Source organism: Coccinella septempunctata, chromosome 8 (assembly GCF_907165205.1).
Source record: "Coccinella septempunctata chromosome 8, icCocSept1.1, whole genome shotgun sequence".
In the NCBI taxonomy this organism is placed as follows: Eukaryota; Metazoa; Arthropoda; class Insecta; order Coleoptera; family Coccinellidae; genus Coccinella; species Coccinella septempunctata.
In genome coordinates this window covers 5,046,809-5,106,830 of record NC_058196.1, presented here as the reverse complement: position 1 = coordinate 5,106,830, position 60,022 = coordinate 5,046,809, and the positions used below count along the sequence as shown (strand labels likewise).

Genomic DNA, 60,022 nt, shown 5'->3' with positions numbered 1-60,022 from the left:
TTTCTGTTTTATTCGCAGAGAGAGGCTTGAAAAACAGCGAATTTTCGTATGTCGTCATTTCCGTTTCGCGATATTTAAATACCATTGATGATGAATTTTCCACTTGGAATAATATTTGGGGAATTTATTGATGTTTGAAATATTGATTTTTTATTTAAATGATGGGATTAGACATGAATGGGATAATTTTTGAACTTATATACTTTGTTGCAAAAAACCGGAAGTAACTTTTGATTTTTGAGTTGATCTGATTGGATTTCACGAATTGGTTCCTATGGCAACTAGAATACTTTTTAGGTGAAGAACTCGGAATAAGCGCCCTTTTGAATTTCAGGTTTCAAAAGACAGCTTGTGTTGTGTTACTCAAGGTATTATTACTATTATTACTTCGAACTAATTATAGATTCAGTTAATAATTATCAAAACTAGCTCGATTTCAAGTAATCAATTCATTTTCCTATACATATTTATCAATACTAGAATAATTTTTTGAAAAATTTCACATTATATAGATATAACTATTGGGTATTCCAGAAACAAGATGGTGATATAGCATAATTTTTCTCAGAAAAAATTCAAAATCTTGAAGGAATGTTATGAAGTTGTTGAATAGTTTCGAATGATTTTTTGGATTTTAAAACAAATTTATATTATCATTATTTCCCCGTTTATTCGATATATTTAATATACTATTATCGATTCAATAGGTACCACATATAATAATCTCCAGAAGGATTTTGGACTTTGCGAAACTTAGAAGGTAAGAAATAGTGTCATTCAATTTTATAAGAAAGTTTCGTTAATTAAATCATTCAGAAGTGGATATGAATAATCCTGCAGTAGGTAAACCAAAATTTGTTACTGAAACCACTAATTTTCCACGTGAAACGTTTCTCTTTTTGGTTCATATATATTTGCGAGACATAGGTACACCCAACACCAGAAATGACCTACGTATGAAAGGTTTATCTGAAACGTTTCTATGAAAATGTTTCTGAATTGAAAATACAAACGTTCCAAATTGAAAATTACGGTCCCTTATTCTAGCTTAAAGCTTCCTTGTGTGTCATTTTTAATAGGACAAAAGATTGTGACGAATTAATAACACATTACAAATTGACTTATTTCAGCTTCGAGCCGAATCATGAAGAGAAGGAAGAGAGGAGCAAGCAAATTGAGTAAGCAAACGAGGAAGGGAAAGAAAGTTTTCGTTCCAGGTATTTGAGATATTTTTGTATGATATTTTTTTTCGACTTTTTCACAAATGGATCAGAAATCTGTGGAATTTTATAGAATCTGAAAATGTTTTCAGAAAAATTCAATGAGTGTTATATTTTCCAATATTCCTTTTCACCTTCAATACTTTGGAAAATTAATTATCTTTCATTCAAGAACAATAAATTACGGAATATAATATTCAAATTTAGCATATTCTGCAGCAATTCCATATTATAACTAAATTTCATTATATCCAACGAGAGTTCAATGTATTGAATTATGTTTCATAAAACTACTAATATATCACATGAATTGAAAACATTCACTCACGTTCAGTAAATTATATTTATTTTATTACTTTCAAATTCAGATATTTCTGATGGAATTGGAATAGCAGGAACCAGCAAGGACAAAGTAATGACTCCGTTAATTTCATCTTCTCAACGTGATAATAATGATGAAAGGCAATCCGTGATATTCAGAACCATCATAAGAGGTTCTCGAAACCAAAATGATTTACGATTTAGTCCGGATTCCAGAGGTCACCAATGTACTGCAATCGCGGCAGTTGCATTGGCTTATAGCAAACTTCTCCCCTTCAATGCTTGGTGCACTGCGATCATAGATAATATTTTGGATTACGGGGATAAATTATATTTAAAATCAATTTTTTCGCGGAATTTACCCATTTTTAATCATTTGTTAGTTGTGGAGGTGTTTCCAAAGTTCAAAATCAATAACGTTTGTTTTTCATTGCATATAAATGAGGAAGATTCAGTTGTGGGTCATATAAACATTGAAAATCATGAAGAATTCGATATTCCGTTAGCACAAGGTCTACCACAGGTTTTTCGAAATTATACTTCCGCTATATTTACGTCTGGGGAATTATCTACCTGTATAGGAAAAATAGCGAACTCCTATTATCTATTTGATTCTCACAGTCGTGGGGCGAACGGTGAATGTATAGAAGAGGAAGGTAAAGCATGCTTGCTCAGCTTCAATAATCTCCAATATTTATTGAATTATTTATTGCAAAATTATTCTCCTGTTCTGCTCTACAATTTGACTCCGATAGAGGTGCGAATGGTTTCTGTGGATAATTTGTCAGATGGAGACCAGTATTATTTACTGGAGGAATACGATTCCTCCTCATTTGGAGTCGTTCCATCTGAAAGAATATCTACAAAAGCAGTTTTGTCATCGATGATATCGGAAAATTGCGAAGTTGGACAGGACGATAATTACGAAACGGAAACCTCTACGTCTGTTGTGTGTGATGTCGCTGAACATCAGGAGGACACGCCTGCCCATTACCTTGAGGCGCTTAGTAGTGAGTGCTCTTTCTGTGGAGCTCTATTTTTTCGCACCGAGAATATGATTTGCTGCAAAAGAGGCGCAGTGAGCCTTCCGGTGAGTGCCGCTTATCCGGACCTGCTGAAGGCTTTGATCATGAACAACCACCCTCAATCGAAGAACTTCATACAACATATAAGAAGTTACAACACGCTGCTCGCCCTTGGCTCCACGACAATCGTTCAAAGAGAAGGTTTGGCGAGAGGAGCCCCTGTTGTTGTGGTCTCAGGACAGATATACCACCGAGTAGGCGATGTTTGTCCATCCGATCCAGCATTTGGATCGCTGTATTTCGTGGATTCAGGAGAAGCCACGAAGAAGAGGGCATCAAAAGGAGTTGGAGACGGTTGCAACCACCGATTATTAGGGCAAATAGATGCTCTGCTGAGGGAAACTCACCCATACGCCCAAATGTACTCTACCCTAGGTCAAGTGGTTCGTGACACACGACGAACCAGTGGTAACGATTCCGTTCCGCAACTTGGCCTATATTTCCACCAACAACCAGGAACCAACAGGAAGGTCTACGCGGCACCTTCCACTTCCACCGAAATCGGCGCTATTTTTCGTACAGTCGACGGGGATATACCTCCACCAGGCACAGTTCGTGTGAATTTAATAAGTACAAGTAATAGTTTCCAAATTAAGGATATCCCAAAATTGTCTCCAATTGTTGATGCTCTCTGTTATCCACTACTTTTCCCTAACGGAGAATTGGGATGGTCGACTGGGTTGCAGAAAACAATTGGAAATAAACGGATTTCAAAATTAGAATTCGAGTGCTACCGTCTGATGATTCGTGCAAATCATTTTAACCCGATCCTTCTTTCTGGACGCTTGGCTCAACAGTTCATCGTTGACAAATACGTTGAGTTAGAAGGTTTCCGATTAAATTTTTTGCGAACACATCAGAAGGAATTACGCGTCGAGAGCTACGTCGGGCTCCAAGATTATATTGCGCGAAGAACGGTAGTGGAACCAGACGGTGGTGAAAGAATAGGTAGAGTTACTATCCTACCGAGTTCGTTCATCGGAGGGGCACGTTTCATGCAGCAAAATTATCAAGATGCAATGGCCATTGTAGCAAAATATGGCAGACCCTCCCTTTTCGTCACTTTCACCTGTAACCCCAACTGGCGTGAGATCACTGAAAATATGGGAAGTAAACTGTTGAATCCTCAGGATAGACCGGAACTAATCGCGCGAGTGTTCGATTTAAAAAGGAGGGCATTTTTCGAGGATATATTGAAATTCAAAATTTTCGGTGATGTGATCGCTTACGTTTACGTTATAGAATTTCAAAAACGCGGTCTTCCTCATATGCACTGTCTTCTGACTTTGGCAGATGAATATAAACTGCGAAATTCTGAGGATGTAGACAAGCTGATTTGCGCCGAGCTACCAGCCGAAAACACCCGGCTTTTTGATATTATAATGTCCACCATGATTCACGGACCCTGTGGTGATCGCGCACCGGATTCTCCATGTATGGTCGACGGACAGTGCACCAAGCATTATCCCAAAGAGTTTTCGGAAATTACCAAAATTAATTGTGCGTTGCCCGTATATAGGCGAAGAAATGACGGTCGCACCGCGATATTCAAAAGAAACAAAGGAATGTGTGTGATAGATAACAGAGACGTAGTTCCGTATAATCCATATTTATCCATGAAATATCAATCTCATATAAACGTGGAAGTGATAACTTCAGTAGGAGCTATCAAATATGTTTTCAAATACATAAATAAAGGTCCTGATGCTGCCGTTCTTCAGTTGCGAAATGAGGTCGTTTGGGACGAAATCCAAGCATTCATTGATTCCCGCTACATCTCTTCCGGTGAATCAGCTTGGAGATTGTTGTCTTTCCATATTCAAGACAAAAGTCATACAATCTATAGGTTACCCGTCCATTTGCCTGGAGAACGTGAGGTATATTTTGAAGAAGGGGAAGAGATGACAGCGTTACAACGTTCAAAACTCAGTCGTTTGGAGGCGTATTTCGAACTTAATGTGAACGATCCTAGCGCACGTGAATGGAAGTATTGTGAAATACCTCTCCTTTATTCTTTTAATGCCACCCAACATCGCTGGGTTAGACGTTTGAGAAAACGATCTGTAATACCTAGGATGTACACTATAAGTCCGAAGTACATAGAAAAGTTTAATTTGCGTATTTTGCTCCTTCACGTTCCAGGAGCAAAATCTTTTAATGATTTAAAATCCTTCGGCGGCACATTATATTCTACGTTTAAAGAAGCGGTACTGGCCAGAAATCTGATAGCGTCAGATTCGGAGTGGTTCAGAACTCTGGAACACGCAGCCCTGGTAGAAATGCCCGGGTGTATGCGGAAATTATTCGCGTACATGCTGTGTTTCTGTGAGATCGGCGAACCACTGTCACTTTGGAATGAGTTCAAGCGATTCATGATAGAGGATTATGTGAGGAAAGGTATCTCAGAATGCCAATCTGAAGATTGCGCTCTGCGTAGAATCGAGAAGACATTACGTTTTCTGGGAAAAACTCTCAGAGACTTTAATCTGCCGGAGCCGACCTCAAGTTCGGGAGTCAACGTTACCAACACCAACGACGACGATGAGACTTCGAGAACGGAGTCGTCAGATTCAAGTCTTGGGAGTTTGAACCAGGAACAACGCAATGTGTTCAACAAAATCATTTCTGCGGTCGAGTCAGCGGCGTTAGGTGTAGATAGATATTTCTATCTCCAAGGCAGTGGTGGTACGGGAAAGACTCATCTGTATAACACGTTGCTGGAATATTGCGAGGAACGGCATATACCAACTCTTGCCGTAGCCTTCACTGGGATAGCTGCGTTATTGCTCAGAAACGGAAGAACGGTCCATTCGACGTTCAGGTTGCCATTACATCTGAATGCATCTTCCCGCTCCTCTATAACGGCACAATCCCAGGAGGCTGACCACTTGAGAAAAATTCGGCTTATAATTTGGGACGAAGTCTCTATGGCCAGTTACCATGTCCTTAATATTGTGGACGATCTACTTCGAGATGTATGTATGGACCCCCGGCCTTTCGGAGGTAAATGCATACTACTTGGAGGAGATGTTAAACAGCTACTTCCAGTAGCTTCTGGTCGTGTAGAACAAATCGAGCTCTTTTTCACAAATTATAGGTTCTGGAGAGTTTTTCAAGTGGTCCATCTGATGACCAATATGCGTGTAAATGCAGGTGGGGAGGATTTCACCCGGTGGCTAGAAGATCTGGGCAGGGGTACCACCAACACCCAAATCGTCAAAGACAAGGACACAAAAGATGGTGATTTTGTTAATCTGCCAGATCGTTGTCTGACGGTTGATGTTGTTAGAGAGATTTACGGACAGCTTCACGCTCTTACACCACAGCAACTCGCACAGCGAGCTATTCTCTGTCCCAAGAATGAACATTGTAATTTACTCAATGACAAAATTCTCGAATCGTTTCCCGGAAAGACCTTCGTTATTCACAGTAACGATAGCGTGGCTTCGGGTGATGAAGACGAGGTGGCAAACTTTCCGGAAGAATATTTGAACAGCATAACACCAAGCGGAATGCCTCATCACAAACTCAAACTCAAAGTAGGTGTACCGGTTATACTTCTTCGAAATTTATGTCTTGAAGATGGATTGATTAACGGTACACGACTACTGGTGTTAGCTGTGACAGATATGTTGATAACAGCCGAGATCGTCACCGGCCGTTTTTGCGGGAGAAGAGTTCTCATTCCTAGAATGGATCTAACTTCTTCCGACCAAAACTTGCCGTTTGTACTGAAAAGACGACAATTTCCGTTGAAACTTTGCTTTGCCCTCACCATTAATAAAGCACAGGGGCAAACATTTGAACGCGTTGGCATATACCTAGCGAGTCCTGTCTTTTCTCATGGACAACTCTATGTGGCTTTCTCAAGAGCTCGCTCTTGGGATTCCGTGAAGGTAGAAGTGGTAAAGACAAAACATCAAGGGTATTTGCTCAAATCATCTAAAAAAGTTTTTACTAAAAATATAGTGTTCGGTAACATTTTGAATTCTATCCAAAATGGGTAATCCTATTTTTGATCAATTTTTCAAATCAATCCATCGATTTTCGGAAACAGCAAAATTGCACAATCATCATTTTCAAAATTGCTTTTTTTTCCAAATTGTTCGTTAATTACCTCATTGAGTAAATTGAAATCAAATTCTCAGGATGAAAATTAATCGCTGTCCGACCTCATGCGCGCGCTTTATTATCCCTATCAAATGAATTTCTTCGTCAAAATTTTCTGTGATTTCTGGCCCTTTTCAAAATCAATTCATCGTTCGTCTCGAAGTTCATACCGACAATATTCTTCATTATACAAAATTTTCACGTTTCGCAACCATTAACAATTAAATCATTCTTTTCCAAATTCAGCATAACCCGTTCGCATTCTTTGTTTAATATTTTTTTTGTAACGTATTCTCAACCCAATTTTTTTCAAAATTCCCATTTTCCCTCATTCTCAAGCAATTCACACTTATTAACGCATCATCTTTCGATATTCCACGTTTTTCGAAATTTATTCCAAATTTCTATTTCCAAATTGTTTTCCAAATTCTCATTCATTATTTCATGGATAAATTATGGATTATATGGTAACTTAACTGTTTCTATTCACACTTCAAATCACACAAACAAATCTCGGAAAAACCCAAAATTTTTATATTTCATATCAATAACCCCCTACCCCTATCTTTTTTCGTTATTATATATTTTTTTAATTGTTTCCATTCGTCAAAATTGTTGAATCATAACCTTTTCCACCTTTTCACATATTCCTAATAATCTTTTAGGCACAATTATTCAAAATTTTTCGAAAAAAAAATTTCTTCGTCTTTTTTTTTGAGTTTCTGGAATTCACTCTGAATTATCATGTCGGGAAATATTAACGGAGGTGCATTTAACTTTACGGAAGACCATACCATATTTTCTAGGGCCATATAAACGTAAGTATTTCCAAATTAATTTTTCTATCTAATAACTCAATTCAATTTGAAATTTTCAGATCATCATCAAGGAATAAAGGAGAAAGCTGACGAAAACCAACCAACCTTATCCCATCTGTTGCATAGCTGTTATTCTTATGTATATATTGTGTATATATTGTTAGTAATACATATAGAATTGTTTTTAATTTTTGTAATGTATATAGAAATGTTTTTAATGTTTGTAAACACGGGGAGACAGGGTTTTTTCTGCTGAGGTTTTTCCCTGAGCTTTTATATCATACGCAAAACAGTATGGTACCCCGTTGCACTAACCCAGCAAAATTGATTAAGTATTTTTTTAATATTCGATATAATAATATTCACTTTCGAAAACCAATTAAATTTGAATATATCTTTCATCTTTCCATTGTTTTCTTAATATTCAATTTTAGATTTTCGAAGACAGGTTGTGGTATGTTACTCAAAGATTTGATAAACTGACTACTCAAATTATGTATATGTTCTAATTGATTTTAATGCATTGGAATATATGCGCATAACACAGTCTCCTATTAAACACACTAACTTTGTTAGAAGTTTCAGATGAAATAATAATGGTCCTAATAGACCATGCATCGATAGTTTGTTGAAATCAGGTTGTTGAGGAGTTTTGAAAAACATAATAATATACAGGGTGTTTTATTTGAAATGAAGCGGATAGACTGAATGAAACTGCACGAATCACCCTGTTAATTAAATTTATGTTTAACATTCAGGCGTTGGAGTAATCAAGTGGGTTTTAGCCCGAAAAGGCGTCTCAGCCCAAAAAGTCGAATCAGCCCGAAAAGGCGAATCTACCTACAAGGTGGATCTCCTGGCTATACTGATCTGCCAAAAAAGGTTGATCTATCAATAAAGGTAGATCTATCAATAAAGGTAGATCTATCAATAAAGGTAGATCTATGGGCTTACTAGTTAATTAATACTATAACGTTGATAAAAAATGATCACTGAATCGTATCAAATTTTTTGCCATGTTGAAGTATCGGGGGAGGGTGTGGGAAATTTGAAATGGTGAGCGCCGAAGGCGCGTGGCCGGGTAGAGCGGTACATGGAACGCAAGAGTAAGAATCGAGCTTTCCGAAAATGCCTAGATCGTATTTTTACCCCGTCTAGAAATGTCCGAAAATTGCGTGAGAAAATCGCGAAATTCACGATTTTCGCGAAAAGATACCAAAATGATTTGATTAGCTTGAGAGATCCGCGGTAGCTCGAGAGCCGGGATGGGTGTCGAACTAAGCTCGAAGAACCCGAAATTAAAATAGGCCTGTTTTTTTTCCCGGAGCCCGAACGATATTACCTAAAAAAGCGTAAGAATTTCGAAAATTTTTGACGTCTACGAAAATTTGATAAATTAATTTCCAAGAGCATAGAAGTAATTTCCATCACGTCTGACGTTTCGAAAGGGGTTTTTGCAGTTTTCGGAAACTCGAGTCGATTATTATATGAATAATGCCAAAATAGGGAAGATAAATGCTAGAGAATCATTCTCCATATCCTGTAGCATCTCCAGGTACCCATATTTCGGCTCGATATGTACAGGTAAGTTTGCAATTTTCGATATTACGAAACCACCTCGGTTAAGCACCGTTCAGAACCTTCGTTTTGGCCCTGAATATTTTCAGTCATTTCGTGATTTTTAGCGTTGAAATTGCCAAGATAAATTTATATTAGGAAAGTCGAGGTCACTATTCAGCCAAAACTAACTTAAAATTTTATAATTTCCATAATTTTTCAATTCGTATAACGTGTTTTCCTGTCATTCAGGTAGAAGTGTTGAGTGAGTTTCATTTGACTGTTGACAGACCGTGAAAAAATTGATGTAAATTTTTAAGGTTTAATTATTATTGAAATTAAAGGATATATTTACTACATTTCTCCCCGTACAATAGCATAGCAGTGATAGCACTTCGAAGCTCACATCACAGATGAATTTCTCCCCATAATCCGAAAGTTAGGTTATTATTGAATTTCCAGATATGAAAGACAGTTCTTGGACGTGAATCTGTATCAAAATCAGATGTAATAACAATAACTGATAGTTTATTTTGTCACTAACAATACTTATTTTTCAGGCACATATAAATTCATCATATCAAGAAATGTATGAAATTCACAAATGTCAAATATCATCTCTCGGAAAGTCTCATTTTATATAAAAAAAGCTTCTTCAGGGGTAAGCTTCTGAGCAATTGTTTCAGAAGAGTTAGTATTTGAAGTATATGATCCATTTGTCAAGTTTACATAATGGATTTCAGATTAAATTACATGCAAACTCACAGAATGAGAAACATCCTTAATCTTGGTGTATGAACATAAGAATTTCTAGATAACAAACGGTTCTTGGGGGTGAGTCTGCACAGAAAATCGACCAGGAGATTCTATATTTTATAATTGAAATTTATTTTCAGGCATATATAAATTTATCAGATCAAGAAATGTATAATATCATCTCTCGGACAGTGTTATTTGGTAAAAAAAAGTTTTTTCAGAGTAAGTTCATAAAGCAATTCGTTCAGGAGAGTTTCCATGTGAAGTAGATGATCTATTTCTCTTCTTTTCAACTGAGTACATCAGATTTCTGACAACGTTCAAGCAATTGGGTAGTGTATGGAGATGATTTTCTTAGTCTAGATTTATGGCAAAATACGTTTTGAGATAAGTTATTCTGTTGGAATTATATAATGATTATTGAAACACAATCTATGAGTGAGCTTTTGCGTTAAAATTCTATGTTTATAGACATTTGTCGAGTTTTCTCATTCAAGGTAAGATTTTTCTCTTATCGTAGAGAGAGGGACTCTGTAGGTTTTTGTTCGAAATAAACTGAATTAAATGTTATAATACTTGAAATCTTCATAATTAGGCTTCTTTTCAATTCCATATAACAGATTTTGGCCAATTTTCAAGCTTTTAGATTAGTGTACAAGGATTATTCTATTCGCTCATTCCAGATAATAGGAGAAATGTTTTCAATTAACTCATTCAAGTGGAATAATAAAATGATTATTGGGATGATAAAAAGATTATTGAAACACAATCTATGAGTAAGGTTTTACGTAAAAATTCTATATTTATATAGACTTTCGCCAAGTTTTTGTCATTTGAGGTTAGTTTTTTTTCTTATCGTAGATGAAGGGATTTTGTAGATTTTTGTTCAAAATGAACTGAATTAAATATTATGATGCTTGAAATTTTTTTAATTAGGCTTCTTTCCCATTCCATATAACAGATTTTGGCCAATTTTTAAGCTTTTTGATTATTGTACGAGGATTATTGTATTTAATCATTCCAGATAAAAGGAAAAATGTTTTCGAATAACTTATTCGAGTGGAATGATTTAATGATTATTGGAATACAATGGCAGGGTGTGTTTTTTGCGTTAAAATTCTACTTTTATAGACTTTTGGCCAGTTATTCTCATTTCAGGTTAGTTTTTTGTTTCATCGTAGAGAAAGAACTTTGTGAGTTTCAATTCAAGATGAACTGAATGCATGGAATCTCCGTTATAAGGCTTCTGTCCAACTGAATATAACTGATTTTTGCCAATTTTTGAGCAGTGTATGAGATTATTTGTTTTCTTTCGTGAAATTTGCGACAATGCCTGTATATATCGAACGGTGTGAGTTATGTGTGATACTCAGTATTGTATAGTATTCGCGTATCATTAAGTGCGAGGGCCGTAGGCCCGAGCTACGGGCGGAAGGCGAATCGCGAGGGCCGAAGGCCCGAGCTACGGACAAAAGGCGAATCCGTCCATGAAGGCGAATCTACCTACAAGGTGGATCTCCTGGCTATACTGATCTGCCAAAAAAGGTAAATCTATCAATAAAGGTAGATCTATGGGCTTACTAGTTAATACTATAACGTTGATAAAAAATGATCACCGAATCGTATCAAATTTTTTGCCATGTTGAAGTGTTGGGGGAGGGTATGGGAAATTTGAAATGGTGAGCGCCGAAGGCGCGTGGCTGGGTAGAGCGGTACATGGAACGCTAGAAGAAGAATCGAGCTCTCCGAAAATGCCTAGATCGTATTTTTACCCCATCTAAAAGTGTCCGAAAATTGCGTGAGAAAATCGCGAAATTCACGATTTTCGCGAAAAGGTGCCAAAGTTATTTGATTAGCTTGAGAGATCTGCGGTAGCTCGAGAGCCGGGATGGGTGTCGAACTAAGCTCGAAGGACCCGAAATTAAAATAGGCCTGTTTTTTTTCCCGGAGTTCGAACGAAATTTCCCAAAAAAGCGTAAGAAATTTGAAAATTTTTGACGTCTACGAAAATTTGATAAATTAATTTCCAAGAGGCCAAGAGCATAGAGGTAATTTCATCACGTCTGACGTTTCGAAAGGGGTTTTTGCAGTTTTCGGAAACTCGAGTCGATTATTATATGAATAATGCCAAAATAGGGAAGATAAATGCTAGAGAATCATTCTCCATATCCTGTAGCATCTACAGGTACCCATATTTCGGCTCAATATGTACAGGTAAGTTTGCAATTTTCGATATTACGAAACCACCTCAGTTAAGCACCGTTCATAACCTTCGTTTTGGCCCTGAATATTTTCAGTAATTTCGTGATTTTTAGCGTTGAAATTGCCAAAATAAATTTATATTAGGAAAGTCGAGGTCACTTTTCAGCCAAAACTAACTTAAAATTTTAAAATTTCCATAATTTTTCAATTCCTATAACGTGTTTTCCTGTCAAGTGTTGAGGGATCCTTAGGCCAGTTTCATTTGTCTGTTGACAGACCGTGAAAAGATTGATGCAAATTTTTAAGGTTTAATTATTATTGAAATTAAAGGATATATTCAATATATTTACTACATTTCTCCCCGTACGATAAAACTTCGAAGCTCTCATCACAGTTGAACTTTTTTCCATAATCGGAAAGTTAGGTTATTATTGAATTCTGAGATATAAAACACAGTTCTTGGACGTGAATCTGTATGAGAGATCGGATATTATAACTGATAGTATATTTTGTCACTAATAATACTTATTTTTTTCAGGCACATATCAATTTATCAGATACAGAAATGAAAAAATCCTAGGATGGCAATTATCATCCCTCGGAGAGACTGTATTAGGAATAAAAAACCTTCTTCATGGGTAAAGTCCTGAAGCAGTTCGTTCAGGAGAGCTTCTATTTGAAATATATGATCTATTTTTCAAGTTTACATAATGTATTTCATATTAAATTACATACAAACTCATAGAATGACAAATATGTTTACTTGGTGTATAAATATGAGAATTTATAGATAACAACCTGTTCTTGGGGGTAAGTCTGTGTATAAAATCAACCAGGATATTCTATATTTAATAATTAATATTCATTTTCAGGCACACATGAATTTGTCAGATCATGAAATGTAAAGCAATGTCAAAAAAGCATGTATCGGTGAGAGTTTATTGAAATAAGAAAGGTTCTTCATGGATAAGCTTCTAGAGCAATTCGTTCAGGAGAGTCTTTATTTGAAGTATATGATCTATTTTTCAAGTTCACTTAATATATTTCAGATTAATTACATGCAAACTCATAGAATGTCAAATATCGTTTTTTCAGGTATATAAACATGCGATTTTATACATAACACACCGTTCTTGGGGCTAAGTCTGTATAGAAAATCAACCAGGAGGTTCTGTTTTTCATAATTAATATTGAGTTTCAGGCACACATAAATTTATCAGATCATGAAATGTCATGTCAAAAAAGCATGTATCGGAGAGAGTTAATTGAAATAAAAAAGGTTCTTCATGGATAAGCTTCTAGAGCAATTCGTTCAGGAGAGTTTTTATTTGAAGTATATGATATATTTTTCAAGTTCACATAATATATTTCATATACATTACATGCAAACCCATAGAATGACAAATATCCTTTTTTTAGGTATATAAACATGAGATTTTATACATAATACACCGTTCTTGGGGCTAAGTCTGTATTGAAAATCAACCAGGAGGTTCTGTATTTCATAATTAATATTCAGTTTCAGGCACACATAAATTTATCAGATCATGAAATGTCATGTCAAAAAAGCATGTATTGGAGAGAGTTAATTGAAATAAAAAAGGTTCTTCATGGATGAGCCTCTAGAGCAATTCGTTCAGGAGAGTTTTTATTTGAAGTATATGATCTATTTTACAAGTTCACATAATATATTTCATATACATTACATGCAAACCCATAGAATGACAAATATCCTTCTTTAAGGTATATAAACATGAGATTTTATACATAACACACTGTTCTTGGGGCTAAGTCTGTATAGAAAATCAACCAGGAGGTTCTGTATTTCATAATTAATATTCAGTTTCAGGCACACATAAATTTATCAGATCATGAAATGTCATGTCAAAAAAGCATGTATCGGAGAGAGTTAATTGAAATAAAAAAGGTTCTTCATGGATGAGCTTCTAGAGCAATTTGTTCAGGAGAGTTTTTATTTGAAGTATATGATCTATTTTACAAGTTCACATAATATATTTCATATACATTACATGCAAACCCATAGAATGACAAATATCCTTCTTTAAGGTATATAAACATGAGATTTTATACATAACACACTGTTCTTGGGGCTAAGTCTGTATAGAAAATCAACCAGGAGGTTCTGTATTTCATAATTAATATTCAGTTTCAGGCACACATAAATTTATCAGATCATGAAATGTAATGTCATGTCAAAAAAGCATGTATCGGAGAGAGTTAATTGAAATAAAAAAGGTTCTTCATGGATAAGCTTCTAGAGCAATTCGTTCAGGAGAGTTTTTATTTAAAGTATATGATCTATTTTACAATTTCACATAATATATTTCATATACATTACATGCAAACCCATAGAATGACAAATATCCTTCTTTAAGGTATATAAACATGAGATTTTATACATAACACACCGTTCTTGGGGCTAAGTCTGTATAGTAAATCAACCAGGAGGTTCTGTATTTCATAATTAATATTCAGTTTCAGGCACGCATAAATTTATCAGAAATGTCATGTCAAAAAAGCATGTATCGGAGAGAGTTAATTGAAATAAAAAAGGTTCTTCATGGATAAGCTTCTAGAGCAATTCGTTCAGGAGAGTTTTTATTTGAAGTATATGATCTATTTTACAAGTTCACATAATATATTTCATATACATTACATGCAAACCCATAGAATGACAAATATCCTTCTTTAAGGTATATAAACATGAGATTTTATACATAACACACCGTTCTTGGGGCTAAGTCTGTATAGTAAATCAACCAGGAGGTTCTGTATTTCATAATTAATATTCAGTTTCAGGCACGCATAAATTTATCAGAAATGTCATGTCAAAAAAGCATGTATCGGAGAGAGTTAATTGAAATAAAAAAGGTTCTTCATGGATAAGCTTCTAGAGCAATTCGTTCAGGAGAGTTTTTATTTGAAGTATATGATCTATTTTACAAGTTCACATAATATATTTCATATGTTTTACATGCAAACTCATAAAATAACAAATATCCTTTTTTTTAGGTATATAAACATGAGATTTTATACATAGCACACAGTTCTGGGGGGCTAAGTCTTTATAGAAGATCAACCAGGAGGTTCTATATTTCATAAGTAATATTCATTTTCTGATACTGCTCAATTTTGTTTTGAAAGAATTTTCTCAATTGGAAAAAACTGGAACAACGCCTGATTTCAAGGAACGCTGTTAGACATATATGTTATGTGATAATCTCTATCGTATATTATTGAAATAGGAAAATCATTTTATATTTTTGATCAATATATTTTCACTGGCTATTTTTTTTCTCTCATTCCCAATTCCAGTAGTCTGTTAATTCATAATCGATGTAATTTTTTACAAATAATAAATGGATTATTCTAAGTAAATCAGAATATATAACTTGAAGCTGTAAATTTACATTGAAGTTGAATAAATACGACGCTCCAGAAATATAAAATAAAATGACATGAGAAATTCAATCCAAATTTCGATTTCGAATAAACTGTCGTGTAGCTTTCGATCATAGACATGAAAGCTCTTAGCCATAGAGTGCTCTTAGTTGGCACTGCTGTTATCTTTCACTTCTCCAAAATTAGTGCTCTGTGGTTCAAACAACAGAAGTTCTAAAAAGCTTGCATTTCCTATCACATAAATTGGACATATTTATTATTTTGAAATACCTGTCATGATTTGATATAAATGTTAAGGGAATTGAAGCTTTTCTAGAAATGAATGAGTGCCATTCTTGTGAATCAAAAATAAATGTCAAGTCGTAAACAATCTTAGAACATAGAATTCTTATTACTTTACAATGAAATACGCACAGTTTGAGATTTTCTGTTTTATTCGCAGAGAGAGGCTTGAAAAACAGCGAATTTTCGTATGTCGTCATTTCCGTTTCGCGATATTTAAATACCATTGATGATGAATTTTCCACTTGGAATAATATTTGGGGAATTTATTGATGTTTGAAATATTGATTTTTTATTTAAATGATGGGATTAGACATGAATGGGATAATTTTTGAACTTATATACTTTGTTGCAAAAAACCGGAAGTAACTTTTGATTTTTGAGTTGATCTGATTGGATTTCACGAATTGGTTCCTATGGCAACTAGAATACTTTTTAGGTGAAGAACTCGGAATAAGCGCCCTTTTGAATTTCAGGTTTCAAAAGACAGCTTGTGTTGTGTTACTCAAGGTATTATTACTATTATTACTTCGAACTAATTATAGATTCAGTTAATAATTATCAAAACTAGCTCGATTTCAAGTAATCAATTCATTTTCCTATACATATTTATCAATACTAGAATAATTTTTTGAAAAATTTCACATTATATAGATATAACTATTGGGTATTCCAGAAACAAGATGGTGATATAGCATAATTTTTCTCAGAAAAAATTCAAAATCTTGAAGGAATGTTATGAAGTTGTTGAATAGTTTCGAATGATTTTTTGGATTTTAAAACAAATTTATATTATCATTATTCCCCCGTTTATTCGATATATTTAATATACTATTATCGATTCAATAGGTACCACATATAATAATCTCCAGAAGGATTTTGGACTTTGCGAAACATAGAAGGTAAGAAATAGTGTCATTCAATTTTATAAGAAAGTTTCGTTAATTAAATCATTCAGAAGTGGATATGAATAATCCTGCAGTAGGCAAACCAAAATTTGTTACTGAAACCACTAATTTTCCACGTGAAACGTTTCTCTTTTTGGTTCATATATATTTGCGAGACATAGGTACACCCAACACCAGAAATGACCTACGTATGAAAGGTTTATCTGAAACGTTTCTATGAAAATGTTTCTGAATTGAAAATACAAACGTTCCAAATTGAAAATTACGGTCCCTTATTCTAGCTTAAAGCTTCCTTGTGTGTCATTTTTAATAGGACAAAAGATTGTGACGAATTAATAACACATTACAAATTGACTTATTTCAGCTTCGAGCCGAATCATGAAGAGAAGGAAGAGAGGAGCAAGCAAATTGAGTAAGCAAACGAGGAAGGGAAAGAAAGTTTTCGTTCCAGGTATTTGAGATATTTTTGTATAATATTTTTTTTCGACTTTTTCACAAATGAATCAGAAATCTGTGGAATTTTATAGAATCTGAAAATGTTTTCAGAAAAATTCAATGAGTGTTATATTTTCCAATATGCCTTTTCACCTTCAATACTTTGGAAAATTAATTATCTTTCATTCAAGAACAATAAATTACGAAATATAATATTCAAATTTAGCATATTCTACAGCAATTCCATATTATAACTAAATTTCATTATATCCAATGAGAGTTCAATGTTTCATAAAACTACTAATATATCACATGAATTGAAAACATTCACTCACGTTCAGTAAATTATATTTATTTTATTACTTTCAAATTCAGATATTTCTGATGGAATTGGAATAGCAGGAACCAGCAAGGACAAAGTAATGACTCCGTTAATTTCATCTTCTCAACGTGATAATAATGATGAAAGGCAATCCGTGATATTCAGAACCATCATAAGAGGTTCTCGAAACCAAAATGATTTACGATTTAGTCCGGATTCCAGAGGTCACCAATGTACTGCAATCGCGGCAGTTGCATTGGCTTATAGCAAACTTCTCCCCTTCAATTCTTGGTGCACTGCGATCATAGATAATATTTTGGATTACGGGGATAAATTATATTTAAAATCAATTTTTTCGCGGAATTTACCCGTTTTTAATCAGTTGTTAGTTGTGGAGGTGTTTCCAAAGTTCAAAATCAATAACGTTTGTTTTTCATTGCATATAAATGAGGAAGATTCAGTTGTGGGTCATATAAACATTGAAAATCATGAAGAATTCGATATTCCGTTAGCGCAAGGTCTACCACAGGTTTTTCGAAATTATACTTCCGCTATATTTACGTCTGGGGAATTATCTACCTGTATAGGAAAAATAGCGAACTCCTATTATCTATTTGATTCTCACAGTCGTGGGGCGAACGGTGAATGTATAGAAGAGGAAGGTAAAACATGCTTGCTCAGCTTCAATAATCTCCAATATTTATTGAATTATTTATTGCAAAATTATTCTCCTGTTCTGCTCTACAATTTGACTCCGATAGAGGTGCGAATGGTTTCTGTGGATAATTTGTCAGATGGAGACCAGTATTATTTACTGGAGGAATACGATTCCTCCTCATTTGGAGTCGTTCCATCTGAAAGAATATCTACAAAAGCAGTTTTGTCATCGATGATATCGGAAAATTGCGAAGTTGGACAGGACGATAATTACGAAACGGAAACCTCTACGTCTGTTGTGTGTGATGTCGCTGAACATCAGGAGGACACGCCTGCCCATTACCTTGAGGCGCTTAGTAGTGAGTGCTCTTTCTGTGGAGCTCTATTTTTTCGCACCGAGAATATGATTTGCTGCAAAAGAGGCGCAGTGAGCCTTCCGGTGAGTACCGCTTATCCGGACCTGCTGAAGGCTTTGATCATGAACAACCACCCTCAATCGAAGAACTTCATACAACATATAAGAAGTTACAACACGCTGCTCGCCCTTGGCTCCACGACAATCGTTCAAAGAGAAGGTTTGGCGAGAGGAGCCCCTGTTGTTGTGGTCTCAGGACAGATATACCACCGAGTAGGCGATGTTTGTCCATCCGATCCAGCATTTGGATCGCTGTATTTCGTGGATTCAGGAGAAGCCACGAAGAAGAGGGCATCAAAAGGAGTTGGAGACGGTTGCAACCCCCGATTATTAGGGCAAATAGATGCTCTGCTGAGGGAAACTCACCCATACGCCCAAATGTACTCTACCCTAGGTCAAGTGGTTCGTGACACACGACGAACCAGTGGTAACGATTCCGTTCCGCAACTTGGCCTATATTTCCACCAACAACCAGGAACCAACAGGAAGGTCTACGCGGCACCTTCCACTTCCACCGAAAACGGCGCTATTTTTCGTACAGTCGACGGGGATATACCTCCACCAGGCACAGTTCGTGTGAATTTAATAAGTACAAGTAATAGTTTCCAAATTAAGGATATCCCAAAATTGTCTCCAATTGTTGATGCTCTCTGTTATCCATTACTTTTCCCTAACGGAGAATTGGGATGGTCGACTGGGTTGCAGAAAACAATTGGAAATAAACGGATTTCAAAATTAGAATTCGAGTGCTACCGTCTGATGATTCGTGCAAATCATTTTAACCCGATCCTTCTATCTGGACGCTTGGCTCAACAGTTCATCGTTGACAAATACGTTGAGTTAGAAGGTTTCCGATTAAATTTTTTGCGAACACATCAGAAGGAATTACGCGTCGAGAGCTACGTCGGGCTCCAAGATTATATTGCGCGAAGAACGGTAGTGGAACCAGACGGTGGTGAAAGAATAGGTAGAGTTACTATCCTACCGAGTTCGTTCATCGGAGGGGCACGTTTCATGCAGCCAAAGATTATAACTCTATAATCTTTGCCTAACTCTATAATCTTTGCATGCAGCAAAATTATCAAGATGCAATGGCCATTGTAGCAAAATATGGCAGACCCTCCCTTTTCGTCACTTTCACCTGTAACCCCAACTGGCGTGAGATCACTGAAAATATGGGAAGTAAACTGTTGAATCCTCAGGATAGACCGGAACTAATCGCGCGAGTGTTCGATTTAAAAAGGAGGGCATTTTTCGAGGATATATTGAAATTCAAAATTTTCGGTGATGTGATCGCTTACGTTTACGTTATAGAATTTCAAAAACGCGGTCTTCCTCATATGCACTGTCTTCTGACTTTGGCAGATGAATATAAACTGCGAAATTCTGAGGATGTAGACAAGCTGATTTGCGCCGAGCTACCAGCCGAAAACACCCGGTTTTTTGATATTATAATGTCCACCATGATTCACGGACCCTGTGGTGATCGCGCACCGGATTCTCCATGTATGGTCGACGGACAGTGCACCAAGCATTATCCCAAAGAGTTTTCGGAAATTACCAAAATTAATTGTGCGTTGCCCGTATATAGGCGAAGAAATGACGGTCGCACCGCGATATTCAAAAGAAACAAAGGAATGTGTGTGATAGATAACAGAGACGTAGTTCCGTATAATCCATATTTATCCATGAAATATCAATCTCATATAAACGTGGAAGTGATAACTTCAGTAGGAGCTATCAAATATGTTTTCAAATACATAAATAAAGGTCCTGATGCTGCCGTTCTTCAGTTGCGAAATGAGGTCGTTTGGGACGAAATCCAAGCATTCATTGATTCCCGCTACATCTCTTCCGGTGAATCAGCTTGGAGATTGTTGTCTTTCCATATTCAAGACAAAAGTCATACAATCTATAGGTTACCCGTCCATTTGCCTGGAGAACGTGAGGTATATTTTGAAGAAGGGGAAGAGATGACAGCGTTACAACGTTCAAAACTCAGTCGTTTGGAGGCGTATTTCGAACTTAATGTGAACGATCCTAGCGCACGTGAATGGAAGTATTGTGAAATACCTCTCCTTTATTCTTTTAATGCCACCCAACATCGCTGGGTTAGACGTTTGAGAAAACGATCTGTAATACCTAGGATGTACACATAGACTTATAATACATGGACTCACTGTCACGTGACTTTTCAGTAGATCGAGGGGTTGTATGCATTAGAGAGAGAAGGGCTTATGCGTTTTGATCGAACAAGAAAGAGATGAACTGATTCCTTGTGGGCAATGTCAAAATCATATGATGGATATTAACGCAGACGTTGCCCACAAGGTGTTCATACGTTGAGTATTATTCACATTATATTTATTCTTGAATGAAACTCACATAATTTTTATATTTTCCATTTCGAAGGAATGTTAAGGAATTCCTGTTTGCCTTCTCGGAAGCTTGTTGAACATTTATTATGGAAAATTTTTACAATTTTCGCAGACTTTGCCCACAAGGTGTTGATAAGTTGATTATTATTCTCATTACATCTATTTTTGACTAAAACTCACATATTTTTTGACATAATTGATTTCGAAGGAATGCTATGGAATTTCTGTGTGTCTTCTCGGAAGCTTGTTTAAAATTTATTGAAGAAAATTTTCGCATAAACTTGTGTTCTATAACCTTTTGACAGCTTGCCCACAAACTTTCCATCTTATTCAACCAACCGACTTCTCTCTCACATGCGGAGTCCATGTTATTTATAAGTCTATGGATGTACACTATAAGTCCGAAGTACATAGAAAAGTTTAATTTGCGTATTTTGCTCCTTCACGTTCCAGGAGCAAAATCTTTTAATGATTTAAAATCCTTTGGCGGCACATTATATTCTACGTTTAAAGAAGCGGTACTGGCCAGAAATCTGATAGCGTCAGATTCGGAGTGGTTCAGAACTCTGGAACACGCAGCCCTGGTAGAAATGCCCGGGTGTATACGGAAATTATTCGCGTACATGCTGTGTTTCTGTGAGATCGGCGAACCACTGTCACTTTGGAATGAGTTCAAGCGATTCATGATAGAGGATTATGTGAGGAAAGGTATCTCAGAATGCCAATCTGAAGATTGCGCTCTGCGTAGAATCGAGAAGACATTACGTTTTCTGGGAAAAACTCTCAGAGACTTTAATCTGCCGGAGCCGACCTCAAGTTCGGGAGTCAACGTTACCAACACCAACGACGACGATGAGACTTCGAGAACGGAGTCGTCAGATTCAAGTCTTGGGAGTTTGAACCAGGAACAACGCAATGTGTTCAACAAAATCATTTCTGCGGTCGAGTCAGCGGCGTTAGGTGTAGATAGATATTTCTATCTCCAAGGCAGTGGTGGTACGGGAAAGACTCATCTGTACAACACGTTGCTGGAATATTGCGAGGAACGGCATATACCAACTCTTGCCGTAGCCTTTACTGGGATAGCTGCGTTATTGCTCAGAAACGGAAGAACGGTCCATTCGACGTTCAGGTTGCCATTACATCTGAATGCATCTTCCCGCTCCTCTATAACGGCACAATCCCAGGAGGCTGACCACTTGAGAAAAATTCGGCTTATAATTTGGGACGAAGTCTCTATGGCTAGTTAATACTATAACGTTGATAAAAAATGATCACCGAATCGTATCAAATTTTTTGCCACGTTGAAGTGTCGGTGGAGGGTATGGGAAATTTGAAATGGCGAGCGCCGAAGGCGCGTGGCCGGGTAGAGCGGTAAATGGAACGCAAGAGTAAGAATCGAGCTTTCCGAAAATGCCTAGATCGTATTTTTACCCCGTCTAGAAGTGTCCGAAAATTGCGTGAGAAAATCGCGAAATTCACGATTTTCGCGAAAAGGTACCAATTTGATTTGATTAGCTTGAGAGATCCGCGGTAGCTCGAGAGCCGGGATGGGTGTCGAACTAAGCTCGAAGAACCCGAAATTAAAATAGGCCTGTTTTTTTCCCGGAGCCCGAACGATATTACCTAAAAAAGCGTAAGAATTTTGAAAATCTTTGACGTCTATTAAAAATCGAGTGACATTCCACAAAATTAAATTATTTTCTATTGATTATCAGAGAAAATTAAGTGAAAGTGCACTTTGACAATCGATGTCAGCTTGTGATTTAAAGGTTAACGTCAGTTTTGACGGCTTGGCAGCGATCACAGAACGAGGTGCCTTGAATCGATCGGGCTTTTAAAAAACGTTTTTGGCCTAGATATTTATAAAAGGGGAATCGAGCGAGGGCCGAAGGCCCGAGCTACGGACGAAAGGCGAATCTGCCAGTAAAGGTGAATCTACCTACAAGGTGGATCTCCTGGCTATACTAGTTAATACTATAACGTTGATAAAAAATGATCACTGAATCGTATCAAATTTTTTGCCACGTTGAAGTGTCGGTGGAGGGTATGGGAAATTTGAAATGGCGAGCGCCGAAGGCGCGTGGCCGGGTAGAGCGGTATATGGAACGCAAGAGTAAGAATCGAGCTTTCCGAAAATGCCTAGATCGTATTTTTACCCCGTCTAGAAGTGTCCGAAAATTGCGTGAGAAAATCGCGAAATTCACGATTTTCGCGAAAAGGTACCAATTTGATTTGATTAGCTTGAGAGATCCGCGGTAGCTCGAGAGTCGGGATGGGTGTCGAACTAAGCTCGAAGAACCCGAAATTAAAATAGGCCTGTTTTTTTTCCCGGAGCCCGAACGATATTACCTAAAAAAGCGTAAGAATTTTGAAAATTTTTGACGTCTATTGAAAATCGAGTGACATTCCACAAAATTAAATTATTTTCTATTGATTATCAGAGAAAATTAAGTGAAAGTGCACTTTGACAATCGATGTCAGAGTGTGATTTAAAGGTTAACGTCAGTTTTGACGGCTTGGCAGCGATCACAGAACGAGGTTCCTTAAATCGATCGGGCTTTTGAAAAACGTTTTTGGCCTAGATATTTATAAAAGGGGAATCGAGCGAGGGCCGAAGGCCCGAGCTACGAACAAAAGGCGTATCGCGAGGGCCGTAGGCCCGAGCTACGGACGAAAGGCGAATCTGCCAGTGAAGGTGAATCTACCTACAAGGTGGATCTCCTGGCCGTGCTAGTTAATACTATAACGTTGATAAAAAATGATCACTGAATCGTATCAAATTTTTTGCCACGTTGAAGTGTCGGTGGAGGGTATGGGAAATTTGAAATGGCGAGCGCCGAAGGCGCGTGGCCGGGTAGAGCGGTAAATGGAACGCAAGAGTAAGAATCGAGCTTTCCGAAAATGCCTAGATCGTATTTTCACCCCGTCTAGAAGTGTCCGAAAATTGCGTGAGAAAATCGCGAAATTCACGATTTTCGCGAAAAGGTACCAATTTGATTTGATTAGCTTGAGAGATCCGCGGTAGCTCGAGAGCCGGGATGGGTGTCGAACTAAGCTCGAAGAACCCGAAATTAAAATAGGCCTGTTTTTTTTCCCGGAGCCCGAACGATATTACCTAAAAAAGCGTAAGAATTTTGAAAATTTTTGACGTCTATTAAAAATCGAGTGACATTCCACAAAATTAAATTATTTTCTATTGATTATCAGAGAAAATTAAGTGAAAGTGCACTTTGACAATCGATGTCAGAGTGTGATTTAAAGGTTAACGTCAGTTTTGACGGCTTGGCAGCGATCACAGAACGAGGTGCCTTAAATCGATCGGGCTTTTAAAAAACGTTTTTGGCCTAGATATTTATAAAAGGGGAATCGAGCGAGGGCCGAAGGCCCGAGCTACGAACAAAAGGCGTATCGCGAGGGCCGTAGGCCCGAGCTACGGACGAAAGGCGAATCTGCCAGTAAAGGTGAATCTACCTACAAGGTGGATCTCCTGGCTATACTAGTTAATACTATAACGTTGATAAAAAATGATCACTGAATCGTATCAAATTTTTTGCCATGTTGAAGTGTCGGTGGAGGGTATGGGAAATTTGAAATGGCGAGCGCCGAAGGCGCGTGGTCGGGTAAAGCGGTAAATGGAACGCAAGAGTAAGAATCGAGCTTTCCGAAAATGCCTAGATCGTATTTTTACCCCGTCTAAAAGTGTCCGAAAATTGCGTGAGAAAATCGCGAAATTCACGATTTTCGCGAAAAGGTGCCAAAGTTATTTGATTAGCTTGAGAGATCCGCGGTAGCTCGAGAGCCGGGATGGGTGTCGAACTAAGCTCGAAGAACCCGAAATTAAAATAGGCCTGTTTTTTTTCCCGGAGCCCGAACGATATTACCTAAAAAAGCGTAAGAATTTCGAAAATTTTTGACGTCTAAGAAAATTTGATAAATTAATTTCCAAGAGCATAGAGGTAATTTCATCACGTCTGACGTTTCGAAAGGGGTTTTTGCAGTTTTCGGAAACTCGAGTCGATTATTATATGAATAATGCCAAAATAGGGAAGATAAATGCTAGAGAATCATTCTCCATATCCTGTAGCATCTCCAGGTACCCATATTTCGGCTCAATATGTACAGGTAAGTTTGCAATTTTCGATATTACGAAACCACCTCGGTTAAGCACCGTTCAGAACCTTCGTTTTGGCCCTGAATATTTTCAGTAATTTCGTGATTTTTAGCGTTGAAATTGCCAAAATAAATATATATTAGGAAAGTCGAGGTCACTATTCAGCCAAAACTAACTTAAAATTCTAAAATTTCCATAATTTTTAAATTCCTATAACGTGTTTTCTTGTCATTTATGTAACAGTGTTGTGGGAGCTTTAGGCCAGTTTCATTAGACTGTTGACAGACAGTAAAAAAATTGATGCAAATTTTTAAGGTTTAATTATTATTGGAATTATTAGAGGATATATATAATATATTCACTTCATTTTTCTCCGTACGATAGCACTTCGAAGCTAACATCACAGTTGAATTTTTTCCCTTAATGGGAAAGTTAGGTTATTATTGAATTCTTAGATATAAAACACAGTTCTTGGACGTGAATCTGTATGAGAGATCGGATATTATAACTGATAGTATATTTTGTAACTAATAAATACTTATTTTTTTCAGGCATATATAAATTTATCAGATACAGAAATGAAAAAATCCTAGAATGGCAATTATCATCCCTCGGAGAGACTGTATTAGGAATAAAAAACCTTCTTCAGGGGTAAAGTCCTGAAGCAGTTCGTTCAGGAGAGCTTCTATTTGAAATATATGATCTATTTTTCAAGTTTACATAATGTATTTCATATTAAATTACATACAAACTCATAGAATGACAAATATGTTTACTTGGTGTATAAATATGAGAATTTATAGATAACAACCTGTTCTTGGGGGTAAGTCTGTGTATAAAATCAACCAGGATATTCAATATTTAATAATTAATATTCATTTTCAGGCACACATGAATTTGTCAGCTCATGAAATGTAAAGCAATGTCAAAAAAGCATGTATCGGTGAGAGTTTATTGAAATAAGAAAGGTTCTTCATGGATAAGCTTCTAGAGCAATTCGTTCAGGAGAGTCTTCATTTGAAGTATATGATCTATTTTTCAAGTTCACTTAATATATTTCAGATTAATTACATGCAAACTCATAGAATGACAAATATCGTTTTTTCAGGTATATAAACATGAGATTTTATACATAACACACCGTTCTTGGGGCTAAGTCTGTATAGAAAATCAACCAGGAGGTTCTGTTTTTCATGATTAATATTCAGTTTCAGGCACACATAAATTTATCAGATCATAAATCACCGTTCACACTGTTCTTGGGGCTAAGTCTGTATTGAAAATCAACCAGGAGGTTCTGTATTTCATAATTAATATTCAGTTTCAGGCACACATAAATTTATCAGATCATGAAATGTCATGTCAAAAAAGCATGTATCGGAGAGAGTTAATTGAAATAAAAAAGGTTCTTCATGGATGAGCTTCTAGAGCAATTCGTTAAGGAGAGTTTTTATTCGAAGTATATGATCTATTTTACAAGTTCACATAATATATTTCATATACATCACATGCAAACCCATAGAATGACAAATATCCTTTTTTAAGGTATATAAACATGAGATTTTATACATAACACACTGTTCTTGGGGCTAAGTCTGTATAGAAAATCAACCAGGAGGTTCTGTATTTCATAATTAATATTCAGTTTTAGGCACACATAAATTTATCAGATCATGAAATGTAATGTCATGTCAAAAAAGCATGTATCGGAGAGAGTTAATTGAAATAAAAAAGGTTCTTCATGGATAAGCTTCTAGAGCAATTCGTTCAGGAGAGTTCTTATTTGAAGTATATGATCTATTTTACAAGTTCACATAATATATTTCATATACATTACATGCAAACCCATAGAATGACAAATATCCTTCTTTAAGGTATATAAACATGAGATTTTATACATAACACACCGTTCTTGGGGCTAAGTCTGTATAATAAATCAACCAGGAGGTTCTGTATTTCATAATTAATATTCAGTTTTAGGCACACATAAATTTATCAAATCATGAAATGTAATGTCATGTCAAAAAAGCATGTATCGGAGAGAGTTAATTGAAATAAAAAAGGTTCTTCATGGATAAGCTTCTAGAGCAATTCGTTCAGGAGAGTTTTTATTTGAAGTATATGATCTATTTTACAAGTTCACATAATATATTTCATATACATTACATGCAAACCCATAGAATGACAAATATCCTTCTTTAAGGTATATAAACATGAGATTTTATACATAACACACCGTTCTTGGGGCTAAGTCTGTATAGTAAATCAACCAGGAGGTTCTGTATTTCATAATCAATATTCAGTTTTAGGCACACATAAATTTATCAGATCATGTAATGTCATGTCAAAAAAGCATGTATCGAAGAGAGTTAATTGAAATAAAAAAGGTTCTTCATGGATAAGCTTCTAGAGCAATTCGTTCAGGAGAGTTTTTATTTGAAGTATATGATCTATTTTACAAGTTCACATAATATATTTCATATACATTACATGCAAACCCATAGAATGACAAATATCCTTCTTTAAGGTATATAAACATGAGATTTTATACATAACACACCGTTCTTGGGGCTAAGTCTGTATAGTAAATCAACCAGGAGGTTCTGTATTTCATAATTAATATTCAGTTTCAGGCACGCATAAATTTATCAGAAATGTCATGTCAAAAAAGCATGTATCGGAGAGAGTTAATTGAAATAAAAAAGGTTCTTCATGGATAAGCTTCTAGAGCAATTCGTTCAGGAGAGTTTTTATTTGAAATATATGATCTATTTTACAAGTTCACATAATATATTTCATATGTTTTACATGCAAACTCGTAAAATAACAAATATCCTTTTTTTTAGGTATATAAACATGAGATTTTATACATAGCACACAGTTCTGGGGGGCTAAGTCTTTATAGAAGATCAACCAGGAGGTTCTATATTTCATAAGTAATATTCATTTTCTGATACTGCTCAATTTTGTTTCGAAAGAATTTTCTCAATGGGAAAAAACTGGAACAACGCCTCATTTCAAGGAACGCTCTTAGTCATATATGTTATGTGATAATCTCTATCGTATATTATTGAAATAGGAAAATCATTTTATATTTTTGATCAATATATTTTCACTGGCTATTTTTTTTCTCTCATTCCCAATTCCAGTAGTCTGTTAATTCATAATCGATGTAATTTTTTACAAATAATAAATGGATTATTCTAAGTAAATCAGAATATATAACTTGAAGCTGTAAATTTACATTGAAGTTGAATAAATACGACGCTCCAGAAATATAAAATAAAATGACATGAGAAATTCAATCCAAATTTCGATTTCGAATAAACTGTCGTGTAGCTTTCGATCATAGACATGAAAGCTCTTAGCCATAGAGTGCTCTTAGTTGGCACTGCTGTTATCTTTCACTTCTCCAAAATTAGTGCTCTGTGGTTCAAACAACAGAAGTTCTAGGATGCGTTCACAAACTTACTCAGAGCAAGCTCTGAGTAAGCTCCAGAGATATTCTATATCTCTGGTAAGCTCTGATTATCCGAAGCGTTCACAAACGTACTTTTAGTTCCTCAGAGTATGCTCTCTGAGCATTACCATACTCATGCTCTACCAGAGACAAGAGACTCTTTCCCTTTCTCTATGTGCTCTACTCTCGGAGTAAGTTTATGAACACACCCCTAAAAAGCTTGCATTTCCTATCACATAAATTGGACATATTGGTTATTTTGAAATACCTGTCATGATTTGATATAAATGTTAAGGGAATTGAAGCTTTTCTAGAAATGAATGAGTGCCATTCTTGTGAATCAAAAATAAATGTCAAGTCGTAAACAATCTTAGAACATAGAATTCTTATTACTTTACAATGAAATACGCACAGTTTGAGATTTTCTGTTTTATTCGCAGAGAGAGGCTTGAAAAACAGCGAATTTTCGTATGTCGTCATTTCCGTTTCGCGATATTTAAATACCATTGATGATGAATTTTCCACTTGGAATAATATTTGGGGAATTTATTGATGTTTGAAATATTGATTTTTTATTTAAATGATGGGATTAGACATGAATGGGATAATTTTTGAACTTATATACTTTGTTGCAAAAAACCGGAAGTAACTTTTGATTTTTGAGTTGATCTGATTGGATTTCACGAATTGGTTCCTATGGCAACTAGAATACTTTTTAGGTGAAGAACTCGGAATAAGCGCCCTTTTGAATTTCAGGTTTCAAAAGACAGCTTGTGTTGTGTTACTCAAGGTATTATTACTATTATTACTTCGAACTAATTATAGATTCAGTTAATAATTATCAAAACTAGCTCGATTTCAAGTAATCAATTCATTTTCCTATACATATTTATCAATACTAGAATAATTTTTTGAAAAATTTCACATTATATAGATATAACTATTGGGTATTCCAGAAACAAGATGGTGATATAGCATAATTTTTCTCAGAAAAAATTCAAAATCTTGAAGGAATGTTATGAAGTTGTTGTAGGTGTACCGGTTATACTTCTTCGAAATTTATGTCTTGAAGATGGATTGATTAACGGTACACGACTACTGGTGTTAGCTGTGACAGATATGTTGATAACAGCCGAGATCGTCACCGGCCGTTTTTGCGGGAGAAGAGTTCTCATTCCTAGAATGGATCTAACTTCTTCCGACCAAAACTTGCCGTTTGTACTGAAAAGACGACAATTTCCGTTGAAACTTTGCTTTGCCCTCACCATTAATAAAGCACAGGGGCAAACATTTGAACGCGTTGGCATATACCTAGCGAGTCCTGTCTTTTCTCATGGACAACTCTATGTGGCTTTCTCAAGAGCTCGCTCTTGGGATTCCGTGAAGGTAGAAGTGGTAAAGACAAAACATCAAGGGTATTTGCTCAAATCATCTAAAAAAGTTTTTACTAAAAATATAGTGTTCGGTAACATTTTGAATTCTATCCAAAATGAGTAATCCTATTTTTGATCAATTTTTCAAATCAATCCATCGATTTTCGGAAACAGCAAAATTGCATAATCATCATTTTCAAAATTGCTTTTTTTTCCAAATTGTTCGTTAATTACCTCATTGAGTAAATTGAAATCAAATTCTCAGGATGAAAATTAATCGCTGTCCGACCTCATGCGCGCGCTTTATTATCCCTATCAAATGAATTTCTTCGTCAAAATTTTCTGTGATTTCTGGCCCTTTTCAAAATCAATTCATCGTTCGTCTCGAAGTTCATACCGACAATATTCTTCATTATACAAAATTTTCACGTTTAGCAACCATTAACAATTAAATCATTCTTTTCCAAATTCAGCATAACCCATTCGCATTCTTTGTTTAATATTTTTTTTGTAACGTATTCTCAACCCAACTTTTATCAAAATTCCCATTTTCCCTCATTCTAAAGCAATTCACACTTATTAACGCATCATCTTTCGATATTCCACGTTTTTCGAAATTTATTCCAAATTTCTATTTCCAAATTGTTTTCCAAATTCTCATGCATTATTTCATGGATAAATTATGGATTATATGGTAACTTAACTGTTTCTATTCACACTTCAAATCACACAAACAAATCTCGGAAAAACCCAAAATTTTTATATTTCATATCAATAACCCCCTACCCCTATCTTTTTTCGTTATTATATATTTTTTTAATTGTTTCCATTCGTCAAAATTGTTGAATCATAACCTTTTCCACCTTTTCACATATTCCTAATAATCTTTTAGGCACAATTATTCAAAATTTTTCGAAAAAAAAATTTCTTCGTCTTTTTTTTTGAGTTTCTGGAATTCACTCTGAATTATCATGTCGGGAAATATTAACGGAGGTGCATTTAACTTTACGGAAGACCATACCATATTTTCTAGGGCCATATAAACGTAAGTATTTCCAAATTAATTTTTCTATCAAATAACTCAATTCAATTTGAAATTTTCAGATCATCATCAAGGAATAAAGGAGAAAGCTGACGAAAACCAACCAACCTTATCCCATCTGTTGCATAGCTGTTATTCTTATGTATATATTGTTAGTAATGCATATAGAATTGTTTTTAATTTTTGTAATGTATATAGAAATGTTTTTAATGTTTGTAAACACGGGGAGACAGGGTTTTTTCTGCTGAGGTTTTTCCCTGAGCTTTTATATCATACGCAAAACAGTATGGTACCCTGTTGCACTAACCCAGCAAAATTGATTAAGTATTTTTTTAATATTCGATATAATAATATTCACTTTCGAAAACCAATTAAATTTGAATATATCTTTCATCTTTCCATTGTTTTCTTAATATTCAATTTTAGATTTTCGAAGACAGGTTGTGGTATGTTACTCAAAGATTTGATAAACTGACTACTCTAATTATGTATATGTTCTAATTGATTTTAATGCATTGGAATATATGCGCATAACACAGTCTCCTATTAAACACACTAACTTTGTTAGAAGTTTCAGATGAAATAATAATGGTCCTAATAGACCATGCATCGATAGTTTGTTGAAATCAGGTTGTTGAGGAGTTTTGAAAAACATAATAATATACAGGGTGTTTTATTTGAAATGAAGCGGATAGACTGAATGAAACTGCACGAATCACCCTGTTAATTAAATTTATGTTTAACATTCAGGCGTTGGAGTAATCAAGTGGGTTTTAGCCCGAAAAGGCGTCTCAGCCCAAAAAGTCGAATCAGCCCGAAAAGGCGAATCTACCTACAAGGTGGATCTCCTGGCTATACTGATCTGCCAAAAAAGGTTGATCTATCAATAAAGGTAGATCTATCAATAAAGGTAGATCTATCAATAAAGGTAGATCTATGGGCTTACTAGTTAATACTATAACGTTGATAAAAAATGATCACTGAATCGTATCAAATTTTTTGCCATGTTGAAGTGTCGGTGGAGGGTATGGGAAATTTGAAATGGCGAGCGCAGAAGGCGCGTGGCCGGGTAGAGCGGTAAATGGAACGCAAGAGTAAGAATCGAGCTTTCCGAGAATGCCTAGATCGTATTTTTACCCCGTCTAGAGTTGTCCGAAAATTGCGTGAGAAAATCGCGAAATTCACGATTTTCGCGAAAAGGTACCAATTTGATTTGATTAGCTTGAGAGATACGCGGTAGCTCGAGAGCCGGGATGGGTGTCGAACTAAGCTCGAAGAACCCGAAATTAAAATAGGCCTGTTTTTTTTCCCGGAGCCCGAACGATATTACCTAAAAAAGCGTAAGAATTTTGAAAATTTTTGAGGTCTATTAAAAATCGAGTGACATTCCACAAAATTAAATTATTTTCTATTGATTATCAGAGAAAATTAAGTGAAAGTGCACTTTGACAATCGATGTCAGAGTGTGATTTAAAGGTTAACGTCAGTTTTGACGGCTTGGCAGCGATCACAGAACGAGGTGCCTTAAATCGATCGGGCTTTTAAAAAACGTTTTTGGCCTAGATATTTATAAAAGGGGAATCGAGCGAGGGCCGAAGGCCCGAGCTACGAACAAAAGGCGTATCGCGAGGGCCGTAGGCCCGAGCTACGGACGAAAGGCGAATCTGCCAGTAAAGGTGTATCTACCTACAAGGTGGATCTCCTGGCTATACTAGTTAATACTATAACGTTGATAAAAAATGATCACCGAATCGTATCAAATTTTTTGCCATGTTGAAGTGTCGGGGGAGGGTGTGGGAAATTTGAAATGGTGAGCGCCGAAGGCGCGTGGCCGGGTAGAGCGGTACATGGAACGCAAGAGTAAGAATCGAGCTTTCCGAAAATGCCTAGATCGTATTTTTACCCCGTCTAGAAGTGTCCGAAAATTGCGTGAGAAAATCGCGAAATTCACGATTTTCGCGAAAAGATACCAAAATGATTTGATTAGCTTGAGAGATCCGCGGTAGCTCGAGAGCCGGGATGGGTGTCGAACTAAGCTCGAAGAACCCGAAATTAAAATAGGCCTGTTCTTTTTCCCGGAGCCCGAACGATATTACCTAAAAAAGCGTAAGAATTTCGAAAATTTTTGACGTCTACGAAAATTTGATAAATTAATTTCCAAGAGCATAGAGTTAATTTCCATCACGTCTGACGTTTCGAAAGGGGTTTTTGCAGTTTTCGGAAACTCGAGTCGATTATTATATGAATAATGCCAAAATAGGGAAGATAAATGCTAGAGAAGCATTCTCCATATCCTGTAGCATCTCCAGGTACCCATATTTCGGCTCAATATGTACAGGTAAGTTTGCAATTTTCGATATTACGAAACCACCTCGGTTAAGCACCGTTCAGAACCTTCGTTTTGACCCTGAATATTTTCAGTCATTTCGTGATTTTTAGCGTTGAAATTGCCAAGATAAATTTATATTAGGAAAGTCGAGGTCACTATTCAGCCAAAACTAACTTAAAATTTTATAATTTCCATAATTTTTCAATTCGTATAACGTATTTTCCTGTCATTTGAGTAGAAGTGTTGACGGAGCCTTAGGCCAGTTTCATTTGACTGTTGACAGACCGTGAAAAAATTGATGTAAATTTTTAAGGTTTAATTATTATTGAAATTAAAGGATATATTTACTACATTTCTCCCCGTACAATAGCATAGCAGTGATAGCACTTCGAAGCTCACATCACAGATGAATTTTTCCCCATAATCCGAAAGTTAGGTTATTATTGATTTTCCAGATATGAAAGACAGACAGTTCTTGGACGTGAATCTGTATCAAAATCAGATGTAATAACTGAAGGTTTATTTTGTCACTAACAATACTTATTTTTCAGGCACATAAAAATTCATCATATCAAGAAATGTATGAAATTCACAAATGTCAAATATCATCTCTCGGAAAGTCTCATTTTAAATAAAAAAAGCTTCTTCAGGGGTAAGCTTCTAAGCAATTGTTTCAGAAGAGATAGTATTTGAAGTATATGATCCATTTGTCAAGTTTACATAATGGATTTCAGATTAAATTACATGCAAACTCACAGAATGAGAAACATCCTTAATCTTGGTGTATGAACATAAGAATTTCTAGATAACAAACGGTTCTTGGGGGTGAGTCTGCACAGAAAATCGACCAGGAGATTCTATATTTTATAATTGAAATTTATTTTCAGGCATATATAAATTTATCAGATCAAGAAATGTATAATATCATCTCTCGGACAGTGTTATTTGGTAAAAAAAAGTTTTTTCAGAGTAAGTTCATAAAGCAATTCGTTCAGGAGAGTTTCCATGTGAAGTAGATGATCTATTTCTCTTCTTTTCAACTGAGTACATCAGATTTCTGACAACGTTCAAGCAATTGGGTAGTGTATGGAGATGATTTTCTTAGTCTAGATCTATGGCAAAATACATTTTGAGATAACTTATTCTGTTGGAATTATATAATGATTATTGAAACACAATCTATGAGTTAGCTTTTGCGTTAAAATTCTATGTTTATAGACATTTGTCGAGTTTTCTCATTCAAGGTAAGATTTTTCTCTTATCGTAGAGAGAGGGACTCTGTAGGTTTTTGTTCGAAATGAACTGAATTAAATGTTATAATACTTGGAATCTTCATAATTAGGCTTATTTTCAATTCCATATAACAGATTTTGGCCAATTTTCAAGCTTTTTGATTAGTGTACAAGGATTATTCTATTCGCTCATTCCAGAAATAGGAGAAATGTTTTCAATTAACTCATTCAAGTGGAATAATAAAATGATTATTGGGATGATAAAAAGATTATTGAAACACAATCTATGAGTAAGGTTTTACGTGAAAATTCTATATTTATATGGACTTTCGCCAAGTTTTTGTCATTTGAGGTTAGTTTTTTTTCTTATCGTAGATGAAGGGATTTTGTAGATTTTTGTTCAAAATGAACTGAATTAAATATTATGATGCTTGAAATTTTTTTAATTAGGCTTCTTTTCCATTCCATATAACAGATTTTGGCCAATTTTTAAGCTTTTTGATTATTGTACGAGGATTATTGTATTTAATCATTCCAGATAAAAGGAAAAATGTTTTCGAATAACTTATTCGAGTGGAATGATATAATGATTATTGGAATACAATGGCAGGGTGTGTTTTTTGCGTTAAAATTCTACTTTTATAGACTTTTGGCCAGTTATTCTCATTTCAGGTTAGTTTTTTGTTTCATCGTAGAGAAAGAACTTTGTGAGTTTCAATTCAAGATGAACTGAATGCATGGAATCTCCGTTATAAGGCTTCTGTCCAACTGAATATAACTGATTTTTGCCAATTTTTGAGCAGTGTATGAGATTATTTGTTTTCTTTCGTGAAATTTGCGACAATGCCTGTATATATCGAACGGTGTGAGTTATGTGTGATACTCAGTATTGTATAGTATTCGCGTATCATTAAGTGCGAGGGCCGTAGGCCCGAGCTACAGGCGGAAGGCGAATCGCGAGGGCCGAAGGCCCGAGCTACGGACAAAAGGCGAATCTGTCCATGAAGGCGAATCTACCTACAAGGTGGATCTCCTGGCTATACTGATCTGCCAAAAAAGGTAGATCTATCAATAAAGGTAGATCTATGGGCTTACTAGTTAATACTATAACGTTGATAAAAAATGATCACTGAATCGTATCAAATTTTTTGCCATGTTGAAGTGTCGGGGGAGGGTGTGGGAAATTTGAAATGGTGAGCGCCGAAGGCGCGTGGCCGGGTAGAGCGGTACATGGAACGCAAGAGTAAGAATCGAGCTTTCCGAAAATGCCTAGATCGTATTTTTACCCCGTCTAGAAGTGTCCGAAAATTGCGTGAGAAAATCGCGAAATTCACGATTTTCGCGAAAAGATACCAAAATGATTTGATTAGCTTGAGAGATCCGCGGTAGCTCGAGAGCCCGGGTGGGTGTCGAACTAAGCTCGAAGAACCCGAAATTAAAATAGGCCTGTTTTTTTTCCCGGAGCCCGAACGATATTACCTAAAAAAGCGTAAGAATTTCGAAAATTTTTGACGTCTACGAAAATTTGATAAATTAATTTCCAAGAGCATAGAAGTAATTTCCATCACGTCTGACGTTTCGAAAGGGGTTTTTGCAGTTATCGGAAACTCGAGTCGATTATTATATGAATAATGCCAAAATAGGGAAGATAAATGCTAGAGAATCATTCTCCATATCCTGTAGCACCTCCAGGTACCCATATTTCGGCTCGATATGTACAGGTAAGTTTGCAATTTTCGATATTACGAAACCACCTCGGTTAAGCACCTTTCAGAACCTTCGTTTTGGCCCTGAATATTTTCAGTCATTTCGTGATTTTTAGCGTTGAAATTGCCAAGATAAATTTATATTAGGAAAGTCGAGGTCACTATTCAGCCAAAACTAACTTAAAATTTTATAATTTCCATAATTTTTCAATTCGTATAACGTGTTTGCCTGTCATTCGGGTAGAAGTGTTGAGGGAGCCTTAGGCCAGTTTCATTTGACTGTTGACAGACCGTGAAAAAATTGATGTAAATTTTTAAGGTTTAATTATTATTGAAATTAAAGGATATATTTACTACATTTCTCCCCGTACAATAGTGTTGAAGTAAGAACTGCTGGCCAAAGTTGATTTGGGACCAGTCCACTTCTATAAAGCAACCTGCTGACAACTAATATTATGTTCGGCCTAATGCGCAAGCGCAACTAAGTTAGGTACACGTGCTATTAATGGTGCAGAAGCCAGTTCTGTCGGGAATGCGAATAGATAAAGGCTACTCTCACTATTAATAGTTTCAAGCGACCATCGGCCATTTTGTATTATTCACCAGTGTGTTAAAATAGATCTTTAAATAAACTTTGTTAAAACCGTCTCATCAGTTTCAAAAGTATCCACCCTCACATGGTAGCAGCGCTTGTGTGTATGTGCGTGCGTATTAATTAACAAACAGAAGACCACGTGTTAAACAGAAGACTAGAAGACCACGTGTTAAACAGAAGACTAGACGACCACGTGTTCAACAACAAGCATGTTCAATCAAGAAGAGATGATCGAGATGGACCAATCCGATGCAAGCGAAAGGTCAACGATGGGAGTACCAGAAAATATTTTTGCAATGCTCACGAACACCAATTTCGTGAAGATGTTGGCAGAGCAAATAAACAACTTGAATCCTCCGGCAACGTCAACAGGAAGCACAGTATCAGAACAATCTGTGGAGAAGGTCAATATACCCACCTTCATAATACCTCAATTTGAGACCAGCGACAAGCTGAGGGGTCATTCCAATTTCCGTTCATGGAAACAAAGAGTCGAACGTGACATCAGGGCCCTAGGAAGATCGCAATTTCTACTACACAATATGGGTGGACCAGAGTGTAGCATGAGCGTAGATGAGAAAAACATGTACAACGCTCAAGTCCTACAATACTTGGAAGCATCTCTGCAGCACGCTCCCAGAGCTGTAATAGAAAGCGAAGAATCGGCAGCTGAAGCCTTCAAGAAACTTATACAAATGTTTGGCAAAAATGATGTTCAAAAAAATGGTGGAAGTTTTGGACAATTTTGGAAAAATTACATTTTACCCGAAGATGAACCCGGTGAACTTCGTCTCACAATTCGAAAAAGGAGTTCAAGAATTCAAGGAACTGGGCTTTCCGTTGGACCCGAAGATCATAGTGGGATATTTTCTACATAAAATCAAGGATGCTAATGGTTTCTTGGCGTTTTTCACCACAATGGCTACACTACCAGAGGAAACGAGGACGTACGAGTTCGTAAAGAATGCCTTTCTGGAGGTGGCGAATAGCCAATATTTTAAGGAAGCAGAAAACAGTATGTATAAGAATGAATCAAATGATAGTTTGGATATTTGTTCCGAGTGTTTTGGTATTACGGGTGAGAATCTCAATACTGAGATCAATGAAGTGTATACTGTATGCTCTTTTTGTATTGACGATCCCATTGAGGAATGTACTTTTGCTAATCCTAATTCAGTTTCAGTGCTCTGCATCAAATGTGGTAAGAGAGATGATAATAATTGTTGTGATTTTTGTTTAGAGGATAGGTCTGATCGAACAAACAGGGATGGTTCAAAGAAAGAGAAATATCAAGCTAAGAGGTCTCCTTATTTTAAAGAGAAAAGGGCAGAAAAGAGTCCTTACACACTGGATCAGTTGGAGAAAATCAAGAAAATGACACCAGCTGAAAAGCGTGAGGCAAGTTGCAGAAAATGTGGTTTGATGTTCCACAAGTCAAACACATGTGTGAACACAGAGAGATTCTGCTTTTTCTGCCATAAGAAGGGACACGAAAAGAAGGACTGTAGGAAACTGAAAGATCAAAAATCTAGTAAGTCATTGTTCGATTTGAATAATTTCAGTATGTTTGCAACATTTCTAGTTGATTCTGGTGCATCTCACCATGTAGTGAATGTACAGAATATTTTGTTGAACTATCAAGCTTATAAAGAGCCGATATCTGTTGTTTTGGCATCGGAAACTGAAAGCACTATGTCAATGGGTCAGGGAACTCTTCCATTATTAGTACAGTTTGGAAAAAGTTCGCACATTGTACATCTAGCTAATGTTCAGTATGTCCCCGAAGTAAGGGATAATATTCTCAGTGTCCGTGCATTTAATATTCAGTTTGGGACAAGTCTTGTGCTAAATGCTAATAATGGATTTATTTTATCTAGAAAATTAAGAAGAAAGATCTCCCTGCTCTTTGTATCGGATGGCGTTTATCGAATTTCAGCAAGAGTCAATCCTGGTGATACAAGTAGTATCAACAAAATTAATGTAAATAAAGTAGAAAGTATAAATAAACAGTCAAGTTCGAAAGATAATTCTAGTTTTAAAATGAAACTCTCAGTTATCAAATCCAATAAGAAAGTCAATAATAGTAGAAGAGAAACACGAAAATTACGTAAAAGATTTACTCGTAATCAGTTAAAAATGTTGGCTCAGGAAGGTAGTATGTGGCATCGTAGAATGGGTCATATATCATCTTCTTACTTAGGAAAATTACCTAATGTTGTTCAAGGAGTTAAAGAACTCACGTATAATCTCAGTACTGGTAATTGTACAATTTGTTCTAAAGCAAAAATGACCAGAAAAACATGTGCAAAAGAAAGAGATCGAGCCACTAGAGCTTGTGAAATTCTTCATTCAGATCTATTAACTGTCAATCCGCCAACACATTACACTAAGAAAAAGTATATTTTAATTGTTCTAGATGATTATTCAAGATATGCACAAATTTTCCTAATGAAACAAAAGTCTGAAACTTTCAAGTTTTTGAAGTCTGCTTTGAACTATCTTCAGTCATTATTTCCTAGTCCTGGTCAATTCAGAAAATTACGTTGTGATAATGGAACAGAGTTCATCAGCGAATCTTGTCAACAAGTTCTCGATCAGTTTGGTATTCAAATTCAGTTAGCAGAACCTTATCAACATGAGCATAATGGAACTGCTGAAAGGTTCAATAGAACACTCCAAGAAAGGGCTAGAGCCTTGTTATTTGAATCAGGCTTTCCAAATACTTTCTGGGGTTTTGCATTTTCGACTGCTTGCTATCTATACAATCGTACGCCTCATTCATCATTAGACTTTTTGACTCCATATGAAAAACTCTATGGAAAACAAGCCGATCTGCAAAATATAAGAATTTTTGGTTCACAGGCAGAAGTTAGAAATGAAAATGTTCCAAAAGGTAAAAAGTTGAATGCAAGATCCAGCACAATGTATTTAATAGGATATACCGATACTGGCTATTTGTTGTATGATCCTAAAACATGTAAGACTATTACATCTTGTAATGTTCTAATAAATGAAGAGTTGACCTACAAGTCATATGAATCAAAGTTATCAGTCCCAAGTGATGAATTAACAGTTTCGTCTGAATCTGTTGAGTCCAGTGAGAACGTTTCTGTTACGCCCTCTGTAGGCAATTCTGTTGCGTCCATTACGGACATATCTGTTGTGCCACCTACTGGCAATTCTGTTGTATCAGTTGCAAACAATCCTGTTGAAATGAAATCAGTTGAACAAAACTCTGATTCTGTAAGAACTACAAGTCCAGTACAGAGTAGCTCCAACAATTCTGTTGATAAAACAAGTGCTACAAATATGTTAGAAAATGTTTCAGTTAGCTCTCAGATAAATAATGAGATAGAATATGAAGAAATATCCCAGCTAGATGATTTTGATGGCAATGAAACCAGTGGACTTGATATGCCGCAAATTTCAGTTAATGCCACAATTTTGAATCCATTTGGTTTTGTATATGATACAAAAATCTATCAGACAAGTAAAACACCTCAAACATATCTGGAAGCAATGACATGTTCAGAAAGTAGTAAATGGATTACTGCCATTCAGTCCGAACTTGAAGCTATAAACCAACATGAAGTTTGGGAAATTGTGGAAAGAAAACAAGGTATGAAAAGTATTCCGTTGAAATGGGTATTTACAGTTAAGGACAATGGTGTGTGTAAGGCTCGTTTAGTTGTTGTAGGATGCAAAGATACTGAAAAGTATACTCCTGAGGAAACTGCATCTCCTACACCAGCTCTATCAGTTGTTAAATTATTATTTGCATTATCAGTTTCTAGGAATTGGCATGTTGAACAGTTGGATGTCAAAACAGCATTTCTTCATGGTGAAATTGATCGACCAAAATATGTAAGTGTTCCTGAAGGAATCAATCTTGATAAATCGAAGGTAATATTGAAGTTACGAAAAGCTCTTTATGGATTATCTATAGCACCGAAATGTTGGTTTATGACACTTGATAATTTTCTGAAGGATTCTGGTTTTGAATCAAATTTACGAGAACCATGTTTATATAAGAAAAAGGAAGATAGTAATATCGTTTTGATTTTAGTATATGTTGATGATCTATTAATTACAGGTAGTTGTAGAAACCTTATTCAGGAAAATGTGAATATGTTGAAGTCACGTTTTAAGGTAAAACAATTTGGCTTTCCTACAAAATTTCTTGGTTTGGAAATCACTAGATCAGAAAATCAGTTGTTTCTTCATCAAACACAGTTTGTTAATGAAATGTTGAAAGAATTTCGAATGGAAAACTCAAATTCAGTTGACACTCCTTTAGTTCCTCAAGGAAATCATAAAGTTCCGGAAGTAACAAATGAAGCAGATTTTCCGTATAAGAAAGCTATAGGTTCCCTACTGTATTTAAGTATGTTCACAAGACCTGATATATCCTTTGCCGTAGGTTATTTGGCTAGATTCCAAGCTAACCCACAGCAGTATCATTGGACATTAGTTAAAAGAGTTTTCAGGTATTTGAAAGGTACAAGTCAGTTAGGTCTAAAATTCACAGTAGGATCTCCAATTTTGTCATGTTATTGTGATGCAGATTTTTCAGGTGATAAGTGTGGTCAAAAGTCGACCACAGGCTTTGTGATTTTTGCATTTGGTAATCCTGTTGTATGGTGCTCAAAACTTCAATCAACAATAGCACAAAGTTCAGCAGAAGCGGAATTTATTGCACTTACTCATGCTACTAATGAAATTCTATTTTTAGCACAATTATTAGAAGAGACTGTGGGTCTCAGAGCATTTCCAGTTAATATATATGAAGACAATGAAGCAGCAAGACGTAACTGTCTGGCTAGCACAAGTAAAAGCCGCTTGAAGTATGTGGAACGTAAATATTTATTGATTCGTCAACACGTAAGAGATAAGAAAATTAATATTGTGAAGATCAATACCAATGATCAGATTGCTGATATTCTAACAATACCATTGAATGCAGTAAAGCTAACTAAGTTTCGTGATCACCTTGTATTCTATGAGGTTTGATTTGCATGAAAATATCCAATCCAAGCATAAGATGATAACCAAGTAATAAGTCATAATGATTCAATATTATAGGAAGAAAATGAGAAAAGTCAACGACAAACTCAAAACTGCTCTGTTTGATCAAACATTTCATAAGTAATATTAATTCTTTTCTTTTCAGTCATTATGTATACCTCATCTGAGTAGTGTTATAAATGATCTTCGATCTCAAACATACTCTGATAATAAATTCTGTTGTTTATCTTAGTATCTTGAAAGGATCTTCGATCCCTTAGGTACTTTGGTAATATGTCTGTTGAGTGTTTTATCTGTATATTGTGGAAAGGTTCTTCGTTCCTGGAAACATAATCTGATAATACTCAAAATTTGTTGTATATTTGTTCGAGTTATATTGGAAGGGTCTTTGGTCCCTGGAGATATAATTTGATGAATATACATGTTGAAGTGTTCATTTGAGACATGTAGGAAGGGTCTCCGGTCCCTGGATACATACTCTTACGAATACTAGTGTCTTGATTTGGAAGGGTCTCCGGTCCCTGGAAATGATAGATGCGAAATCCAAAATTCTGACCACATGTGTGTAATGAATTAATCATGTTAGTCCGATATGATGGAACATACTATGTATGTGATCAGTCATGTCATTTATATGTTGATCTACTATGTGATATGCATGCATTATGGCATATGTATCTGTTGATCAGTTTCAGTTGATATGATGGTATAATATCACTTGTGGGAAGGGTCTCCGGTCCCTGGACACAATGTATTGATACCATACCAAATATTAAGGACAGTTGGTTCGCTATAAGGAACCCTATTCCATTGCCTCACAGCAACAGCTCTGTATGGTTCCACTGACAATCCTGTTGTAGGTTTAAGGCTTGATTTATATAAATTCTAATAAAAATACTATCTATTGTATACTTTATATACCTATTCTATATTTCTCAGTTTATCGAAGTCAGTTAAATGGAACTTTCAGTTTTCTGTTGAGTAGTTGTCAGGTCCTCAGTTTGGGAGGGGGTGTTGAAGTAAGAACTGCTGGCCAAAGTTGATTTGGGACCAGTCCACTTCTATAAAGCAACCTGCTGACAACTAATATTATGTTCGGCCTAATGCGCAAGCGCAACTAAGTTAGGTACACGTGCTATTAATGGTGCAGAAGCCAGTTCTGTCGGGAATGCGAATAGATAAAGGCTACTCTCACTATTAATAGTTTCAAGCGACCATCGGCCATTTTGTATTATTCACCAGTGTGTTAAAATAGATCTTTAAATAAACTTTGTTAAAACCGTCTCATCAGTTTCAAAAGTATCCACCCTCACAAATAGCATAGCAGTGATAGCACTTCGAAGCTCACATCACAGATGAATTTTTCCCCATAATCCGAAAGTTAGGTTATTATTGAATTTCCAGATATGAAAGACAGTTCTTGGACGTGAATCTGTATCAAAATCAGATGTAATAACTGATAGTTTATTTTGTCACTAACAATACTTATTTTTCAGGCTTATATAAATTAATTATATCAAGAAATGTATGAAATTCACAAATGTCAAATATCATCTCTCGGAAAGTCTCATTTTAAATAAAAAAAGCTTCTTCAGGGGTAAGCTTCTAAGCAATTGTTTCAGAAAAGTTAGTATTTGAAGTATATGATCCATTTGTCAAGTTTACATAATGGATTTCAGATTAAATTACATGCAAACTCACAGAATGAGAAACATCCTTAATCTTGGTGTATGAACATAAGAATTTCTAGATAACAAACGGTTCTTGGGGGTGAGTCTGCACAGAAAATCGACCAGGAGATTCTATATTTTATAATTGAAATTTATTTTCAGGCATATATAAATGTATCAGATCAAGAAATGTATAATATCATCTCTCGGACAGTGTTATTTGGTAAAAAAAAGTTTTTTCAGAGTAAGTTCATAAAGCAATTCGTTCAGGAGAGTTTCCATGTGAAGTAGATGATCTATTTCTCTTCTTTTCAACTGAGTACATCAGATTTCTGGCAACGTTCAAGCAATTGGGTAGTGTATGGAGATGATTTTCTTAGTCTAGATCTATGGCAAAATACGTTTTGAGATAAGTTATTCTGTTGGAATTATATAATGATTATTGAAACACAATCTATGAGTGAGCTTTTGCGTTAAAATTCTATGTTTATAGACATTTGTCGAGTTTTCTCATTCAAGGTAAGATTTTTCTCTTATCGTAGAGAGAGGGACTCTGTAGGTTTTTGTTCGAAATAAACTGAATTAAATGTTATAATACTTGAAATCTTCATAATTAGGCTTCTTTTCAATTCCATATAACAGATTCTAGCCAATTTTCAAGCTTTTTGATTGGTGTACAAGGATTATTCTATTCGCTCATTCCAGATAATAGGAGAAATGTTTTCAATTAACTCATTCAAGTGGAATAATAAAATGATTATTGGGATGATAAAAAGATTATTGAAACACAATCTATGAGTAAGGTTTTACGTAAAATTTCTATATTTATATAGACTTTCGCCAAGTTTTTGTCATTTGAGGTTAGTTTTTTTTCTTATCGTAGATGAAGGGATTTTGTAGATTTTTGTTCAAAATGAACTGAATTAAATATTATGATGCTTGAAATTTTTTTAATTAGGCTTCTTTCCCATTCCATATAACAGATTTTGGCCAATTTTTAAGCTTTTTGATTATTGTACGAGGATTATTGTATTTAATCATTCCAGATAAAAGGAAAAATGTTTTCGAATAACTTATTCGAGTGGAATGATATAATGATTATTGGAATACAATGGCAGGGTGTGTTTTTTGCATTAAAATTCTACTTTTATAGACTTTTGGCCAGTTATTCTCATTTCAGGTTAGTTTTTTGTTTCATCGTAGAGAAAGAACTTTGTGAGTTTCAATTCAAGATGAACTGAATGCATGGAATCTCCGTTATAAGGCTTCTGTCCAACTGAATATAACTGATTTTTGCCAATTTTTGAGCAGTGTATGAGATTATTTGTTTTCTTTCGTGAAATTTGCGACAATGCCTGTATATATCGAACGGTGTGAGTTATGTGTGATACTCAGTATTGTATAGTATTCGCGTATCATTAAGTGCGAGGGCCGTAGGCCCGAGCTACGGGCGGAAGGCGAATCGGGAGGGCCGAAGGCCCGAGCTACGGACAAAGGGCGAATCTGTCCATGAAGGCGAATCTACCTACAAGGTGGATCTCCTGGCTATACTGATCTGCCAAAAAAGGTAAATCTATCAATAAAGGTTGATAAATAAAAAATGATCACCGAATCGTATCAAATTTTTTGCCATGTTGAAGTGTCGGGGGAGGGTATGGGAAATTTGAAATGGTGAGCGCCGAAGGCGCGTGGCCGGGTAGAGCGGTACATGGATAGCTAGAGGAAGAATCGAGCTTTCCGAAAATGCCTAGATCGTATTTTTACCCCGTCTAGAAGTGTCCGAAAATTGCGTGAGAAAATCGCGAAATTCACGATTTTCGCGAAAAGGTACCAAATTGATTTGATTAGCTTGAGGGATCCGCGGTAGCTCGAGAGTCGGGATGGGTGTCGAACTAAGCTCGAAGGACCCGAAATTAAAATAGGCCTGTTCTTTTTTCCGGAGCCCGTACGATATTACCTAAAAAAGCGTAAGAATTTTGAAAATTTTTGACGTCTATTGAAAATCGAGTGACATTCCACAAAATTAAATTATTTTCTATTGATTATCAGAGAAAATTAAGTGAGTGCACTTTGACAATCGATGTCAGAGTGTGATTTGAAGGTTAACGTCAGTTTTGACGGAATTATCTTGGCAGCGATCACAGAACGAGGTGCCTTAAATCGATCGCACTCTTGAAAAAACGTTTTTGGCCTAGATATTCATAAAAGGGGAATCGAGCTATGGACAAAAGGCGTATCGCGAGGGCCGTAGGCCCGAGCTACGGACGAAAGGCGAATCTGCCAGTAAAGGTGAATCTACCTACAAGGTGGATCTCCTGGCCATGCTAGTTAATACTATAACGTTGATAAAAAATGATCACTGAATCGTATCAAATTTTTTGCCATGTTGAAGTGTCGGGGGAGGGTGTGGGAAATTTGAAATGGCGAGCGCCGAAGGCGCGTGGCCGGGTAGAGCGGTAAATGGAACGCAAGAGTAAGAATCGAGCTTTCCGAAAATGCCTAGATCGTATTTTTACCCCGTCTAGAAGTGTCCGAAAATTGCGTGAGAAAATCGCGAAATTCACGATTTTCGCGAAAAGGTACCAAAATGATTTGATTAGCTTGAGAGATCCGCGGCAGCTCGAGAGCCGGGATGGGTGTCGAACTAAGCTCGAAGAACCCGAAATTAAAATAGGCCTGTTTTTTTTCCCGGAGCCCGAACGATATTACCTAAAAAAGCGTAAGAATTTCGAAAATTTTTGACGTCTACGAAAATTTGATAAATTAATTTCCAAGAGCATAGAGGTAATTTCTGACGTTTCGAAAGGGGTTTTTGCAGTTTTTGGAAACTCAAGTCGATTATTATATGAATAATGCCAAAATAGGCAAGATAAATGCTAGAGAATCATTCTCCATATCCCGTAGCATCTCCAGGTACCCATATTTCGGCTCAATATGTACAGGTAAGTTTGCAATTTTCGATATTACGAAACCACCTCGGTTGAGCACCGTTCATAACCTTCGTTTTGGCCCTGAATATTTTCAGTAATTTCGTGATTTTCAGCGTTGAAATTGAAAAAAATAAATTTATATTAGGAATGTTGAGGTCACTATTCAGCTAAAAATAAATTAGAATTTTAAAATTTCCATAATTTTTCAATTCTTATAACGTGTTTTCCTGTCATTCGACTAAAAAGAGTTGTTACTCTTTGTCCTTAAGCAAGTTTCATTTTACTGTTGACGGACCGTGAAAAAATTGATGCAAATTTTTAAGGTTTAATTATTATTCAAATTGAAGGATATATTTAATATATTTACTACATTTCTCTCCGTACGATAGTACTTCGAAGCTCACATCACAGTTGAATTTTTTCCCATAATCGGAAAGTTAGGTTATTATTGAATTTCCAGATATGAAAGACAGTTCTTCGACGTGAATTTGTATCAAAATCGGATGTGATAACTGATAGTTTATTTTGTCACTAATAATACTTATTTTTCAGGCACATATTAATTCATCATATCAAGAAATGTATGAAATTCATAAATGTCAAATATCATCTATCGGAAAGTCTCATTTTAAATAAAAAAAGCTACTTCAGGGGTAAGCTTCTAAGCAATTGGTTCAGAAGAGTTTCTATTTGAAGTATATGATCCATTTGTCAAGTTTACATAATGGATTTCAGATTAAATTACATGCAAACTCACAGAATGGGAAACATCCTTAATCTTGGTGTATGAACATTTCTAGATAACAAACGGTTCTTGGGGGTGAGTCTGCACAGAAAATCGACCAGGAGATTCTATATTTTATAATTGAAATTTATTTTCAGGCATATATAAATTTATCAGATCAAGAAATGTATAATATCATCTCTCGGACAGTGTTATTTGGTAAAAAAAAATGTTCTTCAGAGTAAGTTTCTTAAGCAGTTCGTTCAGGAGAGTTTCTATGTGAAGCAAATGATCTATTTCGATTCTTTTCAACTGAACACAACAGATTTCTGACAACTTTCAGGCAATTGGGTAGTGTACGGAGATGATTTTCTTAGGCTAGATCTATGGAAAAATATGTTTTGAGATAAGTTATTCAGTTGGAATGATATAATGATTATTGAAACACAATCTATGAGTGAGTTTTTGCGTTAAAATTCTATATTTATAGACATTTGTCAGGTTCTCCCATTTGGGGTAAGATTTTTGCTATTATCGTAGAGAGAGGGACCCTGTAGGTTTTTGTTCAAAATAAACAGAATTAAAAGTTATAATGCATGAAATTTTTATAATTAGGCTCCTTTCCCATTCCATATAACAGATTTTGGCCAATTGTTAAGCTTTTTGATTATTGTACGAGGATTATTGTATTTAATCATTCCAGATGGAAGGAAAAATGTTTTCGAATAACTTATTTGAGTGGAATGATATAATGATTATTGGAATACAATGGCAGGGTGTGTTTTTTGCGTTAAAATTCTACTTTTATAGACTTTTGGCCAGTTATTCTCATTTCAGGTTAGTGTTTTGTTTCATCGTAAAGAAAAAACTTTGTAAGTTTCTATTCAAGATGAACTGAATGCATGGAATCTCCGTTATAAGGCTTCTGTACAACTGAATATAACTGATTTTCGCCAATTTTTGAGCAGTGTATGAGATTATTTGTTTTCTTTCGTGAAATTTGCGACAATGCCTGTATATATCGAACGCTGTGAGTTATGTGTGAAACTCCGTATTCGCGTATCATCAAGTGCGAGGGCCGTAGGCCCGAGCTACGGGCGGAAGGCGAATCGCGAGGGCCGAAGGCCCGAGCTACGGAGAAAAGGCGAATCTGTCCATGAAGGCGAATCTACCTACAAGGTGGATCTCCTGGCTATACTGATCTGCCAAAAAAGGAAGATCTATCAATAAAGGTAGATCTATGGGCTTACTAGTTAATACTATAACGTTGATAAAAAATGATCACCGAATCGTATCAAATTTTTTGCCATGTTGAAGTGTTGGGGGAGGGTATGGGAAATTTGAAATGGTGAGCGCCGAAGGCGCTTGGCTGGGTAGAGCGGTACATGGAACGCTAGAAGGAGAATCGAGCTCTCCGAAAATGCCTAAATCGTATTTTTACCCCGTCTAAAAGTGTCCGAAAATTGCGTGAGAAAATCGCGAAATTCACGATTTTCGCGAAAAGGTGCCAAAGTTATTTGATTAGCTTGAGAGATCCGCGGTAGCTCGAGAGCCGGGATGGGTGTCGAACTAAGCTCGAAGAACCCGAAATTAAAATAGGCCTGTTTTTTTTCCCGGAGCCCGAACGATATTACCTAAAAAAGCGTAAGAATTTCGAAAATTTTTGACGTCTACGAAAATTTGATAAATTAATTTCCAAGAGCATAGAGGTAATTTCAACACGTCTGACGTTTCGAAAGGGGTTTTTGCAGTTTTCGGAAACTCGAGTCGATTATTATATGAATAATGCCAAAATAGGGAAGATAAATGCTAGAGAATCATTCTCCATATCCTGTAGCATCTCCAGGTACCCATATTTCGGCTCAATATGTACAGGTAAGTTTGCAATTTTCGATATTACGAAACCACCTCGATTAAGCACCGTTCAGAACCTTCGTTTTGGCCCTGAATATTTTCAGTAATTTCGTGATTTTTAGCGTTGAAATTGCCAAAATAAATTTATATTAGGAAAGTCGAGGTCACTATTCAGCCAAAACTAACTTAAAATTCTAAAATTTCCATAATTTTTCAATTCCTATAACGTGTTTTCCTGTCATTTATGTAACAGTGTTGTGGGAGCTTTTGGGTACGTTCACAAACTTACTCCGAGAGTAGAGTATGAGTATGACCATACTCAGAGAGCATACTCTGAGGAACTAAAAGTACGTTTGTGAACGCTTCGAGTAATCAAAGCTTACTCAGAGCTTGCTCAGAGTAAGTTTGTGAACGCAACCTTAGGCCAGTTTCATTTGACTGTTGACAGACCGTAAAAAAATTGATGCAAATTTTTAAGGTTTAATTATTATTGGAATTATTAGAGGATATATTTAATATATTTACTTCATTTTTCTCCGTACGATAGCACTTCGAAGCTAACATCACAGTTGAACTTTTTTCCATAATCGGAAAGTTAGGTTATTATTGAATTCTGAGATATAAAACACAGTTCTTGGACGTGAATCTGTATGAGAGATCGAATATTATAACTGATAGTATATTTTGTCACTAATAATACTTATTTTTTTCAGGCACATATCAATTTATCAGATACAGAAATGAAAAAATCCTAGGATGGCAATTATCATCCCTCGGAGAGACTGTATTTGGAATGAAAATCCTTCTTCAGGGGTAAAGTCCTGAAGCAGTTCGTTCAGGAGAGTTTCTATTTGAAATATATGATCCATTTGTCAAGTTTACATAATGTACTTCAGATCAAATTACATGCAAACTCACAGAATGAGAAACATCTTTGATCTTGGTGTATGAACATAAGAATTTCTAGATAACAAACGGTTCTTGGGGGTGAGTCTGCACAGAAAATCGACCAGGAGATTCTATATTTCATAATTGAAATTTATTTTCAGGCACATATAAATTTATCAGATCAAGAAATGTATAATATCATTTCTCGGACAGTGTTATTTGGTAAAAAAGAGGTAGTTCAGAGTAAGTTTATAAAGCATATCATTCAGGATAGTTTCTATGTGAAGTAAATGATCTATTTCGCTTTTTTTCAACTGAATACAACAGATTTCTGACAACTTCCATGCAATCGGGTAGTGTACGGAGATGATTTTCTTAGTCTAGATCTATGGAAAAATGTTTTGAGATAAGTTATTCATTTGGAATGATATAATGATTATTGAAACACAATCTATGAGTGAGTTTTTGCGTTAAAATTCTATATTTATAGACATTTGTCAAGTTTTCTCATTTAAGGTAAGATTGTTACTCTTATCGTAGAGAGAGGGACTCTGTAGGTTTTTGTTCAAAATAAACTGAATGAAATGTTATAATACTTGAAGTCTTCATAATAAGGCTTCTTTTCAATTCCATATGACAGATTTTGGCCAATTTTTAAGCTTTTTGATTAGTGTACAAGGATTATTATATTTACTCATTCCAGATAATAGGAGAAATGTTTTCAAATAACTCATTCAAGTGGAATAATAAAATGCTTATTGGGATGATAAAAAGCATATTGAAACACAATCTATGAGTAAGTTTTAACATAAAAATTCTATATATGTATAGACTTTCGCCAAGTTTTTGTCATTTGAGGTTAGTTTTTTTTTTTTATCGTAGATGAAAGGATTTTGTAGATTTTGTTCAAAATAAACTGAATTAAATATTATGATGCTTGAAATTTTTATAATTAGGCTTCTTTCCCATTCCATATAACATATTTCGGCCAATTTTTAAGCTTTTTGATTATTGTACGAGGATTATTGTATTTAATCATTCCAGATGGAAGGAAAAATGTTTTCGAATAACTTATTTGAGTGGAATGATATAATGATTATTGGAATACAATAGCAGGGTGTTTTTTTTTGCGTTAAAATTCTACTTTTATAGACTTTTGACCAGTTATTCTCATTTCAACTTAGTTTTTTGTTTCATCGTAAAGAAAGAACTTTGTAAGTTTCTATTCAAGATGAACTGAATGCATGGAATCTCCGTTATAAGGCTTCTGTCCAACTGAATATAACTGATTTTTGCCAATTTTTAAGCTGTGTATGAGATTATTTGTATTTTTTCGTGAAATTTGCGACAATGCCTGTATATATCGAACGCTGTGAGTTATGTGTGATACTCAGTATTGTATAGTATTCGCGTATCATTAAAAGCGAGGGCCGTAGGCCCGAGCTACGGTCGGAAGGTGAATGGCGAGGGCCGAAGGCCCGAGCTACTGACGAAAGGCGAATCGCGTGGGCCGTAGGCTCGAGCTACGGCGGAAGGCGAATCACGAGGGCCGTAGGCCCGAGCTACGGACAAAAGGCGAATCTGTCCATGAAGGCGAATCTACCTACAAGGTGGATCTCCTGGCTATACTGATCTGCCAAAAAAAGTAGATCTATCAATAAAGGTAGATCTATGGGCTTACTAGTTAATACTATAACGTTGATAAAAAATGATCACCGAATCGTATCAAGTTTTTTGCCATGTTGAAGTGTCGGTGGAGGGTATGGGAAATTTGAAATGGAGAGCGCCGAAGGCGCGTGGCCGGGTAGAGCGGTAAATGGAACGCAAGAGTAATAATCGAGCTTTCCGAAAATGCCTAGATCGTATTTTTACCCCGTCTAAAAGTGTCCGAAAATTGCGTGAGAAAATCGCGAAATTCACGATTTTCGCGAAAAGGTGCCAAAGTTATTTGATTAGCTTGAGAGATCCGCGGTAGCTCGAGAGCCGGGATGGGTGTCGAACTAAGCTCGAAGAACCCGAAATTAAAATAGGCCTGTTTTTTTTCCCGGAGCCCGAACGATATTACCTAAAAAAGCGTAAGAATTTCGAAAATTTTTGACGTCTACGAAAATTTGATAAATTAATTTCCAAGAGCATAGAGGTAATTTCTGACGTTTCGAAAGGGGTTTTTGCAGTTTTTGGAAACTCAAGTCGATTATTATATGAATAATGCCAAAATAGGGAAGATAAATGCTAGAGAATCATTCTCCATATCCCGTAGCATCTCCAGGTACCCATATTTCGGCTCAATATGTACAGGTAAGTTTGCAATTTTCGATATTACGAAACCACCTCGGTTGAGCACCGTTCATAACCTTCGTTTTGGCCCTGAATATTTTCAGTAATTTCGTGATTTTCAGCGTTGAAATTAAAAAAAATAAATTTATATTAGGAATGTTGAGGTCACTATTCAGCTAAAAATAAATTAGAATTTTAAAATTTCCATAATTTTTCAATTCCTATAACGTGTTTTCCTGTCATTCGACTAAAAAGAGTTGTTACTCTTTGTCCTCAAGCAAGTTTCATTTTACTGTTGACGGACCGTGAAAAAATCGATGCAAATTTTTAAGGTTTAATTATTATTCAAATTGAAGGATATATTTAATATATTTACTACATTTCTCTCCGTACGATAGTACTTCGAAGCTCACATCACAGTTGAATTTTTTCCCATAATCGGAAAGTTAGGTTATTATTGAATTTCCAGATATGAAAGACAGTTCTTCGACGTGAATTTGTATCAAAATCGGATGTGATAACTGATAGTTTATTTTGTCACTAATAATACTTATTTTTCAGGCACATATTAATTCATCATATCAAGAAATGTATGAAATTCATAAATGTCAAATATCATCTATCGGAAAGTCTCATTTTAAATAAAAAAAGCTACTTCAGGGGTAAGCTTCTAAGCAATTGGTTCAAAAGAGTTTCTATTTGAAGTATATGATCCATTTGTCAAGTTTACATAATGGATTTCAGATTAAATTACATGCAAACTCACAGAATGGGAAACATCCTTAATCTTGGTGTATGAACATTTCTAGATAACAAACGGTTATTGGGGGTGAGTCTGCACAGAAAATCGACCAGGAGATTCTATATTTTATAATTGAAATTTATTTTCAGGCATATATAAATTTATCAGATCAAGAAATGTATAATATCATCTCTCGGACAGTGTTATTTGGTAAAAAAAAATGTTCTTCAGAGTAAGTTTCTCAAGCAGTTCGTTCAGGAGAGTTTCTATGTGGAGCAAATGATCTATTTCGATTCTTTTCAACTGAACACAACAGATTTCTGACAACTTTCAAGCAATTGGGTAGTGTACGGAGATGATTTTCTTAGGCTAGATCTATGGAAAAATATGTTTTGAGATAAGTTATTCAGTTGGAATGATATAATGATTATTGAAACACAATCTATGAGTGAGTTTTTGCGTTAAAATTCTATATTTATAGACATTTGTCAGGTTCTCCCATTTGGGGTAAGATTTTTGCTATTATCGTAGAGAGAGGGACCCTGTAGGTTTTTGTTCAAAATAAACAGAATTAAACGTTATAATGCTTGAAATTTTTATAATTAGGCTCCTTTCCCATTCCATATAACAGATTTTAGCCAATTTTTAAGCTTTTTGATTATTGTACGAGGATTATTGTATTTAATCATTCCAGATGGGAGGAAAAATGTTTTCGAATAACTTATTTGAGTGGAATGATATAATGATTATTGGAATACAATGGCAGGGTGTGTTTTTTGCGTTAAAATTCTACTTTTATAGATTTTTGGCCAGTTATTCTCATTTCAGGTTAGTGTTTTGTTTCATCGTAGAGAAAAAACTTTGTAAGTTTCTATTCAAGATGAACTGAATGCATGAAATCTCCGTTATAAGGCTTCTGTACAACTGAATATAACTGATTTTCGCCAATTTTTGAGCAGTGTATGAGATTATTTGTTTTCTTTCGTGAAATTTGCGACAATGCCTGTATATATCGAACACTGTGAATTTTGTGTGTTACTACGTATTGTATAGTATTCGCGTATCATTAAGTGCGAGGGCCGTAGGCATGAGCTACGGGCGGAAGGCGAATCGCGAGGGCCGAAGGCCCGAGCTACGGACAAAAGGCGAATCTGTCCATGAAGGTGAATCTACCTACAAGGTGGATCTCCTGGCTATACTGATCTGCCAAAAAAGGTAGATCTATCAATAAAGGTAGATCTATCAATAAAGGTAGATCTATGGGCTTACTAGTTAATACTATAACGTTGATAAAAAATGATCACCGAATCGTATCAAATTTTTTGCCACGTTGAAGTGTCGGTGGAGGGTATGGGAAATTTGAAATGGTGAGCGCCGAAGGCGCGTGGCCGGGTAGAGCGGTAAATGGAACGCAAGAGTAAGAATCGAGCTTTCCGAAAATGCCTAGATCGTATTTTTACCCCGTCTAGAAGTGTCCGAAAATTGCGTGAGAAAATCGCGAAATTCACGATTTTCGCGAAAAGATACCAAAATGATTTGATTAGCTTGAGAGATCCGCGGTAGCTCGAGAGCCGGGATGGGTGTCGAACTAAGCTCGAAGAACCCGAAATTAAAATAGGCCTGTTTTTTTTCCCGGAGCCCGAACGATATTACCTGAAAAAGCGTAAGAATTTCGAAAATTTTTGACGTCTACGAAAATTTGATAAATTAATTTCCAAGAGCATAGAGGTGAATCGATCACGTCTGACGTTTCGAAAGGGGTTTTTGCAGTTTTCGGAAACTCGAGTCGATTATTATATGAATAATACCAAAATAGGGAAGATAAATGCTAGAGAATCATTCTCCATATCCTGTAGCGTCTCCAGGTACCCATATTGCGGCTTAATATTTACAGGTAAGTTTGCAATTTTCGATATTACGAAACCACCTCGGTTGAGCACCGTTCATAACCTTCGTTTTGGCCCTGAATATATTCAGTCATTTCGTGATTTTTAGCGTTGAAATTGCCAAAATAAATTTATATCAGGAATGTTGAGGTCACTATTCAGCTAAAAATAAATTAAAATTTTAAAATTTCCATCATTTTTCAATTCCTATAACGTGTTTTCCTGTCAAGTGTTGAGGCAAAGAGGAACAAGAGATTTCACTCCTCGAATTTAGTTCCCGAGTCTATGTCGATGGTGGGGCGACCTTGCAATGCTTTGCCCCGGACCAATTTCCCACTTGCCTTTTAGTTTCGAGGGAGCCAATCAGATCGCAGGAATTTCGAATGGCCAATCAGATTGAAGATTCAGTCGAACAGAATCAGCTGGTCTCGTGTTTTGATTGTCAAATTGAAAGCAAATAATTCTTGGTTAAAAGTGTTTTCGTAATCCAATATTTTCATTAGAATGAAGAATAATTTATGAATTTATGAATAATATCGATAAATAGGCCACTCCAACCCGCTGTCAGATAGATATCAAAATAGAATTGTGGAGGATTAACAGGTGTTGTGTACGGAAATAAAACGAATAAATCATATAATTAGGAATATTATTGTAATTTTAGTTAATATACGTACATTGAATTAGCATTAAATTCTTCGAGTGAGGAATTTCACTTGTAATGTAGTCCACAATTTTTGTGAGGTTAGAAGGTTGGAATGGCTTCGATTCGTAAGAGTTTCAATCATTTTCTTCATAATTCAACAGACAATCATATTGACAATATCAATGTTTCTAGAGGATAGTTCGTGATAATTTAAAATTCAGAAAATAATAATCTGTTCCGTCTGCTAGGTTATGTTTGAATATTTCGAATTTGACATAAGGGACTCCGCCCATTTCTGCTCAAGGTCAAAGTAACACGCAGCGTCATAATAGTAGAGTGAAATCTCTTGTTCCTCTTTGGTTGAGGGCAAAGATTATAGAGTAGGAAGATGGGAAACGACCCTACTAATCTAGTACTAAAAACCGACTACACTTTGGGCCTGTGTTTCACATACTGAGAAATTAGATGGCGCTGAAATCGTAATGTCAAACAGTAAAATTACAGTTGTCTGCTTTGTAATTTTAGGGCGCGAAATTCGAATTTTATTCCTAGTATTGGATTCGAATATCGACTTAGTCGAGACCAGAAAAAAACATCCTGAGCGACAAAACAGTACCAGGGCTTTGTTTCGTGATCAGGATGTTTTTTTTATGTAAACATTGTTTTGAATCAATTAATATTAATGAAACACTCTGTTAGATTTGCTATATTTTTATTCGAAATTTATAAAAAAATATGACAGAATTGGAGATTTTACAGGGTATATTTAAAGGTGAGGTTTCTTTTGACATGTACAACTGGTGAGAATAATTGTGTCGAAATTCTCACCTTTGAAAACACCTGTATACAAATAATACAGCTTTGAATAAAGGATACAAAAGTACATATTGAATATTATATATCAAAGTTCTTATTTTCATGCAATAAATTTTTTTGAGGCAATAGAATTTGTTGAATTTGTACAATCTTTATCAGAAATCTAAATGAACAAATAATCGATATAGGTACCATATATTTTGTATTCCAAGGAGTTGATTGTTAATTTCAGTTTTTGGATCTTTCTATCACTTCTGGGGAAAGACTTGGAAGTACTCTACAGAGTGTGGGAACTTCTTTCAGGTACACTCGAAAGAATATCTGAAAAAGGGGAAGTTCTCGTAATCTATTTTCATAATAAAACAATTAATTCAATATATTACATAAATTTTCTCATATATAAGATGATAATTCATTCAATTATTTTTGTCACAGATATCTAGGATGACTTACCATCAGTATTTGTCGTAACACTTTCAATCTGCTTGCTTTCCATTTAATGTGACCCCTCCATGAACGGAATGCTTCCTGCATATAAAAAAGATATGCATTCAATATATGATAAAAGAGTAATGAATTCAGTTATGCATTGCAGATATCGAGGAAGACTTACCATCAGTATTCGATGTATCAGTTTCAAACTGCTCGCCCTCCATCGCATGTGGTTCCTTTGGTGGCCCTTTCATGCATAGGATGCTTCCTGCATACAGCAACTTGCGTGGATGAAAAGATTCAAATTGAATTTAAGTAAAATGCAAAGATTATAGATTATAGAACCTAACTCTATAATCTTTGGTAGAATGTTCACTGCACATGGTGTAGCTTTTACTCAAGTCAATGTCTTGACGCCCGGAAAATTCTATCCACTTCAGAACACTGAAAATAAAAATCAATCAACATCCGAGTCACATGGTACGAGTTTCAATACTTACGATTCCATTTTCTTTGATAAATTCAAAAAACTTATATTCGGAGAATCCCAAACGGCAGTTTCAACAGTTCTTCACCATACAATATTTTCCATACGACATTTTGAGCAAAATCTTTGATTTTGAAGTTTGTATACACAAATAACATTGAAATAAGGTGACTAGAACGAGCGAGTTGAACGAGCGGTACGAAAATCAAAACGTAAACAAAACGGCCATGTTGAAATATCTCCATGACATGCCAAATGGCCCTTGAATAAATATTTTAACCAGTCTTAGTATTTTAATACACAACGGAACCACCAGGCGGCGCTCACGCAAGTGTAGTCGCTTCGTTTCCCATCTTCCTTCTCTATAATCTTTGGTTGAGGGTTCCTTAGGCCAGTTTCATTTGACTGTTGACAGACCGTGAAAAAATTGATGCAAATTTTTAAGGTTTAATTATTATTGAAATTAAAGGATATATTCAATATATTTACTACATTTCTCCCCGTACGATAAAACTTCGAAGCTCTCATCACAGTTGAACTTTTTTCCATAATCGGAAAGTTAGGTTATTATTGAATTCTGAGATATAAAACACAGTTCTTGGACGTGAATCTGTATGAGAGATCGGATATTATAACTGATAGTATATTTTGTCACTAATAATACTTATTTTTTTCAGGCACCTATCAATTTATCAGATACAGAAATGAAAAAATCCTAGGATGGCAATTATCATCCCTCGGAGAGACTGTATTAGGAATAAGAAACCTTCTTCAGGGGTAAAGTCCTGAAGCAGTTCGTTCAGGAGAGCTTCTATTTGAAATATATGATCTATTTTTCAAGTTTACATAATGTATTTCATATTAAATTACATACAAACTCATAGAATGACAAATATGTTTACTTGGTGTATAAATATGAGAATTTATAGATAACAACCTGTTCTTGGGGGTAAGTCTGTGTATAAAATCAACCAGGATATTCTATATTTAATAATTAATATTCATTTTCAGGCACACATGAATTTGTCAGATCATGAAATGTAAAGCAATGTCAAAAAAGCATGTATTGGTGAGAGTTTATTGAAATAAGAAAGGTTCTTCATGGATAAGCTTCTAGAGCAATTCGTTCAGGAGAGTTTTTATTTGAAGTATATGATCTATTTTACAAGTTCACATAATATATTTCATATACATTACATAGAATGACAAATATCCTTCTTTAAGGTATATAAACATGAGATTTTATACATAACACACTGTTCTTGGGGCTAAGTCTGTATAGAAAATCAACCAGGAGGTTCTGTATTTCATAATTAATATTCAGTTTCAGGCACACATAAATTTATCAGATCATGAAATGTCATGTCAAAAAAGCATGTATCGGAGAGAGTTAATTGAAATAAAAAAGGTTCTTCATGGATGAGCTTCTAGAGCAATTCGTTCAGGAGAGTTTTTATTTGAAGTATATGATCTATTTTACAAGTTCACATAATATATTTCATATACATTACATGCAAACCCATAGAATGACAAATATCCTTCTTCAAGGTATATAAACATGAGATTTTATACATAACACACTGTTCTTGGGGCTAAGTCTGTATAGAAAATCAACCAGAAGGTTCTGTATTTCATAATTAATATTCAGTTTTAGGCACACATAAATTTATCAGATCATGAAATGTAATGTCATGTCAAAAAAGCATGTATCGGAGAGAGTTAATTGAAATAAAAAAGGTTCTTCATGGATAAGCTTCTAGAGCAATTCGTTCAGGAGAGTTTTTATTTGAAGTATATGATCTATTTTACAATTTCACATAATATATTTCATATACATTACATGCAAACCCATAGAATGACAAATATCCTTCTTTAAGGTATATAAACATGAGATTTTATACATAACACACCGTTCTTGGGGCTAAGTCTGTATAGTAAATCAACCAGGAGGTTCTGTATTTCATAATTAATATTCAGTTTCAGGCACGCATAAATTTATCAGAAATGTCATGTCAAAAAAGCATGTATCGGAGAGAGTTAATTGAAATAAAAAAGGTTCTTCATGGATAAGCTTCTAGAGCAATTCGTTAAGGAGAGTTTTTATTTGAAGTATATGATCTATTTTACAAGTTCACATAATATATTTCATATACATTACATGCAAACCCATAGAATGACAAATATCCTTCTTTAAGGTATATAAACATGAGATTTTATACATAACACACCGTTCTTGGGGTAAGTCTGTATAGTAAATCAACCAGGAGGTTCTGTATTTCATAATTAATATTCAGTTTCAGGCACGCATAAATTTATCAGAAATGTCATGTCAAAAAAGCATGTATCGGAGAGAGTTAATTGAAATTAAAAAGGTTCTTCATGGATAAGCTTCTAGAGCAATTCGTTCAGGAGAGTTTTTATTTGAAGTATATGATCTATTTTACAAGTTCACATAATATATTTCATATGTTTTACATGCAAACTCATAAAATAACAAATATCCTTTTTTTTAGGTATATAAACATGAGATTTTATACATAGCACACAGTTCTGGGGGGCTAAGTCTTTATAGAAGATCAACCAGGAGGTTCTATATTTCATAAGTAATATTCATTTTCTGATACTGCTCAATTTTGTTTCGAAAGAATTTTCTCAATGGGAAAAAACTGGAACAACGCCTGATTTCAAGGAACACTGTTAGACATATATGTTATGTGATAATCTCTATCGTATATTATTGAAATAGGAAAATCATTTTATATTTTTGATCAATATATTTTCACTGGCTATTTTTTTTCTCTCATTCCCAATTCCAGTAGTCTGTTAATTCATAATCGATGTAATTTTTTACAAATAATAAATGGATTATTCTAAGTAAATCAGAATATATAACTTGAAGCTGTAA

General features: G+C 35.4%; 1 protein-coding gene and 11 long non-coding RNA genes across 22 annotated transcripts; all 12 read left to right on the top strand.

Moving 5' to 3' along the window:
• Positions 1-2,938: 2,938 nt before the first annotated feature.
• Positions 2,939-30,317, top strand: LOC123319572. Its single transcript, XM_044906620.1, has 2 exons — positions 2,939-6,169; positions 29,497-30,317. The coding sequence occupies exons 1-2, from the start codon at positions 2,986-2,988 to the stop codon at positions 29,958-29,960; spliced, it is 3,648 nt and encodes a 1,215-aa protein (XP_044762555.1). The 5' UTR covers positions 2,939-2,985; the 3' UTR covers positions 29,961-30,317.
• LOC123319585 lies at positions 6,636-7,963 on the top strand. Its single transcript, XR_006538541.1, has 2 exons — positions 6,636-7,554; positions 7,614-7,963. It is a non-coding gene; the product is annotated as an uncharacterized LOC123319585 (long non-coding RNA).
• Positions 12,357-28,125, top strand: LOC123319574. 9 transcript variants are annotated; one of them, XR_006538525.1, is made up of 8 exons: positions 12,357-12,493; positions 12,608-12,879; positions 12,942-13,078; positions 13,165-13,212; positions 13,913-14,136; positions 26,325-26,462; positions 26,978-27,120; positions 27,850-28,125. It is a non-coding gene; the product is annotated as an uncharacterized LOC123319574 (long non-coding RNA). The 9 variants fall into 9 exon arrangements; XR_006538522.1 differs by lacking the exon at positions 27,850-28,125 and adding exons at positions 27,207-27,254; positions 27,631-27,645 and having other exon boundaries at positions 12,383-12,879; XR_006538516.1 differs by having other exon boundaries at positions 12,382-12,879.
• Positions 13,398-13,622, top strand: LOC123319595. The gene is made up of 2 exons (XR_006538555.1): positions 13,398-13,536; positions 13,589-13,622. It is a non-coding gene; the product is annotated as an uncharacterized LOC123319595 (long non-coding RNA).
• On the top strand, positions 14,735-15,378 carry LOC123319591. Its single transcript, XR_006538551.1, has 2 exons — positions 14,735-14,783; positions 15,103-15,378. It is a non-coding gene; the product is annotated as an uncharacterized LOC123319591 (long non-coding RNA).
• Positions 25,425-26,235, top strand: LOC123319592. The gene is made up of 3 exons (XR_006538552.1): positions 25,425-25,439; positions 25,555-25,826; positions 26,212-26,235. It is a non-coding gene; the product is annotated as an uncharacterized LOC123319592 (long non-coding RNA).
• An 88-nt stretch (positions 30,318-30,405) lies between the features above and the next one.
• Positions 30,406-31,277, top strand: LOC123319586. Its single transcript, XR_006538542.1, has 2 exons — positions 30,406-30,881; positions 30,941-31,277. It is a non-coding gene; the product is annotated as an uncharacterized LOC123319586 (long non-coding RNA).
• A 2,728-nt stretch (positions 31,278-34,005) lies between these two features.
• On the top strand, positions 34,006-34,595 carry LOC123319590. The gene is made up of 3 exons (XR_006538550.1): positions 34,006-34,032; positions 34,095-34,123; positions 34,167-34,595. It is a non-coding gene; the product is annotated as an uncharacterized LOC123319590 (long non-coding RNA).
• Positions 34,596-43,506: 8,911 nt separating this feature from the next.
• LOC123319593 lies at positions 43,507-44,379 on the top strand. The gene is made up of 3 exons (XR_006538553.1): positions 43,507-43,535; positions 43,598-43,626; positions 43,679-44,379. It is a non-coding gene; the product is annotated as an uncharacterized LOC123319593 (long non-coding RNA).
• Positions 44,380-46,383: 2,004 nt separating this feature from the next.
• Positions 46,384-50,426, top strand: LOC123319576. 2 transcript variants are annotated; one of them, XR_006538530.1, is made up of 2 exons: positions 46,384-47,185; positions 49,993-50,426. It is a non-coding gene; the product is annotated as an uncharacterized LOC123319576 (long non-coding RNA). The 2 variants fall into 2 exon arrangements; XR_006538529.1 differs by lacking the exon at positions 49,993-50,426 and adding an exon at positions 47,248-47,682.
• A 1,709-nt stretch (positions 50,427-52,135) lies between these two features.
• Positions 52,136-53,443, top strand: LOC123319582. 2 transcript variants are annotated; one of them, XR_006538538.1, is made up of 3 exons: positions 52,395-52,770; positions 52,853-52,937; positions 53,000-53,443. It is a non-coding gene; the product is annotated as an uncharacterized LOC123319582 (long non-coding RNA). The 2 variants fall into 2 exon arrangements; XR_006538537.1 differs by having other exon boundaries at positions 52,136-52,937.
• A 4,064-nt stretch (positions 53,444-57,507) lies between these two features.
• On the top strand, positions 57,508-59,906 carry LOC123319579. Its single transcript, XR_006538532.1, has 3 exons — positions 57,508-58,066; positions 58,129-58,265; positions 59,631-59,906. It is a non-coding gene; the product is annotated as an uncharacterized LOC123319579 (long non-coding RNA).
• The last annotated feature ends 116 nt before the right edge of the window (positions 59,907-60,022 follow it).

Excerpts from the sequence above, each read along its gene's own strand:
- LOC123319572 (XM_044906620.1), top strand. The coding sequence starts at position 2,986 with ATGTACTCTACCCTAGGTCAAGTGGTTCGTGACACACGACGAACCAGT. Across the intron at positions 6,170-29,496 it reads CAAACTCAAACTCAAAGTAG|GTGTACCGGTTATACTTCTT; the intron begins GTGTACCGGTTA and ends AAGTTGTTGTAG.